The 72,089-nt window shown below is 42.9% G+C and overlaps 1 protein-coding gene across 1 annotated transcript; it reads right to left on the reverse strand.

The window, feature by feature from the left end:
* Nucleotides 1-598: 598 nt before the first annotated feature.
* LOC120943781 (carboxypeptidase O-like) lies at nt 599-57,218 on the reverse strand. The gene is made up of 11 exons (XM_040357328.1): nt 57,070-57,218; nt 40,366-40,441; nt 39,217-39,341; nt 37,402-37,516; nt 22,533-22,634; nt 17,676-17,780; nt 12,949-13,059; nt 8,664-8,751; nt 4,149-4,351; nt 3,473-3,557; nt 599-2,105 (listed from the first exon to the last, which is right to left on the reverse strand). Exons 1-11 carry the CDS (start codon nt 57,156-57,158, stop codon nt 1,789-1,791), a joined length of 1,416 nt encoding a protein of 471 aa, XP_040213262.1. The 5' UTR covers nt 57,159-57,218; the 3' UTR covers nt 599-1,788.
* Between the last annotated feature and the right edge of the window lie 14,871 nt (nt 57,219-72,089).

Consider the following 72,089-nt stretch of genomic DNA (forward strand, 5'->3'; position numbering starts at 1 on the left):
CGTATTCTTCTACCTATTTTTGGTAAAAAAAATCGCAATAAGCGTTTATCGATTGGTTTGCGCAAAATTTATAGCGTTTACAAAATAGGGGATAGTTTTATTGCATTTTTATAATTTTTTTTTTTTTTTTACTACTAATGGCGGCGATCAGCGATTTTTTTCATGACTGCGACATTATGGCAGTTTGGGAGTTAACCACAGGTGGCGCTGTAGGATTTAGTGTACACTTAGTGTGTGTTTACAACTGTAGGGGGGTGTGGCTGTAGGAATGACGTCATCGATCGAGTCTCCCCAATAAAGGAGATCACTCGATCGATGCAGCGCCATAGTGAAGCACGGGGAAGCCGTGTTTACATAGGCTCTCCCCGTTCTTCAGCTCCGGGGAGCGATCGCGACAGAGCGGCTATAAACAAATAGCCGCGCCGTCATCCCGGGTTTCGCTCCCGAGGGAACCCGACCGCCGCGGGTAGCGGGGGGGGTCCCGATCGGACCCCCCACCCACGTCTAGGCAGGCACGTACAGGTACGTTGATGTGCCTGTCCGTGCCATTCTGCCGACGTATATCTACATGCGGCGGTCGGGAAGTGGTTAAAAACTGCGAGTAGGCAGGCTCTTTATTGCAGAAGAGATGTGCATTCTCTGTGCTGCAATAAAATAAACCTACCTGCCAGTTTACAGTCTTCTTTGGCGTGAACACTGAGCTGCACAAGTGCCAATCAGTTTACCTTCCGGCACAATGCCTGTGTCCCGGGATGACTGCACTCCTGCACATGTGCAGTAGTGACATCATCCTGCACTGGCTAATGAAGAGGGTCACAGCCTGACACCTGGAAGAAGCCAGATAGAAGATGCAAGCTAGGGACATAGGACCATTGAAGAGAGCACTTTTATTAACTTGATTCTCCGCTCCCCCAGCAAACAGTGCACCCCTCTGCTCTGACAGTAGACTGTCCCTCAGCGTCTTCACATCCAATGCAGGGCTATGGTCCCTACATAGGTCTTGGTGATATCAGAGGACCACAGACAGCTGATGTGCAGAGGATCCTGTGGGAGTGGAGTATCAGGTAAGTAAAACTGCTTTTCTCTGTCCCCTCAGGCATAAACTAGCAGTTAAAGGGGTTATACACCCTTGTGTTTTTTCACCTTAATGCATAGGATGCATTAAGGTGAAAAAACACCTTGCAGTGACCGGCCCCCCGCTTTACTTGCCTTAGCCCCGAATTTCCCTTGGCAGGGATGTGCCGTCCCTCTGTCCATGGGGTCCCAGCTGTTGATTGGATAGATTGATAGCAGTGCAGCCATTGGTTCCCACTGCTGTCAATGAAATCCAATGACGGGTGCCGGGAGTGGGGTTGAGTCATACGGCTATGGACGCCAAATGAATGACTCAGGAGCGCGACTGCAAGGTAACCTTCTGGGAGAGCGCTTCTCCTAGGGGGTTGGCTGATGAGGGGAGGACCTACGAGAGCCACCGATGGATCCCAGAAGACGGTGTTCAGGCCAGTCTGTGCAAAACGAGCTGCACAGTGGAGGTAAGTATAACATGTTTGTTATTTAAAAAAAAAAAAAAAAATTCCTTTACAATCACTTTAACTTCTGCAGTGCCGGCACACACATCCCCACTGCAAGAGAGGACTTTTTTTTCCAGAGTTCAACTGTAAACTTTAAACACTAGAATAAAATGATATTATCTAAAAGAAAAAAGTAAAAGGTAATATGCCTAATTTTGCAATTATATTAGTACTATAGAATGTTGCAAAGTGCTTTTCCTAAGCATGAATACAATTCTTAATTTATCAGAGCACAGTATATGCAGACAGCAAATGAGAGAAGCATATTAATCCAAAGGGAAGAGATAGCCACTGCCCCATTACCACCACCATCATCATCATCATCATCATCATCTTCATCAAGAGGTCCTAGGTATTGCTTATCTATATATTCAAACATTGAGAGCATAGAAGCAAATGTTTCTTCACAAGTAGGCTGAATTTGATCAGCTGGTAGCTCGAATCCATAGTCGCCTTCGTCTCTTAGTTCGTAGGTGTAAGAAAGTTTGATGCCAATATCTGCTGCCCAGTCTGCTGAAGTTCCAGAAGTAGAATCTGAAACAGACATTTAATCAATATTAGGATAAAGTGGTGATATGCAACTGTTCACATATGTTAGTTTAATATTTTGCTTAGTTAGATTTTTTGTCATTTAGTTGGTAAGTTGGTTCATGCTACAGTAAGTAAAGTCGTCATATGTTGACTTAGGCCCCTTTCACACTGAGGCGGTTTGCAGGCGCTATTGTGCTAAAAACGGTTTCTCCAGTGTGAAAGCCCTCAGGCTTTCACACTGGAGCGGTGCGCTAGAAGGACCGCTCCAAAAGTCCTTCTAGCAGCATCTTTGGAGCGGTGAGAAGAGCGGTGTGTTTACCGCTCCTCCACCGATCCTTTCCATTGAACCACAGGACATGGTTCCAGTAATCCATGTCCTTTCCAAGTCTGCTTGTCTTCAGCAAACTGTTTTCAGGCTTTCTTGTGCATCATCTTTAGAGGAGGCTTCCTTCTGGGACAACAGCCAAGCAGACCAATTTGATGCAGTGTACGCATATGGTCTGAGCACTGACAGGCTGATCCCCCACCCCTTCAACCTCTGCAGCAATGCTAGCAGCACTCATACATCTATTTCTCAAAGACAATCTCTGGATATGACGCTGAGCACGTGCACTCAACCTCTTTGGTTGATGATGGCGAGGCCTGTTCTAAATGGGACCTGTCCTTTTAAACCACTGTATGGTCTTGGCCACCGTGCTGCAGCTCAGTTTCAGGGTCCTGGCAATCTTCTTATAGCCAAAGCCATCTTTATGTAGAGCAACAGTTATTTTTTTCAGATCCTCAGAGAGTTCCTTGCCATGAGGTGGCATGTTGAACTTCCAGTGACCAGTATGAGAGAGTGAGAGCAATAACACCAAATTTAACACATCTCCATATTCACACCTGAGACCTTATAACACCAATGAGTCACATGACATTGGGAAGGGAAAATGGTTTATTTGTTCCCAATTTGGACATTGTCACTTAGGGGTGTACTCACTTTTGCTGCCAGTGGTTTAGATATTAATGGCTGTGTATTGATTTATTTTGAGGGGATAGAAAATTTACACTGTTACACAAGCTGAACACTCACTACTCACTCACTACTTTACATTGTAGCAAATTGTAATTTCTTCATTGTTGTCACATGAAAAGATAAAACAACATTTTTACAAAAATGTGAAGGGTGTACTCCAAGTTCCAAGGGTAGCCACATCACTTTATATTTGAGGTAAATGCCCAGGTGCTGCATAGCAGGGAATCCTCTGATCCTGATTCAACTGTTTCCCAGGACATAGTGCTCTATGCCTGTCTATGTTTCCTTGCAGGAAATCTGCCTCTAAGTCTAGCTGTCCAAACAAAAACATATTCAGTTGTATCCATTTGCTTACATAATATATGTGATGTAGGTCCAACATGATAAGTGGAATTATGTACAAGTTTCAGTTTTGCAGCTGCCTCTTTTGCCACTTTGTCCTAAAAGAGAAGAACATTTTTGAGTAACAGGAAATAGACTTAGAATCTCTTCCAATCTATGACAATGGCAGGACAATATTAGTGCTAATATTACTATTCATTTACATGGAGATAGCACATTCGTCACGCTGTAACAGACTGAAAAGCACGAAGACTTAAAATCGCGAATCGTCTCTCACCAAACTTTTACTAACACAAAATCAGCAAAAGCAGCCCCATGGGTGGCGTCATCCGAATGGTACTTCCCCTTTATAGTGGCATCGTACGTGTTGTACGTCACCACGCTTTGGTCGAGCATTTTTTTTCACAATCGTGTATAGGCAAGGCAGGCTTGACAAGAATCGGATTGAAAAAAACGAGGAAATTGAGACTCCCGACGAGAAAAAAAAGAACATGTCTCTCTCTTTTTTTCCCGTTGAGATCCGCAACAGTTTTCTCGACGAAAAACATACACACGACCGCTTTTCTCGGCAAATATGCTCTGCCAGCATTTTTCGTGATGGATTTTGTCGAGGAAAACGTTTGTGTGTACAAGGCCTCTGTCACTGGAAATCCCCCTTCTTAGCAATAACATTTGTCAACAATACTTGCCATTTCATCATGATTTTCAGCTGGCTCCATTGTAAATCCATAAGGAAGAAGAATCAGTTGTGAATAAGAGTGCATGGTAAGATACAAAAGAATATTTGACTTGTGCTGTTCCACTAAATGGACGATTCCTTTTGTTTCTAGCTCTGAAGCAGCTGACGGTCCACAGAAAGTTATATCCAAACAGTTTGTTGATGCACCCGTCTCTACATAAATCAGGAAAATGCAATGAATTATGAGTTAATTGAATGGTTAAGATAAAATTAAGAAAATATTAAGTGAAGCAAAGTGGTCATTAGATAAAAATAAAAAGTGTGGGATTAAAGGAAATCTGTGCTGGGAGAAACACATGATGATCTCTTCTTCTGAAAATGCTTGTAGCTTAGCTGTCATGCCAAAACAATGGTTTTGATCAACTATGAGTTAAGTCTCGTACAAACGACCGGTTTTCCTGGCAGGAAAACTGCCAGGAGAGCATTTGGCCCGGAATCCCGACGGGAAAAGAGAGTGTTTCCTGCCGAGAAAACAGGTCTTCTGTATGCTGAGGCCTCGTACACACGACTGAGTTTCTCGGCAAAAACCAGCAAGAAACTTGCTGGGAGATATTTTTTTGCCGAGGAAACCGGTCGGGTGTACATTTTCGTTGAGGAAACTGTCGAGAAACTCGACGAGCCAAAAAGAGAGCATGTTCTCTATTTCCTTGACGGGAATGGAGAAAATTGGCTTTTCGAGTTTCTCGACGGCTTCACAAGGAACTCGACGAGCAAAACGATGTGTTTCGCCCGTCGAGTTTCTCGGTCGTGTGTACGAGGCCTTACCTGTCCGAAGGTAAACCCGCACATGCTCGATAAGCCTTCAACGCATGCGCGGTTGCATACAAGGCATAGTGTGGGGTGTAGCAAGATGGCGGCGACGGCATTGAATGTGACGAGCGCCGGCTCGTTGTAGTCAATGACGTCACCGCGTTCTTGTCATTCAAAAGAACGGCAGTTCTTTTGAATGGCCGTCTGTATGAGTGAGTGAGTGAGAAACTTGTAAAGCGCAACACATGCGAACTGAATCGCCTCTGGGCGCTGTTTCCATTTCATGGGTAAGGAACCCCTTGACCTCAGAAGAGATGGGTTTTAATCTTTCTCCTGAAGGCCAAGTGGTCTGACTCGATCTCCTTTGGACTTGTATTTGGTTTTGGGTATTTGAAGTAGGTTTTGATCGGTGGATCGCAGAATGCGATTGGGGTTATGGGCTTTTATTTTTTCGCATAGATATTGGGGGGCGTTTCCTTGAATACACTTATGCGTTAGGCAGAGTGCCTTGAAAGTGATTCTGTCTTTTACTGGCAACCAATGGAGGGATCTCATTGAAGGTGAGATTGATTCCCATGGTTTTTTCCCAGTCACTAATCGAGCGGCCATATTTTAAACGACTTGCAGACGAGTGATTTGGTATTTGGGGAGTCCTAGATAGAGGGCATTTGCGTAGTCAAGTCTGGAATTGATGATTGTTCCCACCACGACTGCAATGTCCTCTTTCGGGATGAAGGGGGTGAGTCTGCGTAGTAGGCGCAGCAGATGATGGGATCCGCTGACTACAGACCCTATTTGTGCATCCATTGTCATGTAGGTGTCAAAAATGACTCAGAGACTTTTGACTTTGGTGCTAGGGGTGATGGTTTTGCCCAGAATGGGCGGGGGGGGTCCATGTTGACGCGGAGTGACTTTTCCGGTTTGCGCAAAACAGAAGAAGTTCTGTTTTTGAACCATTGAGTTTAAGATAATTGGCTTTGCAAGAAAAGCTTGCCAGGAATCCCATCAGGAAAACCAACGTTTTTTTCCTGACAGGATTCCCAGCCGTGTGTACAGGGCTTCAGTGACTCATCCTATTGGATCCTCTGCCAAGCAAATATAATTTTTAGAAGGTTTTCCTATGTAATTCTCTAATTATGAAGAAATAGGAACTTTTGTTACCAGACCAAATTTTGTCGTTTTGGTTTGTGCTACATTACCTAAAGAAAATCTGTCAAGGCAGAAAAATGGCAGATGCCATTGCTGAATTATATTTGAAGGTAGAGGCTTCCAGACTAACATACTGATCGCTGCTGCACTACCAAATGAGTTGCTGCTCAGAACAAGCAGATATTTCACATCTGATATGGGAATGCTTGTTTTGGATCAGTGACTTAACTAGTATTGAGAGAAGCTCCTATATTGTTATCTTGGTAAGTATCTTTCTAGCAGTATTGCATATGAAAAGCATTTTCATGATAAAAGGGTGTTACACTTAAGAAACACGATCTACAGAGCCAGTAATTTTTCTTATTTTACAACGCATTTAAATTTGGTAAGTTGGTTCATGCTACAGTAAGTATAGTTGTCATATGTTGACTTAGACCCCTTTCACACTGAGGCGGTTTGCAGGCGCTAAAAATAGTGCATGCAAACCGACCCTAAACAGCAGCTGCTGTTTCTCCAGTGTGAAAGCCTGAGGGCTTTCACACTGGAGCGGTGCACTAGCAGGACTGCTCCAAAAGTCCTGCTAACAGCATCTTTGGAGCGGCGAGAGGAGCGGTGTGTTTACCGCTCCTCCACCGCTCCTTGCCATTGAAAGCAATGGGAAACTGCGGCTATACCGCCGCAATGCAGATCTGCAGAGGTGCATTGCGGGTGGTATTAACCCTTTTTCGGCCGCTAGCGGGGGTTAAAACCGCACTGCTAGAGGCTGAATACCACTGCAATTCAGACGGTATAGCGCCACTAAAAGTAGCGGCGCTATACCGCCACCGCACCTCCAGCACCATTGTGAAAGGGGCCTTACTCGACCTTCAATATTTTTCATAACACATAAGAACTTGGTTGAACAGAATTAAGAACATATAAACTGTATATAAAACCTGCCTAACAACTGATATTCTGTCTTGGCTTGTCTAGCTACTGAAAGCCACCAGTAAGATCAGGACTTCATTATGAAAGCGAGTTATATTACACTGGCAATCCTTATAGCGCTCATTGTTGACATTACTTTTCCATGTGTTGTTTACATTATTAGCATTTTTTTAAAAAAAATATATCGTTCTGTCTTCTCCTTCTCTAACATGCATTTACATTTTCTTAAAGTACAATATCCACAGATACAATCTTACTTTATGTTGCAGGAACCTCTTATTTCGGAAACCAAAGCAGCCCAATGTTCTGGTCTCCACATAACTCTTTCCTAATTGTGAGTTTAGTACCCATCCCTTCTCCAGAGATATGATTAGCTGAAACAAAATGCAAACAATACTGTCTTGCATAGTAGTAGCAATTCATATCACCAAAGAAAAATGAGTACTGAACTCATACCCCCAAATGATTTGAGAGAAATTGTCAAAATGCCAAATACAGCCTGGGGAATGTGAGGGGAAAGCACCTAGGAAGGAACTGTGTGGCGATCGGGGCATTGGACTGCCTCTGGTTCAGGAGATTGTTGCAAAATAAAGTAAAACTTTATCTGTTGATTTTGTACTTCAAGAGACTTTGAAGGCATGTTGGAGAAGAGGCAGATGGAAAGATACGTTAATGTTAACATTTTCAACAGCACTGAGAAAAGTAGAGTGGAGGGTGAGCGCTGTAGTGTAGTTCCGCAATAGCTGGAGGGCCGTCGTTTGGAGATCCCTGCTCTAGAGCAACTATACTTGCAGACGGCACAGTCTATTTACCTTTAGTAAATCAACCCCTATGACTGCTCTGAGCTCACTCTTTTATAAAAATGAGGTTTGGGTATCCATCTTGTCAAAACATTGCTCATGTGATTCTGACCCGGGGTAAAGGCTATGCATTGCATTACTATATATATTTTTTTCTTATTTTGCTGAAAACCTGAAAACTTTCTGGCCAAATATTTATGAATCCTGGAGATTCATTATGAGCACCAGGTAGTGGTAAACCCATGCCTGTTTAGGAATCACACAGAGTATTTCCCAGAGTTCAGCTTAAAACAATTTAAAACAAGTGATTGAATAACACTCTTTCTGCTCGTGGTAAAGTGACCACAAAATGTTTTTATTTAGAATTTTTTGTATTTTTCAGAAAACATTTCTTAGGGCACCTTATAGGAACAGAACACAAAAGTAGTAGCATCATTTTGTATGTTCAACACTAGCAAAATGCATTGAACATTGAGGGAGATTTACTAAAACTGGGGCACACATAATCTGGAGCAGCTATGCATAGTAACCAATCAGCTTCTAACTTCAGATTGTTCAATTAAGCTTTGGCAATGCAACCTAGAACCTGATTGGTTACTATGCAGAGCTGCACCACATTTTATGTGCACCAGTTTTAGTAAATCTCCCCCACAGTTGTACAATTCGATAAAGAAGATTAGGAATGACATTCACTATGCATGTGTACATTCTCATGCCCATGAAAGCTTGCAGTGCAAACAACAAAGTTATTTATCCATGTTCTTCTTCATTTCATTTATTAAATCAGGCCCTCTGTCTCGAATCTCTGAGTAATACAGAATGTAACAACTTGTACTTACCACACCATTTTACATCAAAATTACGGTTCAGATCCACTCCAAAACAAGTCCCATTTTGTGGTGAGCGGTTCATTCTCCAGAGACGATCCTGATATTAAAGATGACATACATAGTAGGTATACATATATTTTAACTTAATAGCATAACATAAAAGCCTAATTGAACCCACACTATCTATTACTGTGATAAAGTCTGACTGCATACACACCAGACAGTACATATGAAGATCTTTTCCCTTTTTTTTTACGCTACCAAATCTTGCAGGAAGGGTTAACATACCCTGTGCTGTCAGCACATAGAAGAGTTGGATAGTTGTTATCTAATAAAAAAAACAGCAGCCCAACTCTCCAGCAGTCTCACAAGCCTTCCTGAACGCTACTCCAGTTAATAGCACTGCTCAGGGAGCAAGAACGTTAACAAGAATTTTTTAAACCAGAGAAAAGAAATACCCTGTCTCTCAACAAAATTCCAGATTGGATGTAATAACTTACTTAACTTTTATATATTTACCTAGTCTTTTCAAAATTATTGATGAAAATTCTTATGAATAGAAATTATTATTAAAACAAAAACCTTGCATCCGTGTAACGTGGTTCTAAAAATGTAAATGTGAAGTGAACAGCCTTAGATGACACACAGAGATTAAACAAATCTTTCTAAGTAAATATAAGTATTACAAGTATATCTAAAGTCTTTCCCTTTCTACACTGAGAAAAATTATAAACGCAACAGTCAGTATCTGGTGTGACCACCATTTGCCTCACGAATCTCCTTCTCATAGAATTGATCAGGTTGTTGATTGTGGCCTGTGGAATATTGGTCCATCTCTCTTCAATGGCTGTGCGAAGTTGCTGGATATTGGCAGGAACTGGAACACGCTGTCGTATCCAGAGCATCCCAAGCATGTTCAATGGGTGACATGTCCGGTGAGTATGTTGGCCATGCAAGAACTGGGATATTTTCAGCTTCCAGGAATTGTGTACAGATCCTTGCAACATGGGGCCGTGCATTATCATGCTGCAACATAAGATGATGGTTGTGGATGAAGGGCACAACAATGGGACTCAGGATCTCGTCACTGTATCTCTGTGCATTCAAAATGCCATCTGTGTTCGTTGTCCATAGCATACGCCTGCCCATACCATAACCCCACCGCCACCATGGGCCACTCGATCCACAACATTGAAATCACTAAACCGCTCACCCACACAACGCCATACACGCTGTCTGCCATCTGCCCTGTACAGTGAAAACCAGGATTCATCCGTGAAGAGAACACCTCTCCAAAGTGCCAGTCGCCATCGAATGTGAGCATTTGCCCACTCAAGTCGGTTGCGATGACGAAATGCAGTCAGGTCAAGACCCCAATAGGGATGATGAGCATGCAGATGAGCTTCCCTGAGATTTCTGACAGTTTGTGCAGAAATTCTTTGATTATGAATACCGATTGTTGCAGCAGCTGTTTGGGTGGCTGATCTCAGACAAACTTGGGGGTGAAGATACTGGATGTGGAGGTCCTGGGCTGGTGTGGTTACACGTGGTCTGCAGTTGTGAGGCCAGTTGAATGTACTGCCAAATTCTCTGAAACGCCTTTGGAGACGGCTTATGGTAGAGAAATTAACATTTAAGGGCAACAGCTCTGGTGGACATTCCTGCAGTCAGCATGCCAATTGCACGCTCTCTCAAAACTTGTGACATCTGTGGCATTGTGCTGTGTGATAAAACTGCACATTTTAGAGTGGCCTTTTATTGTGGTCACTCTAAGGCACACCTGTGCAATAATCATGCTGTCCAATCAGCATCTTGATATGCCACACCTCTGAGGTGGATGGATTACCTCGACAAAGGAGAAGTGCTCACTAACACAGATTTAGACAAATTTGTGTACATAGAAAAAGTCGTAGATTGAGTTCAGCTCATGATAAATAGAGGAAAACACAAAAATGTTGCTTTTATAATTTTGCTCAGTGTATATTCTTTAGACCCCTTTCACACTGGGGTGGTTTTCAGGCACGTTAGCGCTAGAAATAGCCTCTGCTAAGCGCCTGAAAACCGCCCTTCCATTCACTGCAGTGTGACTTTTCACACTCGGGCGGTGCGCTTGTGGGATGTTACCAAAAGACCTGCAAACAGCATCTTTGGGATGTATTGAGAGTGCTGTATTTAGTGCTCCCAAAATGCCCTGCCCATTGCAATGAATGGGGAACGCTTCCAAAGTGCCTTAAATGCGTTTTTAACCCATTTTTTGGGGGCTAAAACTGGCCCCCTAGTGGCCGAAAAGCACCACTAAAGCACTGCTGTAAGTCAAATTCCTGTGAGAAGGGCGGGGACGTGGCTCACTGATGCTGTGTGTGTCTATGAACACACATTTGCTGGAGTAGGAGCGTGCCCGCATGGGTGCTTCCGTAGCACATGGCTTGCTAAGGAGACACCGGGAGGAAAGAGTGGACAGTTCCAGCTGTGTACTGCCAAAGAGGAGGTGAGGGACCTCTTTGCAATATCTTTGCACACAGCAGGTAAGTATGTCTTCTTTTTTATTTTAATAAAAAAAAATGCCTTTACTATAACTAAGTTATAGTAGTTGGACAGAGGCAGGGGAGCAAACAAAGATACATATGGGTTGCAAAGAAAGGGGCATTAAAACAAACCTATTGCTTTGCCCTCCATGGGCAAAGCATAGCCTTGGTAAAAAGGTACATTACAATGCTAATTCAAAATTTGTGATCACCTAAAATTTACTATACTTTCAGGTTTACATAGACGTGAAATGTCTGTCATCCAACAATTGCAATTTAAGTATGGAAGATTAACCTCCCTGGCGGTAATCCCGAGTCTGGCTCAGGGTGGAAATCCAGTACCATTAGCGGTATCCTCGAGCCAGACTCGGGATCGCATTGCAGTATCCAGGCAGAGTTTACATACCTTGTTCCCTGGATCCTGCGATGTCTCCCCGCTGTGTGAGCGAGCTGTCTCCTCGCTCGACGTTACGACGCGCAGGGGCAGAGATCGGCGCCAAATAAAAAAATAAGTAAAAGCACAATACACATACAGTATACTGTAATCTTACAGATTTACAGATTACAGATTACAGTACTGTATAAAATAGTTACACACCTCCTTTGTCCCTAGTGGTCTGCCCAGTGTCCTACATGCACTTTTATATAATAAATACTGTTCTTTCTGCCTGGAAACTGGAGATTGTCCATAGCAACCAAAAAGTGTCCCTTTATGTCAAAAGTGGTTTTAGAGCAGCTAGAAAACAGCGATAATAAATTAGAATCACTTGCAGAATTGTGCGATAGTGATTTGTGGGGAAATTCATCATCAAACATTAAAAGTAATGAAAGCTACAATTCTGCAACTGAGCAAATTTCATTGTTTTTGATTTGATTACATTATTCAATAATTTTTATTATTATTGTTTTATTATTGGTTATAATTATTTACAGTCATTTATTATATTATAATTTATGATTTTGTGTTTCAAACTTTATCATACCCGGGATGTTTACTAGACTCTTTTTTGGACAGATTTAAGTGAGTTATTCCTAAGGCCCCATACACACGAGAGGATCCATCCGCTGAAAAATCTGAGCGGATCGGTTTCAGCGGATAGATCCCCTGGTGTGTACGTTCCAGCGGATATTTATCCGCGGATATTTCCGATTTCCAGCAGATAAAAATTTGTAGACATGCTAACAAATCTATCTGCTGGAATCGGCTCCAGCGGATCGATCCGGTGGTCTGTACAGACTCACCGGATCGATCCGTCCAATCCATCCCTCGCATGCACCGGATGCGTCGTAATGATTCGACGCATGCGTGGATATCCTTATATGACAGCGTCGCGCACGTCGCCGCGTCATCATCGCGGCGACGGCGCGACACGTCACCGCGATGGGAATTCGGCGCGGATTTTGATCCGATGGTGTGTACACTCCATCGGATCAAAATCCTCAGAGGATTTATCCGCGGATACGGTCCAGGCCTCAGAATTACAGGCCTACAATATAAAATGCCAAATTTCCATGCAAAATAATGGACAATCTCAGAATACCATTGTAAAACAACATTTTGACAGGCTGTGCTTATAACATTTTGGTTGATCACCTATTTTACTCTCAATCAATAACAATAATGGTTTAATAACAATAATGGTAATAAGATCATAGTTATTCAGCAAAGCATAATACAACAAAGAAAATATAAAAAATGCATTAAATATTAGTGACAAGTGCACAGTTCTTATTGGGCAAATAAAAGCAAACATGAAGAATGATCTTACATTTGTCCAGCTGTAAATATATCCATCAACATTTAGAACAGGTACGATGTAGAAATCAACTTGTTTGAGAAGTTTGTTCAGCAATGCATCACTCTTGTACTTTGCAAGAATCTGGAGAAATAGAAGAGTTAGATAGGGCCTTGTTAGCTGCCTCTAGTAACCTTCAGGTAGAGACTGGCTAAATAGCAAAGGATGGAATATAGAGAGCTCTGGAGAATCTGCTGATGAAGCCTATGGAACTTACAATAGTTTCCTATCCTAAAGAGTCAAGAATCCAAAGGAATCCATCAGCAAGGCAGGTCATACATTTTTAGAATATCTCCATCAGGTGCTCATTAAATGCCTACAGGTTCTCAGCTCAAGGGAACCTACATACATCAAAACAGAACCCTGGTGCACTCTGCATTCCGTGAATATTTTTGAAATTTTAGTTTAAGGCTGGGTTCACACTATTGCAAATTGGATGCGGTTTCGCGGCATCCAATTCACAATAGCAGGAGATTTTGACCGGCTCTCTATGGAGTCGGTTCACATATCCCGAATTTAGCCTAAAACAATATTTTTTTTTTACTTTCTGCTATAATTCATATGCAAAAAAAAAAGTCTTCATAAATTTAGGCCAATATATATTTTTTGTATTTTTTTTTTGTATTTTTGGTAAAAAAATATCCCAATAAGCATACATTGATTGGTTTGTGCAAAAGTTATAGCGTTTACAAACTATGTGATAGATTTTTAGCGGGACTGCGACATTGTGGCAGACAAATCTGACCCTAAGGCCCCATACACACGAGAGGATTTATCCGCAGATACGGTCCAGCGGACCGTTTCCACGGATAAATCCTCTCAAAGAAATCCGCTGATTTCGATGGGATGGAGTGTACACACCATCCCATTGAAATCCGCGCGGAAATCCTCTGCCGATGACGTGTCGCGCCGTCGCCGCGATTATGACGCGGCGACGGGCGCGACGCTGTCATATAAGGAATTCCACGCATGCGTCAAATCATTACGACGCGTGCGGGGAATCCCTTTGGACGAATGGATCCGGTAAGTCTGTACAGACGAGCGGATCCATCCGTTGGAATGGATTCCAGCAGATGGATATGTTGTGCAGCACAACAAATATTCGATCTGCTGGAATCCATCCCAGAGGAGATTTCTCCGCGGAAACAGATCCGCTGGCGTGTACACACCATAGGATCTATCCGCAGAAACCCATTTGCTGGGATTTATCTGCGGATAGATTCTATCGTGTGTACGGGGCCTAAGTGATACTTTTTTGAAACCAGTAACACCAATACAGTGATCAGTGCAAAAAAAATGCACCCTGCTAGTGTTTTCTAAATGTGTGGGGGAAGTAGTGACAGGAAGAACACAGAGATCGTTGTTCCTGATTGCTTGGAACAGAAGATCTCAGTGTAATTTACTTCCCTGTCAGAAGGGGGATCTGCCTTGGGTATCCCCGTTCCCCATTCTGCCTCTCTGTGGAGCGTTTGCAGGTGATTGGCGGACATCGGGCCTGCCAGACCCGTGGATTGGCTCCCCCGCCATGCAGGGGGAGCTAATTTAGTATCTCATGCACGAAACAACGTACAGGTACAACATTTCGCGCAATAGAGCCGTCCTGCTGCAGTATAAATGCGTGTCACATAATAACATTTATGCAATTTTTTTCCCACAAATAGAGCTTTCTTTTGGTGGTATTTGATCACCTCTGTTTTTAAAAAAAAATGAAAAAACAAAAAAACAAACAATATTTTTTAACTTCTGCTATAAAACATAAAACATATCCAATAATTTTTTTTTTTAAAACATTGAATTTCATTATTTTCTTCATAAATTTAGGCTACACATTTTTGGTAACAAAATTCTCAATAAGCGTACATTGATTGGTTTGCGCAAAAGTTATAGCGTCTACAAAAAGTATATATACTGGAATCTTTATTTATTTATTTCTATACCAGTAATGGCAACCAATAGCGGGACTGTGATAGTAAAGCGGGAAATCTGATACTAACCAACACTTTGGACACTTTGTGGGAACCAGTGACACTAATACAGTATACAGGGTTAAAAATATGCACTGTCACTGTACTAATGACACTGACTGGGAAGGGGTTAAACATCATACACAGTGTGGCATTTTTACTAAGGGATGTGCTGGATTTCACTGCTTTGCAAAATCCCCCACATCCCTGCAGACAGAGCTTTGTTTACATATTGTTTTGTATTGTTTACATATGCAGAGCTTCATCCTCTGTCTCTCCTCGCCGATCAGCGGGTGCCTGTGGACATCCATTGGCTGACCCCCACTGATCAGCTTATACTGTGACTAATTACAGCAGAAGCGGCATGCCCCCAATGCAGAAATACAAAACCACGTATATAAATGTGATTCTGCACATAACTGCAACCTTGTAGCAGTAAATCTGCTATAGGGCGGTCAGCAACTGGTTAAACTGTATTTGCTGAGATGTTTACAGCAACAATGGCAGTTTATCTAGCAAGCCCACAAATTACTATATAACCATGTCTATTATTATAGACAGAGGTGCACAAAAAGGGGCCCACAGTGCACTTCCTGGCGCCAAGGAAAATATGTATCAACTGTCTATGAGTGACAACTGGTAGGAAAATATCACACAGTGAATTAAAAGGTGAATAAATTGAGTAAATACTCGATAGATAAATCCTCAAGATGAAGTGAATTTACCTATATCAGCAGCTGTTTAAAATAAATGAAAAAACATTTATAAAACATAAAACAAAGTATCAAGCTAGTAGAACCAAAGTCCAATTGATAAAACAGCGCTAGTTATTGGATAACTGTCTGGTTGGCGGTGGAACGCACTTCTCTTCCTGGTTACGCCGTTCCACCACCAACCAGACCAGTGGCGGTTCGTCCATAGAGGGCGCTGGAGCGCCGCCCCCTCTGGCTCTCACCGCAACTGAGTCAAATAACATAGATTCATGCATTGCACGAATCTATGTTATTATCGCCGCTGCAGCTGTTATTCAGATGGTCGGCGCTCAATTTCCGGCAATCTGAATAACGCCAGCTGGTTGGCTGTAGGGAAATGTCTATCAAAGCCAGCGGCTCTGATAGGCTTTCCCAATACAGCCCGGAAGCTTATTCTCGGAGCGCACAGACTGTACGCCCCTTGAATAAGATGACAGGCGTCTCAGCCAATCAGGTTGGCCGGTTCTGGCTACCAGTAACCTGATTGGCTGAGACGCCTGTCAGTCATCGAGGGCAGGAGAAGACATCGTGGGACGTGGATGCCTAAAACCAGTAAGGTAAGTGCCGGGCGGAGGGGGAAGAAAGCAATTTACAGGGCACAGTGGGGACAATTGGCACAGTGGTGACCATTAAAGGGCACAGTGGTGACAATGCATGGCACAGTGGTGACAATGGATGGCACAGTAGCTGCGTTTAATGGCATGGCACAGTGGTGACAATGGATGGCACAGTGACTGCGTTTAATGGCATGGCACAGTGGTGACAATGTATGGCACAGTGGCTGCGTTTAATGGCATGGCACAGTGGTGACAATGCATGGCACAGTGGTGACAATGGATGGCACAGTAGCTGCGTTTAATGGCATGGCACAGTGGTGACAATGGATGGCACAGTGACTGTGTTTAATGGCATGGCACAGTGGTGACAATGTATGGCACAGTGGCTGCGTTTAATGGCATGGCACAGTGGTGACAATGGATGGCACAGTGACTGCGTTTAATGGCATGGCACAGTGGTGCGAATTGATGGCACAGTGACTGCATTTGACGGCATGGCACAGTGACTGCGTTTAATGGCATGGCACAGTGGTGCGAATTGATGGCACAGTGGCTGCATTTGATGGCATGGCACAGTGGGGCAAATTGATGGCACAGTGGCTGCGTTTGATGGCATGTAACAGTGGCTGCGTTTGATGGCATGTAACAGTGGCTGCGTTTGGGCACAGTGAGACTGCAATTTTTTTTTCCTTTGCGCCCCCCCAAAAATTTTGAGCACCAGCCGCCACTGAACCAGACTGTAACCAGGAAAGGTCTTATCAGCACAGAGCTTTCTAGCACATGCGCAGCCCCTGTGTTCGGAGGACAGCGGTGAACCCTTTTCATTCTCTTTTTAATGTTCATTACAAGTGTTTACACTGTACGTATATTGGAAGCGGGGTTGTGTTTGCAGGGGGGCATTTATTAAAATGGGATTACACTATATAGTGCCTTTGTTTTTTATGTGCCCTGAATGACATTAACCCCTGCTGACCCTGGAGAGATGATGGAAGTCTGATTAAGAGAAATTGGTATACAAGGCTATAATTTATATACCTTCTGGTGAGTGTGAACCCCAGAAGGGGAGTGTGACCCACTTTCGAGGGGGAAAACTTAGAATTGGTGTAGGGTGCACTACAAAGCCTATCCTAGAAGCACATATCACCTTAGAACTGTACCTGTTTTTCTGGGCTTCTATTTTATGAGGAGTTGGACTTCATCCAATAACTAGCGCTGTTTTATCAATTGGACTTTGGTTCTACTAGCTTGATACTTTGTTTTATGTCTATTATTATATTAATATTTGTATTATACATTCAGTAGCTACATAATGCAATCACTGCAGGTGCACATTCTGGGGCAGAATGTGCAAAAAGTGAACTGTGGTTCAAAGCTGATGTTTACAGAGCCATGATGCATGTTAAAAATAAAAAGCTATACGTACATACCTCTTTCACAAACCATTGACAGTAAGCTACAGAAATCCATTCCCGTGCATGAATTCCACAATCCATAACTATAACTTTCTTTGTCTTCTTTGAAGGCAATCCAACCTACAAGATATACATTTGTAAGAATGACACACATGCAATTTATCTCAATATCCTTGTTTAAAGATCCTTTGGAAGATCGTTGGTGGAAATAGGAGTTTGGTGTTCATGAACCTCATGCTTTGTGAAAACAGATTACTCAGCCTCAGGATCTGGGTGTGAAGGAAATCAGGGACTATTGTTTAGCCCTGATGTAAGCCCTCTTGTAACATTAACACAGTTAAAGTCCAACTCCAGGCAAGAACAAAATTGTGCTTTGCAGTGAGGCTGCAAAGGTTGATTGTTTAGGTCTAGAAAAAAAAAAAGAAACAAGATAAGAAAATAATTACCCGACTCTCCGCTGCCTCTTATCCCCCAGCCTTGCATTGGATGTGTTGACTCCAAGGGACAGTGTTCCCCCAACACCATCAGCACCACCCTCTCCCCTAAATAATACAAGCTGTACCCCCACTGCAAAGGATCATTTAAATTTTTCCTGGAGTTAGGCTTTAACCACTTGTCCACCTGGGCATTTTTTTTTTAAATTATGTTAAAATTATGTTAAAATACTTTCAACCCTAAAAAAACAATATATCTTCAGAAAGCAGAGACCCTGGAGAATAGAACGGTGGCCATTGCAATTTTTTTTGTCACACAATATTTGTGTAGCCATTTATCGAATGCATATTTTCAGGACAAGGCACAATAAAATAAATTTTAGTGCAAACATACACAATATAATACCCAGTGTTTTGGTCAAATATAAACATGGGGTTGTGTTGAATAAATAGATACCAAACACCTAAAGTTTTCCATAGGTGATGCTTTAAAAGACTTTACAGGTCGACAGTTTAGAGTCACCCATGAATTTTGGATCTAGATATATATTTCTCATGCTGATGTTTGCAGCAATACTTCATGTATGGTGTCAACGAATCAACGTGTGGTACAATTGCTGTTTACATACACGCACAGGACCTATGCATGTGTTGCACCATCTAGTGAGTACACTGGTAGTAATGTAGGGACAGTATAGTTTGGCTCAGGGCCTGAGCCATTGAATCTGGGTCAGGTTTCATTAGGGTTCAAGGCTGGACTCAGGGGCATAGCTATAGGGGGCGCATGCGGCTCCCCTGTCAAGTATGTCTACACTTGTGTGAGCCAGTGCCAGAGTCAGGGGGCGCAGCTGGGAGGCAGAGCTGTCAGTCCTAGGTACGGAAGACTGCTTGCCTCTTGACTCTACACTGTGGATTCAGCTAGCACCAGACTGGATAGGAGGGCTGGCGGGACGGCATATAGGAGAGCCAATCTCCTCTATTTTCCTTCTGTCTCATGCAGGTCTTTTAGCGGCTGCAGGAGCAGAATCGGTACTCCTATGTCACCCCGCCAGCCCTCCTATCCAGCCAAGAGTCAAGAGGCAAGCAGTCATCCACCTCCCAGCTTTGCAACCTGACTCTTGCTTGCTGCCTCAAGGCTGTTCAAGGCTGTTTCAGAATGGTAGGATAAATGCTCCCTGCCACAAGGCTGCTCCTGGTAAGCAACAAACTCTCTGTCACAGCAGAGCGAGTACAGTGTTCAGGTTGTGCTGCTGACTGTCACCCTGTACCCTCCCATACTGCTTCCCTCCATTCATGCTGCCCCTCATACTGCCCTCCACTACCCCCTTCCCATCATGCTGTCCCCCCATACTGCCCTCTACTGCCTCCCTCCCATCAAATTTTTTTTTAAAAAACTGACCATGTCCACTGCCCTACTAACCATGTCCACTGCTCTACTGACCATGTCCACTGCCCTACTGACCACATCCACTGCCCTACTGACCACATCCACTGATTTACTGACAACGTCCACTGCCCTACTGACCATGTCCATGTCTACTGACCATGTCCACTGCCCTACTGACCACATCCACTGCCCTACTGACCACGTCCACTGCTTTACTTTCCACGTCCACTGCCCCACTAACCACATACACTGCTCTATGGACCACATCCACTGCCCTACTGCTGACCATGTCCACTGTCCTAATGACCACGTCCACTGCTATACTGACCACATCCACTGCTTGACTGACCATGTTCACTACCCTACTGACCAAGTCCACTGCCCTACTGACTGACAGTATGATACCATTCACAGTCCACACTGACACCACTGGCGGAACAACCAGGGTTGCAAATGTCGCACTTATGACTAGGCCCTGGCCTTCCGCCACCATGACGAGGCACAAGAATGAAGGACTGCACAACATGTGAAAGGGATCCGCTGCAAGATCATAAAGGGTCGTGGGATCAGTGTGAAGGGTTTTGGGCTCTGAGAGAATGGCCCAGGTCAGAGGTCCGGGGGGCCTTTCATGGTTACTTGCACCAGGGCCCTGAAGGTTCTAGTTACGCCTCTGACTGCATGACTCATCCAGGCAGCTTTCTGGTGCCTCCCCTCCTGGTTCTAGAATGTTGTAGAATGTTCTAGAAATTAGTGGGCAGAAGCTCGGAAGGCTGTCCTGCATATTTAGGGGCTCTTAGTCAATCCCCAGGAGTTGGGCCTGGCAGGGGACTAAGAGAGCCCTTAAATAGGGATAAGCAATGCCAGCAGAGGAGTGGGGTGGAAGATGGAGATGCAGTGCCAAGGGAGACTGTCGTGGCCCTTGAGGGACCCCTGCCAGGGAGGGAGGGATTTTTCCTCGAGCTGGGGCTCAGGTGGCTGGCCTGGAAGGATCCCACCATAGAAGAAGTTAAAGGAGGCTTTCTTGAGAGGCAGCGGGAGTAAAGGACAGAGTGAGTAGATCAGCACGGTGCAGAAACAGACAAGTAAGGGGCTTTTGTTGAGCTAACAGGAGACTGTTAGTTTTGAAAAAGAATAAATCAATTTGAGTCCTGCAGAGTAAGTCAAGCGGAGCTGTACAGAGGATCAAGTCAAGCTATTCAGGAGGATCAAGTGGAGCTGTAAATAGGGAGGACGTTGTCCCTGGTTCATTGTTGTTACTGTCAAGTTGGGCCATCTCATATTTCCTAACCCCATCCAGGGTATTATCCCCTCAGTAAAACAACAAAAACAAAGCTCAAGGACTGTTTTCTGAGTCTGAATGCAAGTTGAAAATGCTATGTGCCTGGCTGCGCAACAGTGGGTAACCCTGACATTTTCAACTCCTATCGGGTGGTAGTGCTACACATGCATTTACACAAATGCACAGGAAAGGGGGAAGTACAGGGTGCTTTTTATTTATTTTTTTCTATTATTTCTACTTATTTTTTTATTTTTTTTATTTTATTTTAGCTTGAGACAGGACAGATGACAGGTACTTTTTATAGAGACATTAAGGGTCTATTAGACCCCTTATGACTGCCCTGCTCTTCACTACAACTAATCAAACAGTGATCATGCTTGATTATCCACATCCTCAGCAACAGTGGCAGAGGAATTACAACTGTGACCCGGAAGTGATGTAATACACTTCCCCTTGTCACCTCCGAGGGGATTATTCATATTTTGTTTTTGTTTTACTTGGGAGTCAAATATAATTTCATGTTTATTTTTTCCATGTATATTGTATATAGAAATGTATTGTTTAATTATTATCCTGTGCTAGTTTTGTGCAAAATGGAACTGCCTGTGCTAGCTTTCGGAAATGTACAATTGAAGTTAGTATGCTAATAGTTAGTGGGGGGTGGTGATCGGGTATCCCACCAATAATATGCTGCCACAGAATGTATAAAACACCTGATGATGTCATTTGACGAAACGTTTAGTCAAAGCGTGACTTCCATGTCACATCCCCTCCAGATCCTGTTCTTCTGGTTCCCATTATTGGCTGGTGGAACACTCCAGGACTGTAGCTGTCCCAATCACCACAAAGGCGGACAAACAGTGACGGGGAGGGCACCTATTAATGTAAGCAGCTTGCAAATGTTTTATAAAATCTTTCAAATACATGGTATTACACTCTAGTAGCTCTTTCTCCAATTTATAGTGACATGGTGGACCGGTAGAGTGGTACTTTGGATCCATGACAGTTGTGGGCCATGTTTGAAGAAATCTACCAAACAGGCGATTTCTGACCTCCTTTTAACTAAAGAGGTCATGGCTATCTGGTGAGTGGCATTCCAATAGAGCACATTGGGTGGAAATGAAATTGGTGATGGTGATATAAATGTTACTTTCATTGAAAAATTAGGAAGCTTTTTGTTTAAAAGAACGCTTATGAACTTTATTTGCAACTCATTCGTTTTTTTGGCACAATTGTTTCCTCATTTTTTGTGATTTAATTTCTATTTTTCACTTTATGATTTTTGAACATTGTCTTTTTATCAATCACATTTATAACACTTTTATTCTTTTTGTAGTCACTATTGGATTATTGGGTCTAGCACTACCATCTTTTAATTTGCTTAGTGATTCTTCAGATGTTGAGGTAGCAGCTTGATCACTAAAATTATTATTAAGGTTTAATTCACATAGTGGTGCAAGGTTAATTTTAAATCCATTTTTTACTTTCTGTTCTGACATCTGTCAAAAAATAGGATGTGGGTAGGTTTTCTATTACTTCTGGTAGCTGCCTGAAATCCAAATGGGGACAAATACATAACAATGAAAAGTTGACAGATGTTCTAACTCTTCCATACTCGGTCCAAATTTAAAACAAAAACTTTGTCTAGAATGCAAATGTATATAGGAAAATATAGCAGAAGGATGAATTCCTCAATGTGCTACTGCCCAATCACAGGCTGGAGCAAGTCCTAGACCAGGCTGCATTGCTCAGGACCAGAGATTCTCACTTACTTTAAAATATTCGATTGTCCGTTCTTCATAGGTATTTCCAAGAAGGTGGTGTGACACTACATCACTGTGCTTATCTTTAATCTGTTCCATCCACTCATAAATCTGTTAAAGGATATACATAACAATATTTATGCAATGCAGAATTTTGGTACCTTCTGTGATATATTTCAGACAAAACAGCAGCTTAATCTAGGCTGGCTTATTTATAGCTCTGTCTTTTATTATCAGTGAACCTCATGCTACTACATGGAAATAGAAATGCATTTGTGAACTGCTAGGGTTTTTAACACATGTACTATAGATCCAAGAAATGTCTCAGTCTAGGCCCTCTGCATTTTTTTCCCATTTCTTTTATATAGTTCTACATTTAGTAGGCAAATCCACTAAAAGTACACGTATAGCTAGACAGAAGTCAAAGTAATGTGTTTTATAAATAATGTTATTTTTGTGCTTTATGATCATTTAGACAAGGGGTCCCCAAACTTTCTAAACAAAGGGCCAGTTTATTGTCCTTCAGATTTCAGGGGGGCCCGAGTGTGGCCAGCGGGAGTGTAAATGTTCCTGCCATCAGTGGGAGTAAACATCGCCACATTTGGTACTAGGAGAAAGAATAGTGCCCCATCGTTGGTATCATTGGGAGGATTATTGCCCCATTGTTGGTGGCAGTAGAAGAAATGTCCCACTGTTAATGTCAGTTGGCAGGATAGTGTCTCGTATCAGTCGGAGGAATTGTGACCCAAGGGCTGGCACAGGGCCACATCTGGCCCCCCTGATTACTGATTCTAATTTGTGCTAAAACATTCTCTTAGGGCACTTTCACAGTGAGGCGCAGTGGCATCGGCGGTAAAGCGCCGCTATTTTAGCTTTACTGCTGTTTTGGAGGCGTTTTTCGCCCACTAGCAGAGCATTTTTAACACCGCTAGTGGCCAAATAAAGGGTTAAAAAGCACTGCTGCCACAGCGCTTTGCAGGCACTTTGGCGGCGCTGACCGATGATTTCAATGGGATGGGGTGCTTTAGGAGCGATGTATACACCGCTCCTAAAGCACCTCAAAGATGCTGCTTGCAGGACTTTTTTTAATGCAGGCTCAGACTTTCACACTGGAGTGACAGAAGATGTGCTTTACAGGTACTTTGCAGGTGCTGTTTTTAGCGATATAGCGCCTGTAAAGGCCTGTAAAGACTTTGTAGTCTGTGAAAAGAATACAAGACGTTTTATGAATGGAGTAGGTGGAGTGTTAGTGCCCCACATAGCCTCCACTGTATGCAGTGTACTAGAGTTAAGAGTGTAGCTTTCTGAGCCAAACGTTTTTTGCTTATAGCAGGATGAATGAAATTTCAATTTTTTTACCTTTTGTAGCAGCATCCTTCAACAAGACACAGATCATTAGGTGTAATTCATTAATGTTTTTGTCCTGGAGTTCAGCTTTAAGATTGGCAGCAGTTCTTTCAAGCTTTCACCCATGGTCTAATAATGGGTAGAGTATAACCCTGCTTAGGAGCAGCTTAAAGCGTATTTACAGCCATATGTTTTTTTTTTTTTTTGTTCTCAGTAGAGTGTTGAAAGAACTACTGGCACTTTTTATTGCTGATCATAGTCAGACAGAAAGTGAAAGAACTTCAAAAATGTACAGTTGTCACCAGAACAAGAGATGAGGGGAAGTATTTCAACAAGGACGCCTGTTCTGGTGACAACTGTCCAACAGTGAAATTGCTCTCATTCCTTCAGGGACACAGACAGCAAAAATAGATGAATAGGTGATTTAACTCATCCCTACTTTATCCAAACCTGAAAAAAAGTTTTGGCTATACATATACTTTGACTACTATTCTGACTTTCCTCTATACGTTTAAAGTAGTTCTCTATATTATCAAGATCTAAGAAGCCCTACAAATTCCCAAACGTCATTCCCAACCGATGTGTCCCATCACCATGTCTCCTTGGGTTATAAGCAACCTTGGGTTAAATAGTTCATGAGAAGTTACCAAACTCTATTCTATCAAAGCATATCTATTCAACTTGCTATAAAAATATCAGTTGTACATCATTGTATGCAAACTAGATTAGAATCTGTTTAAAGGATCACTAAAGGAATTTTTTTTTAGCTAAATAGCTTCCTTTACCTTACTGCAGTACTGGTTTCATGTCCTCATTGCTCATTTTTGCTTTGATGTTGCTGTAAAACTGCTCTGATCTCCACACTTCCTGGTTGTCCGTTTCCTTATAACCATCATACTGGGAGCTTTTTACGATGGTCTAAGCTGTCATTACTGTGTGTCTAAAACTTAACAGAACCAATCGGATTCATTTTAAAAACAAAACACTGCCCTGGATTTGTTTGTTTTTGTTTTGTGTGTCTCTCTAGCTCACAGGAACATGAAACCAGTTTAAAAGTGAAACTAAACTGCAGGCACATTATATGATTGTTTTTTTATCTATTTGTAATCATTTTTAAAAGGAATCAGTTAATTTTTATGTCTCTATACCCTGTAAACAGTCATTTCAGCAAAAAAAATGTTTTCCTTTAGTGACCCTTTAATATTTTCTTTTGACTCTTTACACATACAGTGCATCCAGAAAGTATTCACCTTTTCCATTTTTTTTTTTATGTTACAGCCTTATTTCAAAATGGATTAAATTCATTATTTTCCTCAAAATTCAACAAACAATACCCATAATGACAACATGAAAGAAGGTTGTTTGAAAACTTTGCAAATGTATTAAAAATAAAAACGAATACAAATCCCATGTACGTAAGTATTCACAGCCTTTGCTCAATACTTTGTTGAAGCACCTTTGGCACCAATTACAGCCTCGTCTTTTTACGTATGATGCTACAAGTTTGGCACATTTTTGGGAAGTTTCTCCCATCAGGTTGGATGACAATCGTGGGTGCACAGCCATTATCAGATCTCTCCAGAGATGTTTGATTATGTTCAAGTCTGGTCTCTGGATTGGCCAGAGACATTCACAGAGATGTCCCGTAGTCACTCATTTGTTATCTTGGCTGTGTGCTTGGGGTCATTATCCTGTTGGAAGATGAACCTTCTCCCCAGTCTGAGGTCCAGAGCACTCTGGAACAGGCTTTCATCAATGATGTCTCTGTACATTGCTGCATTCGTCTTCCCCTCGATCCTGGCTGGTCTCCCAGTTCTTACCGCTGAAAACATCCCCATAGCATGATGCTGTCACCACCATGCTTCACTGTAGATAGTATTGTCCAGGTGATGAGCGGTGCCTTGTTTCCTCCAGACATGACACTTGGCATTTAGGCTAAAGAGTTCAATCTTTGTTTCATCAGACCCGAGAATTTTGTTTTTCATCGTCTGAGAGACCTTCAGATGCCTTCTGGCAAACTCCAGGAGGAGTAGCTTCCGTCTGGCCACTCTACCATACAGGACTGATTGGTAGAGTGGTGCAGAGATGATTGTTTTTATTGAAGGTTCTCCTCTCTCTACATAGAAATGCTGGAGCTCTCTCAGAGTGACCATCGGGTTCTTAGTCACCTTCCTGATTAAGGCTCTTCTCCCCCCAAACGTTCAGTTTGGCTAGGCGGCCCACTCTAGGAAGAGTCCTGGTGTTTACAAACTTCTTCCATTTACGGATGATTGTGCTCACTGGGACCTTCAATATTGCAAAAAAAATTCTGTACACTTTCCCCAGTTCTGTGCCTTGATACAATGCTGTCTCGGAGGTCTACAGACAATTCCTTGGACTTCATGGCTTGGTTTGTGCTCTGAACATGCACTGTTAACTGCGGGACCTGTCTAAGGCTGGATTCACACCTATGCATTTGTAGCGCTACCCCCTCAGGAGCCGCTGGTTGTTGTTGGGATCGGCATATTAAGTTACCTTTCAGTGTTGTCTAGGGGTATAGTTGATCAGTAGAGTAGCTTAGAGTAGTGAGCGAATGTCCAGTCATTGAATAAAGGTTTTCAAATGCTTTATTTCCAGGCCCAACATGGCCAACATCAACATCAAATGAGGAGGAAAAGGTTGATGAAGCAAGAGAGAACTTTGCAGTATCAGGCCTGGATATTAACCGAGCAATCCTGCTCTCAGTAGCATCAATCGCAATTCGTCGCCACTCTAGCCAGAGTGAGTGAAGTGCCCCCAGACAGACTCCTGTCATGAGCCTGGCAGCCGAAGTGTCACTTTAGGTTGCTGGGAGGAACAGGCCTCTGCCACAGGCCTAGTAATTAAATGAACTGAATAGATTGAGCGAATCCTCCCAGTAGATTAAGTTGAGGTCACCGGGTGACAGTTAAAGCGTACCTGTCAATGTTCCGGTCACCAGATCCCCGATGGTTCGTTCAAGCCCTATTGGACAACCTGCCTCCGGGTTCTCCTCAAGCCGATCCCCCAATCGAGCTGCACCCAGCCTGGGATCTTCTCAATAGAACTGGGGACCCAGTATGTCACTGGGGCCCCTGTCAGCAACATGGAACTCCACGTAGCGTGCCACCCCGGCCTGGTAGGCCATTGCCGGGGTCCGTTGGATGCACACACCCTGAAGGTGGGTGCCGCACCTGGAACCCACGAAGAAGGACCAAAGAAAATGGCGTCCGCCACAGATATACTCTCCCCCAGCATGCCCCGCGAGGGAAAACTCCTCCAATTGGCTCTGCCAGAACCCCTCTAGCGCCAACTGCTACCCAGGTATATAGCCGCAAGGTTTGGCTGTTGGATCTTTGGATCGATCCGGCAAGGAGTGGCTGGAGGGTAGGCCTCGACCACAGCCGTGGGAGGCTGGAACAGGTCCCACTTTGATTGAGGCACGCCACACGGAGATCGCTGTGGATGGGGTGGTCTCCGAAGTGGTATTGGCCTACCATTTTATCACGTCTGATAAGCTGGTCACGTCCGATAAGCTGGTCACGCTGGTTGGGTCATCTTCGGTCATAGGGTTTACCTCCGGGGAGCAAGGTGGCAAGGCAGTCGATTGCAAGGTCAGGGTTGATGAGACCGAGATGACCTCTATGTTGGGAGCCTCCGGCTCTACGAGCTCCACTAATGGGGATGGCTCCGGCCTTGTGGGTTCCTCCTCCGCGGTGATGGCAGCTGTAATGAAATTCACCCTGTACTCCCTTGGAGTCTTAATGGGTGATGTGGCAATGAACAAATAGGCCCGGCATCTCTGGCATCGGGCGAAAGGCTTAATCTTGACGGACAGTTCCTCGCACTGAGGGCAGGTCAGGCCAAGCATCTCCGTTCCTCCGCTGGACAATAGCACAAACTGTCCTTCTGAGGTCAAGCGAACGTCTGTGTCAGTGACAGACACTCCCGGTGGTGTAAACATGCTGAGGACCCTTGGTGAGGTAGTTGGGGGCCTCAGTCGCGGAGGGGCAACACCCGGTTGCAGGAAGGCAGACATCACCATGCATTTTCTCCTTCTTCATTGCTGATGGGCGGTGCTCCACTGGCTTGGTGCGAAATCCTATTATAGGGTGGCTCCTCCCACTTGAAGAACTTGTCTGGACACGTTGTAGGCGCGTGCTGTGCTGCACGTACGCCAAACCTAAGCTGTGTGAAGTTAACTCCCTCGTAGCCGGACAGTTCCAAATACACGATGCCGAACACTCTTCGCTCTTTAATAAATTGCTACTCACAATTTCCGTTGTCAATGGTAACAGCCGAGATCCCGGACGAGCCCCCACGTGTAACGCTACCCCCTCAGGAGCCCCTGGTTGTTGTTGGGATCGGCATATTAAGTTACCTTTCATTGTTGTCCAGGAGTGTAGTTGATCAGTAGAGTAGCTTAGAGTAGTGAGCGAATGTCCAGTCATTGAATAAAGGTTTTCAAATGCTTTATTTCCAGGCCCATTGATACAAAAAAGATTCACTGGCGCTCTATGGGTTAACACTATAGTCCAATATAATATTTAAGACCCTCGTATGGGCTGTAAACGATCCGTGCTGCAGAAATCCAGGTACCTAGAAGCACCACCAAAATACAGTTACAACAAAAAGGAATTGGAAAAAGGAATAACGGAGTGCTCCTATATAGGTATGTTGGTACCATATATAATGAGAGAGTGTATTATTTTACACAGAGACAAAAATAGCATTGTCTTTTTACATTCATGATTTTAAAAGTATATGAGAATACTAATTTTTTAAAATTTTAAATATTGATGTAAATTGTGTGTGTATGCTTATATTTTTGTTATGTTATGTTCTTGTCAAGGGTTAAAATTCTCGGTTTTGATACATCATTTCCTGTTCCCCTCCCCTTCATTAAAATCCTCCCCTTTTTTAGTCTATATAAATACATTTTCAATTTTGAGTCCTAATGACTGTGACAAAGCCCTGGATAGGGCGAAACGCGTAGTCTGGGACTGTTTCAAAACCCCTCTTTTATTTTGGAAGACCTAAGTCAGTAATATCAAGAAAAGATTTTCATTTATAATCGCCATTTACAATTTTTTTTCCTCAATGCAATTTGCACTTTGTCCACTGGAGGGCGCCTAACATTCGGCTGAACTTTTCTCTGCCTGCTTGTCAGCACGTTCCAACAGGAAGATTGTCTCTCCATGGCTGTCATCTCTGTGCTGCGCTCCTAGCAGCTGCAAACACTGAGGCTGGAGCACGTTTGGACACATACAGGAGAGTGTACAGGAGCCCAGATTCCAGATATTAACTAGGAAGAGACATCAAACGCCATAGTGACGTCCTGGGTAATGTACTCCAATTACAATCAGCACGGTTGTTTTCTATGAATGCAGCTGGAAACAAAATTGCAAAATTTTAACCCTTGAAGCCCTGAAAGATTGTGTGTGTGTTCATGCATTTGTTTATCTTTTCTACATAAAGAACTGGTTCTTCCGAACAAACTGAGATCTACTGAATGTTATTCCTCACAAACATTATGTGGAATTAGAATGGTAAACCTTTATGAGCGCAGAATTCCTTTTTGTTGTAACTTTATTTCCAGGCCCAACATGGCCAACATCAACATCAAATGAGGAGGAAAAGGTCGATGAAGCAAGAGAGAACTTTGCAGTATCAGGCCTGGATATTAACCGAGCAATCCTGCTTTCAGTAGCATCAATCGCAATTCGTCGCCAGAGTGGGTGAAGTGGCCCCGGACAGACTCCTGTCATGAGCCTGGCAGCCGAAGTGTCACTTTAGGTTGCTGGGAGGAACAGGCCTCTGCCACAGGCCTAGTAATTAAATGAACTAAATAGATTGAGCGAATCCTCCCAGTAGATTAAGTTGAGGTCACCGGGTGACAGTTAAAGCGTACCTGTCAATGTTCCGGTCACCAGATCCCCGATGGTTCGTTCAAGCCCTATTGGACAACCTGCCTCCGGGTTCTCCTCAAGCCGATCCCCCAATCGAGCTGCACCCAGCCTGGGATCTTCTCAATAGAACTGGGGACCCAGTATGTCACTGGGGCCCCTGTCAGCAACATGGAACTCCGCGTTGCGTGCGACCCCGGCCTGGTAGGCCATCGCCGGGGTCCGTTGGATGCGCACACTCTGAAGGTGGGTGCCGCACCTGGAACCTGGAACCCCCGAAGAACGACCAAAGAAAATGACGTCCGCCACAGATATACTCTCCCCCAGCATGCCCCGCAAGGGAAAACTCCTCCAATTGGCTTCTGGGGAAAAGTGGCTCTGCCAGAACCCCTCTAGCGCCAACTGCCGCCCAGGGATGGGAACTACATCCCTGGAGCGCAGACTGACCCACAGGACAGTTCAGAAATGACAGCAGCCCAAATTTAGCAAATTGTGAATGGGAGCAAAATAACTCTCCCATTCCCCACTAACTTTAGCGTAGTGCCCATACTGAAAGTAAGGGGGCACTACACATTTTTTGTGCTTTTTGCATTTTGCAGATTTGCACCACAGAATGTGTTCCATAGGAAACCATGTTAAATGGACTGTAGTGCAAATCTGCAAAATGCAAAAAGCAAAAAAAAATGCATAGATGTGAATCCAGCCTCAGGCCGGGTTCACACTGGTGCGACACGACACTAGTACTACTTTGGATCCGACTTTGCCCTGCGACTTGAAGTCCGACATATGTCCGACTTTCAATAAACGGGGATCCGTTCTAACAAGGGGGCCCCCAGATACCGGCCGCCCACCCTAGGTGAATGAGTATGGGGTACATCGTACCCCTACCCATTCACCTGGAGGAAAAGTGTAAAAAAAATAAACACACTACACAGGTTTTTTAAATAATTTATTAGTCAGCTCCGGGGGTCTTCTTCTGACTTCTCCGCTCTCCGGGGGTCTTCTTCTGACTTCGGGGGTCTTCTTCCGTCTTCTCCGCTCTCTTCTTCTGCTCTCCGCGCTCCCAGTTCTTCTCCCGCTCTCCGGTGCCTTCTGCCGGGCTGCGCCTCAGCTATCTTCTTTATAGCTCTTTTACTAGCGGCGGCGGCCAACCCGGTCTTCCTTGTCGCCTTCTTCCGTGTCGCCTTCTTCTTCCCTCCTCTTTTCTTCCGATGTTGACTCAACGCTCCCTCCCGCTGTAATGCCGGGTGTGCGGCTTGCACCGATTTATATAGGCCTCTTATTACGTCACAGTCCCAGCATGCTCCAGCATGCACATCATAAGAGGCCTATATAAAATCAGTGCGAGCCACGCACCCGGCATTACAGGGGGAGGGAGCGTCGAGTCAACATCGGAAGAAAAAAGGAGGGAAGAAGAAGGCGAAGCGGAAGAAGGCGACAAGGAAGACCGGGCTGGCTGCCGCCGCCACTAGTAAAAGAGCTACAAAGAAGATAGCGGCGGCATAGCCCAGCAGAAGGCACCAGAGAGCAGGAGAAGAACCGGGGAGCAGAAGAAGATAGTGGAGAAGATGGAAGAAGACCCCCGAAGTCAGACGAAGACCCCCTCAGAGCGGAGAAGTCGGAAGAAGACCCCCGGAGCTGACTAATAAATTATTTTAAAAACCTGTGTAGTGTGTTTATTTTTTGACACTTTTCCTCCAGGTGTATGGGTAGGGGTACAATGTACCCCATACTCATTCACCTAGGGTGGGGGGCCAGTATCTGGGGGCCCCCTTTACCTCCCTGATTCTGATAAGCCCCCACCCGCAGACCCCGACAGCCAACGGCCAGGGTTGTTGGGAAGAGCCGCTGTCCTCGTCAAAATGGGGCCAGGGTGCTTTGGGGTGGGGGGCCGCAGGGCGCCCCCCTGCCCCAGATGACCAACCTCCACATGTTGAGGGCATGCAGTCTGGCACGGATAAGGGGGGGGGGGCTCGCTCGTTTCCTGACCGACCAGGCTGCTGCTCGGATACGGGTCTGGTATGGATTTTTCGGCGTAGGGGTTCCTCTTTAAATCCGCACCAGACCCATGGGCCTGGTATGCTCTTGGAGGGGGAACCCATGCCGGTTTTTTAGTTAAAATTTGGCGTGGAGTTCCCCCTCAAGATCAGCAGAGTACAAGTCGCATGCCAAAGTCGGAGCATGCAAGACAGCGTCCCGACTTTGATCCGACTTCAATGATATTCAATGAAGTGAAGTAGGATCAAAGTCGGACCAAAGTAGTACAGGGAGCATTTTCAAAGTCGCTCCGACATGTGTCGGACCAGTTAAGACAGCTCCCATAGGGAAACATTCATTTTCACACGTCATGCGACATGAGCTCCCAATGTCGGAGCGTTTGTCGGACTCGTGTGAACCCAGCCTTAGTGTGTACCTTTCCAAATCATGTCAAATCAACTGAATTTACCACAGGTGGACTCCAATCAAGTTGTAGAAACATCTCAAGGATGGATCAGTGGAAACCGGATGCACCTGAACTAATTTTTGAGTGTAATGGCAAAGGCTGTGAGTACTTATGTACATGTGATTTTATATATAAATTTGCAAAGATGTCTAAAAAAATTCTGAGGAAAATAATGAATTTAACCCATTTTGGAATAAGGCTGTAACATAACAAAATGTAGAAAAAGTGAAGCTCTGTAAATAATTTCCAGATGCACTGTATTTGTATTATGTTTTACTTTGATCCAAATTACTATTAGAGTTACAATGGCAATTATTTTAACAGACTCTTCACTGGGTTGATTTTTTTCTGTGTGCGAAAAAATATTGAATAGGACAAAAAATAATGATTACACCATATATTTTTATAGGCTGAATATCTTTTTGCACATTATCACTCTCGGCAGGCAGAGATTTCTTAAGTGAGTTGGCAATTGAAACGCATATGCTAGTTCATATTTTTGAAGCCATTTCTACATCTGAATAAATGTGAATTCTTGGTACTTCAATGGCAGTTTTTCTTTTATCATGTGCAATATACATCTGGAGTAAGACTATGCTCCTCCATGGATATTGTTTATTGATAACCAATCCCTGAGTGCTGTGGGGTTGTTTTTTTATCTGTTTGGCCACAGCTGCCTGGGGTTCGCTATGACATTTACCTATGACATCTTCACCCACGTTATTATATGGATCCATGGATTCAGCGCTTGGTGCTTTAAGCTTTTGGTTTATTTACAAAGCACTCTATATATAGTTATATGATTTAACAATATCAATAATTGACTTGCAATTGCTCATTTAAACACATACAATATGTGAAAAAATATATAATATTACATGACTATCATATATTTTATATATAACTAGCAAATGTAACCACTTAAGGACCGCCTAACGACGATATACGTCGGCAGAATGGCACCGCTGGGCACAATCACGTACCTGTACGTGACTGTATAAAGCCCAGCGGTGGGTCGCGCTCGCGCGTCCCGCGACCCGGTCCGAAGCTCCGTGACCACGGCCACGGGACTCGCGGACGCGATCGCTGCTAGAGTCCCGCGATCGGTCCCCGGAGCTGAAGAACGGGGAGAGCCGTGTGTAAACACGGCTTCCCCGTTCTTCACAGTGGTGCTGTGATCGATTGTGTGTTCCCTAATATAGGGACGCACAATCAATGACGTCAGACCTACAGCCACACCCCCCTACAGTTGTAAACACACATGAGGTCACACTTAACCCCTTCAGCGCCCCCTTGTGGTTAACTCCCAAACTGCAAATGTCATTTTCATAGTAAACAATGCATTTTAAATGCATTTTTTGCTGTGAAAATGACAATGGTCCCAAAAATGTGTCAAAATTGTCCGAAGTGTCCGCCATAATGTCGCAGTCACGAAAAAAATCGCTGATCGCCGCCATTAGTAGTAAAAAAAAAATAATAATTAATAAAAATGCCATAAAACTATCCCCTATTTTGTAAACGCTATAAATTTTGCGCAAACCAACCGATAAACGCTTATTGCAATTTTTTTTTACCAAAAATAGGTAGAAGAATACGTATCGACCTAAACTGAGGACATTTTTTTTTATATGTTTTTGGGGGATATTTATTATAGCAAAAAGTTAAAAATATTGAATTTTTTTCAAAATTGTCGCTCTATTTTTGTTTATAGCGCACAAAATAAAAACCGCAGAGGTGATCAAACACCACCAATAGAAAGCTCTATTTGTGGGAAAAAAAGGACGCCAATTTTGTTTGGGAGCCAGGCTGCACGACCGCGCAATTGTCAGTTAAAGCGATGCAGTGCCGAATTGCAAAAAGGGGCCTGGTCTTTTACCTGCATTTTGGTCCGGGTCCTAAGTGGTTAAATGATAACCAGCATATGTGTAATAGATAACTAGAGTATTTAATAGATACAGTGGGGATTGAAAGTTTGGGCACCCCAGGTAAAAACTCGTATTAATGTGCATAACGAAGGAAAGATGGAAAAATCTCCAAAAGGCATCAAATTACAGATTAGACATTCTTATAATATGTCAAAAAAAGGTAGATTTTATTTCCATCATTTACACTTTCAAAATGACAGAAAACCAAAAAATGGCGTCTGCAAAAGTTTGGGCACCCTGCAGAATGTATAGCATGCACTGCCCCCTTTGCAAAGCTGAGACCTGCCAGTGTCATGGATTGTTCTCAATCATCGTCTGGGAAGACTAGGTGATGTCAATCTCAAAGGTTTTAAATGCCCAGACTCATCTGACCTTGCCCCAACAATCAGCACCATGAGTTCTTCTAAGCAGTTGTCTAGAAAACTGAAACTGAAAATTGTTGACGCTCACAAAGCTGGAGAAGGCTATAAGAAGATAGCAAAGCGTTTTCAGATGTCAATATCCTCTGTTCGGAATGTAATTAAGAAATAGCAGTCATCAGGAGAAGTGGAAGTTAAAGCAAGATCTGGAAGATCAAGAAAAATATCAGACAGAACAGCTCGCAGGATTGTGAGAAAAGCAATTCAAAACCCACGTTTGACTGCACGATCCCTCCAGAAAGATCTGGCAGACACTGGAGTTGTGGTACACTATTCCACTATAAAGAGATACTTGTACAAATATGGTCTTCATGGAAGAGTCATCAGAAGAAAACCTCTTCTAAGTCCTCACCACAAAAATCAGTGTTTGAACTTTGCAAATGAACATATAGACAAGCCTGATGCATTTTGGAAACAAGTTCTGTGGACCGGTGAGGTTAAAATAGAACTTTTTGGTCGGAATGAGCAAAGGTACGTTTGGAGAAGAAAGGGCACATAATTTAATGAAAAGAACCTCTGTCCAACTGTTAAGCATGGGGGTGGATCAATCATGCTTTGGGGTTGTATTGCAGCCAGTGGCACAGGGAATATTTCACGAGTAGAAGGAAAAATGGATTCAATAACATTTCAGCAAATTTTGGATGGTAACTTGATGCCATCTGTGAAAAAGCTGAAGTTAAAGAGAGGATGGCTTCTACAAATGGATTATGATCCTAAACACACCTCAAAATCCACGGGGGATTACATAAAGAGGCGTAAACTAAAGGTTTTGCCATGGCCTTCACAATCTCCTGACCTCAACATAATTGAAAATCTATGGATAGACCTTAAAAGAGCAGTGCGTGACAGACAGACAGAAATCTCAAAGAACTGGAAGGCTTTTGTAAGGAAGAATGGGTAAAGATACCTCAAACAAGAATTGAAAGACTCTTGGCTGGCTACAAAAAGCGTTTACAAGCTGTGATACTTGCCAAAGGGGGCAGTACAAGATATTAACTCTGCAGGGTGCCCAAACTTTTGCAGACTCCATTTTTTTGTTTTCTGTAATTTTGAAAGTGTAAATGATGGAAATAAAATCTAACTTTTTTTGACATATTTTTACATCTTTCCTTGGCTTCGTTATGCACATTAATACAAATTTTTACCTGGGGTGCCCAAACTTTCGATCCCCACTGTAACTTTTTTTGCTTTGCTCTACAAAAGATTGAATAATAAAAAAAATATTCAGTATAACATGTAGGGGTTGATTTACTGAAGGCAAATAGACTGTGCACTTGCACTCTGCAAGTGCAGTTGCTCCAGAGCTTAGTAATGACATGATGCTTCACTTAACAAAGAATACCCAGTCACATGCAAGGAAAAAAAACAGCATTTTTGCTTACACATAATTGGATTATGGAAGTCAGCAGGTTTTCCCATCCTCATGGGCGTAGCATAAGGGTTGAAGGGGTCACAATCGCAACCCCTTCCCTAGCTCCAGGGTGCCCCTGCAGCCTCCCTGTTATATTATGATATCCTCCACAAAGTCCATCTCTGAACTGCCCTAGGGCCTCACAGCCATGCTCCAGTACTGGGCTTCCACTTTACCTTCCACAGTCTGCACCCCTCCATTCTCATTGGCTGGGGAGAAGCTGTGAGCCATTTCCTGAATGGAGAGGAGCATGGGGTGAGAACAGATCAGGATGAGGAAGCAGCTGTGCTGAGTGCTGGCAACATGGAATGGTAGTGCAATTCTTTGGCCTCAATGGAACCGATGTCACTGGTGAGGTAAGACACCACTCAGTGTCTCCTAGTCACTAGCTTGGATTCTCTGTACCCCCCAGGGATGTCTACCCTGACAATGGAGAAAAGGTACACACCTCCGGGAGGTGACCTTCCCCCAACACCTGCCAACACTGACAGAGAAACCGTCAGAAAATGCTAAAACACCTCCTGAGGGCCTGCTGGCTCCAAATTTTGTGTCACATGGCTTTACCCCCCAGATCTAAGTTACACCCCCACCAAAGATCCCTGACCACCCCCTCTGCCTTGGATGCTATGCCCAGCTGCTGAGCTCCTTTCCCATTACAGCACTCTATACTGCTCCTCCTCCACAGGGCTGAGATCACATTCCTTTACAACACAGTCAGTCAGCCACGATCTGCACAGGGTGTATCTTCCTACTGCAACTACACTGTCGCTCTGACCAAAGAATTTCACAGGTCAGAACGGCAACATAAAAGCCAGATACACCCTGTGAAGGCTGACAGACTGTGTGTAAAGGAATGTGATTTCAGCCCTGCATAGTGTGTGTGTATGTGGGGGGGGGAGCTGTATTTAGTGCTGGGATGGGAAAGGAGCTCTGCCCAATGACCTGCCAGGGGTCCCTGTCCTCTGGTTCTCCTCTGTGATCTCTGTCCTCTGATGTAAGGTGCAATTCTGGGAACGCAAAACTCTTAAGCCACTTCAAATATCTTGGCGTGCGTTGGGTTATCTGCATGCATCAGTGGAAGTGGTGGGTGGTAGTGGAGGGGGGCCCAGGTCAAATTTTGAATTGGGGCCCACAAGCTTCAAGCTACGCCTCTGCCCATCCTTCACTAAGCTTTGGAGCAACTGCACATGCACAGTCTATTTGCCTTTAGTAAATCCACCCAATATTCTACAATCCATCAAAACATGTTGAAGATTTTCCAGTCTTCTAGTCTTTGCATTCACTTGCTTCCCAAGGTGACCTTTAGAAAATGTATCAAAATGAAATTTTGTGGTTATAATTAGAATATATTGCAATGACTGGAATATTGCTTGATTCAATCAAAACTTTCCTGGGCTTTTTTTTTATATTTGTTGCAGTTCCTGACCTACCTCATCCATTGGATGATACTCAGCATAGTTGTAGGTTTCCAGAGATATCGCCTTTGTTCTGCTCCGACTTGCAAGGGAGTTATCTATCAATTTCTGAACATCTTCAATCATGATTCTGGATATAAAGCAGATAATACAGTTAACAATTTGTATACAATATATTTCAGATTTGTTGCATTTGAGATCATGTTAGGAGCTTCATATCATTACTGTTCTGGTGGATCTATAGAGTAATAAAGAAAGAAACTCTGGGCATGCATGAATGTATTCATTTACTGAGCTTGGTAAGAACAAGAAAAGGCAGATTTGTCAGACATCACTCCTGGTGAAGGATCTGCCCCCAGTAAAACAAGTTAGTATTGAGTTAATTTGCTGCTCATTTTTAGTTGTGTTCAACAGAATTTTGAGTGGAGATAGGGTTTGTTGGGACCCCAGAGGCCCAAAAAAGTCAAAGAGGTAAGTAGGGGCCAGGGGACTATAGCGGTACTAGGTAAGTGAGTTAGGAAGACAAATGTAGTAGAGGTAAAAATGAATCAATTTATTGAAAATAACAACAAAAAATAGGAAATACACAGTTTTATAAAATACATCAGCAGCAATATAAAATAGACAAGTTATACGACCAGCCAACTCATCACCAAGATGGTATGGGACCCTGATCAGAGGGTGGCGGTGGAGCGAAGGGGGTCATATAAGTCAAGATCTCATCTCTACAAGTTTCGCTATTGTAGTAGATTTGTCAGGAGATATTATTCTGTGCACAAGGTATCCACTCGTTAGGGGAGCATGGGTCCAGCGTGGAGAAAAATTCTCACACGGAGGCTTAGTTGGTAAGATTGCCCCAGCGCAGAGAGGACCTGTGGTGACTGTGTGAAAGTATTGAAGGTTAAAAGGCCCTGGGACCTATCTGGTAATAGGTGGCAGTTACAATGAGAGCCGTGTACAAGTCTGGAGGTGACCAGTTAGGGTATACCAGCAGCGAAGGGGTAATTTGAACAGAGATCGCTTGTTGTAGGTAAGACCACAAGCATGTCCCAGGGCCAGGTGTGTTCAACGGAATGCCATGAGCATGTGATAAAGTTCTATGACATCGGTGTGTGCCCACTCCCTTGAAAGGATATAGGAACCCTAAAAATTCAGCTATCTTGTTTGGTCAGGTTTGGCCTGATAAATATGTAATTAAAACCATTTTACTATATCTTTTTACAGGTGCAAACCCTACCAGAAATCTTGCCAGCTGTTTCCAGTGATCTCTAACGACTACAGAACCCATCTTCTCTATGTTATGGAGCAGCGGAAAGGGGATATGTTTTGTAGTCTGGGCATCAGTTCAGAGTTCAGGAATGTGCTGCCTGCACTTGATCATATTATATTACATGAGAAGAAAAGAGTAACACTCAGACAGAATCACTACAGAGGAGGACTGATGGTGCTCCTGCTCAGAGTGTCTTCTCAACACAAATGGAACATGGTGGTATAAGGTTTAGAGCTGGCAACTCGTCCCTCTGAAAAAAAAAACACTTTATTACATCGAGTGGCATGTACTAAGTACTTACGTGTTTCGGCAATAAGCCTTAAACATAGCCATATGGCCATGATTAAGCCTTAATGCTGAAACGCGTAAGCCACCATACATTGTTCACTCCATTCAATGTAATAAAGTGACTTTTTCAGAAGGGTGAGTTGCCAGCTCTTCACCCTATACCACCATGTTTCATTCGTGTTAGGAAAACACTATATTTTTTATAGATTCATAGAAATCTAGTGTATTTAAAATATAACTTACAGTATTTTCCCACTAATGAGTCTACTTACTTAAAAGGAACTTTTTGCTGATCAAGATTTTCTTTCATGTGCTGGACGTAGGTAGATGGGACTCGAACATGGATTTCTCTGTCCATATAAATGTCTTCTACACTGTCTGGTTTCCACAGATCTAGCTGGTTAAGAAAAAATAAAAATAAAAAAACTTGTTAAAGTAATGTTCTATTGAGAAAAAAATGCCATTGTGGCTGCCATTGCTGTCCTCTTTCTAAAAGTGCTAGTAGCCTGGCTGTCTCTGGCTTCCAGAAAACGAATTTTTTTAGAAAGAGAGGTAAGCTTTTTAAAAGCCTCCATATTTATCCCAATATGGGTTTTATTTTGTAACCATTGTCCACATTGGAACTGATTTACTAAATCAAATGAACAAAAGCAGTTTACATTACTATGATAGATCCCTGCCAAGTATGGATTCCTTAACAGAGATGTGCACAATGGAAAAATTGGTTTAGTTTTGGTTTCATTTGTGTAATAAATAATTTTGTTTAGAAATAATTGTTGTAAGAAAGATTCGTCTTCAGAGCGCTTCGTTATTTTAAGAAAGTATATATTCATTGTTCCCAATTGATTTGTATTTTTAGAAGTTCTGTTTAATTAGTGGTATTACGTTAAATACATTTCCCCATTCCCAACTGACTTTGTTTGTTGGGCTGTGCAAATTAAATGAATGGTCTCTCAAACCTAATATAAAAATAATTTTATTAGAATATTCACGCTATGCTTACTAGAATAAAAACAAATTGATCTGAATCTATTTGGATTATTTGTTATTTCGGATGCTTTAAACATTAACAAGAGGCCCAAATTATCACATCATGTCATTCAAACAAATTGAATAAATGCAAATTAATTTGTTATTTTTCTTATAATTTTTTTCGGAGTAGTTGAAATTTGCTTCTGTTGGGTGGTGGACATTTGAATACATCTGAATCTCAGAATCATGCAAATTTCATCCAAATTTTGATTTGTAACTAGATGAATCTATTCCTTATCCTTTCTGCTGATTGCACACTAAGGTTCAAAATGTCTTCTAATGTTCCAGCATTGAGCCTATGTTGATTAACACAGATTAACACATCTCATTGCACCTGGTGTGAATGAGAACCATTGTCTGCTTAACTTAATGAATTTGTCTTTTCTTACCCGCCATTGTCTTGTAAGTGCTTGTAAATATAAACTCTGTGTGGGAGTCTTCGGGGTGATCTTGAGGACCTGGTCTCTGTTATAATAAAAAGAAAATAATGAATTTGAGTGCCATGAAATTAAAAGGGTTCATATATACGATTTTCATATATGTTCATACATGTTAAACTAGTGACACCATTTACAACTGCTCATCCATTTCAGACTGACCACCACCAAAAATGTGAATAAAAAAAGTTGTTTTGGTGTATATAGTACAGTGTAGTATAATATAGTATAATACAGTAAAGGATAAAATGTCCTTAGTACTGCACTGGACTTAGTTCTTTTTATTCTTGGAGTTAGCTTTTAGAAGCTGAACACACAAATTTGAAGAAGTCAAATGGTGTTCTCCTATACCTCAACCACAGTTGTAAGTAAACAGAAGCTCTAATTATTTGCCCCAGAATGAGCATATTTCAGCAGAAATGTTCACTTAAGGGCGATTCATTAAAAAGCTGTGAACAGGAAAATTAACTCATATTTGAAATTGTTGTCCTAAGTGATCAATCAGAATTATTGGTTAATTGTTCCTTAAAATAAAACCTGATAGCTTGCTATTGGTAACAACTCCTATTTTGTGCTCAGTTTCTTTTTTCTCCAGTTAGAATTTATTTTATATAAAGTGGGTATTTTTTTTTTAATATAAACTGCAACTATCAGTCTGCATTTACCTAACAAAGCTTTCAATATTTGCAACACATAAAGTTCACTTTCTTTGCTAGGAGCAATATTTTGATGCATATTCAAAATTTCGAAAGAATCACGTGTTATCTAATAGACTAACTATTTTCCTGTGCATTGCTTTCAAAGAAAAGCAAACTGATTTGACGGGCATTGTTTTTGATTTTACAGCTGTACTGTTGTAATTCCTTTGTAAACATATTTTATTGTCAGATACAACAAACAGCTAAAATAGTAAATATTACAATTGAAAACTTTTTGGCTTTACTTCTCTTGAAGCTCACAGAAGTACATTTACATTTCTTCTCCTGTGACCATGGGCCAGCTGATTGCCTGCTATCAGCTGATAGGGAAGAGCTGAGCCACACTTGAGAAGGATCCAGACAATAATGTTAAGATCTACCTGGCTTCCTGATTGACAACTGGCTCCACCTTTTTATTATGTGCCTGAAAGCCAGAGCCAGCTGCATCTGCCCCTTCCCCAGCTGGGTGCTCCAGTGAGTTCTGGAGTAACATAGCAGGGATTGGTGACCGGCAGTCGTTGGTCCCTACTACAAACACACCAAAAGCGATCAATGTGTGATCAATGGTCATGTGATCGCAAATTTCCGGGTTTTAGAGCCAGTATGGGGGTGCCTGCAGCATCAAACTGATGCTGCAGCATGGAGGTGAGTATGTATGTTTAACATTTTACATACCCCAAACCTCCCCATTATGGGTGACACACCCATGTGGTTTGACCCTCTTTATCCACTTAAGCCTCGGACCTTTAGGCAGCTAAAAGCCCAGGCCAGGTTTTGCGATTCGGCACTGCGTCGCTTTAACAGACAATTGCGCAGTCGTGCGACGTGGCTCCCAAACAAAATTTACGTCCTTTTTTCCCCACAAATAGAGCTTTCTTTTGGTGGTATTTGATCACCTCTGCGGTTTTTATTTTTTGCCGATACGTATTCTTTTACCTATTTTTGGCAATAAGCGCTTATCGATTGGTTTGCGCAAAATTTATAGCGTTTACAAAATAGGGGATAGTTTTATTGCATTTTTATTATATATATTTTTTTTACTACTAATGGCGGCGATCAGCGATTTTTTTCGTGACTGCGACATTATGGCGGACACTTCGGACAATTTTGACACATTTTTGGGACCATTGTCATTTTCACAGCAAAAAATGCATTTAAATTGCATTGTTTATTGTGAAAATGACAGTTGCAGTTTGGGAGTTAACCACAGGGGGCGCTGTAGGAGTTAGGGTTCACCTAGTGTGTGTTTACAACTGTAGGGGGGTGTGGCTGTAGGTCTGACGTCATCGATCGTGTCTCCCTATAAAATGGATCACACGATCGATGCAGCCGCCACAGTGAAGCACGGGGAAGCCGTGTTTACATACGGCTTTCCCCGTTCTTCAGCTCCGGGGAGCGATCGCGAGGGGGCGGCTAGAAACGAATAGCCGCGCCCTCATCCCGAATCGCTCCCCGACAATTTACGACCACCGCATGTACCGGGGGGGGGACCCCCGACCCGCGGAAAGGCGGGGACGTACATGTACGTCCATATGCCTGTATGTGCTATTCTGTGGACGTACATATACATGCGGCGGTCGTTAAGCGGTTATATGGATATATGTAACAATGAAAAATATTTTTACAGACACACATAGGTAGATTCAGGTAGATGTGCCTACACTTACGGCGGCGTAGCTTAGCGTGTTTAGGCTACGCCGCCGTAAGTTAGCTAGGCAAGTACATGATTCACAATGTACTTGCCCGCTAAGTTACAGCGGCGTAGCCTAAAGCGGGCGGGCGTAAGGGCGCCGAATTCAAATGTGTGTAAGGGGGGCGTGTTTTATGTTAATAAGGCTTGACCTTACGTTTTTGACGTTTTTTTTTTACTGCGCATGCGCCTACATTTCACAGTGTGCATTGCGGCTAAGTACGCCGCACGGGCCTATTGATTTTGACGTGGACGTAAACGACGTAAATCGCTATTCGCGGACGACTTACGCAAACGACGCAAACATTTTGAATCTCGAAGCGGGAACGGCGGCCATACTTTAACATTGCTATTCCATAAATAGATGGAACAACTTTAGGCCTGATAATGGCTTACGGAAACGGCGTAAATGTACTGCAGCGGCCGGGCGTACGTTCGTGAATCGGCGTATCTACTAATTTACATAATCTACGCCAACCGCAATGGAAGCGCCACCTAGCGGCCATCCGAAATATTGCAACCTAAGATAGGACGGCGCAAGCCGTCGTATCTTAGATATGTTTAAGCGTATCTCTGTTTGAGCATACACTTAAACATAAGTCGGCGTAGATTCTGAGTTAGGTCGGCTTATCTACTGATAAGCCGGCCTAACTCTTACTGAATCTACCTAACAGTGTTTATTTGCTTTCCAGCAGCATACTTCATTTAAAGTCCCAACCCTTTTTTCTTTTTCATGCAAACCAGAGCTTGAGGCATTTTTAGGTAGATTCACAAAGAGTTAGGCCGGCTTATCAGTAGATAAGCCGGCCTAACTCAAAATCTACGCCGGCGTTTGTTTAAGCGTATGCTCAAACAGAGATACTCTTAAACATATCTAAGATACGACGGCTTGCGCCGTCATATCTTAGATTGCAATTTTTCGGTTTGCTGCTAGGTGGCGCTTCCATTGCGGCCGGCGTAGAATATGTAAATGAGCTTCTACGTCGATTCACGAACATACGCCCGGCCGCCGCAGTCGCTTTACAGGGTTTCCGTAAGGCCTTAGGCGGCCTAAAGTTATTCCACCTATGCGGTGGAATAACAATGTTAAAGTATGGCCGCCGTTCCGGCCGCGAGGTTTGAATTTTTTACGTCGTTTGCGTAAGTCGTCCGCGAATCGGGAGTTACGTCGTTTACGTCCACGTCGAAATCAATAGGCCCGTACAGCGTACTTAGTCGCAATGCGCCCTGGGAAAAGTAGGTGCCCGGCGCATGCGCATTGTAAAAAAACTTCAAAAACGTGAGGTCAAGCCTCATTACCATACAACACGCCCCCTCCAACCAATTTGAATTAGGCGCCCTTACGCCCGGTCGTTTTAGGCTACGCCGCCGTAAATTAGCAGGTAAGTAGATTGAGAATCATTACTAGCCTAGCTAATTTACGGCGGCGTAGCCTAAACAGGCTAAGCTACGCCGCCACAAGTTTAATCCTATCTACCTGAATCTACCTATTTGACTTACATGTCCCAGGCCTCATTCAAGTCCCAAACTCTCTTTTCTGTTCCCACATGAATACAGAGATGGAAGCATGCACCCATGGACAGCAAATTCTGATACATGTACTATTGTGTCAGAACGTTCCATTCCTTTATTCCTTATAGACTCAAAAGTGTTTTCTACATATATATTAGGGAGTATTCGTAGGAAATGAAAAAATGAAAAGATGAATTTGAAAGAAAATGATGAAGAAAGAGAAAAGGGCAAAAAGAGGTTTGTACAAAAAATTAAGGAAGAGGGAAGAATGTAGAAGGAGAGGACACTGGACACATATGATAAATATATTTTTTTAACACAGAGGGACATAAACAGACAGACATGAGCATCATAATTCTATATAGACATAGGGCTATGCACGGAACTTGGACCCTAAAACGGGAGCCTACAAAAGGATACACAAGACTCTGATACGTTTTCTATATTTGTAGGGTCACTTTGTGAAGTGCCCGTTATGCACACACCAAGACTTAGATATTAACCACTACCCCACCGCGCCATAGCGAAAATACTGCTACAGCGCGGTGGAGTTATTCTGGGAGGACGTCCCTGGGACGTCCTCCCAGAATCCTTCACTCGCGCGCCCCCTGGGGCGCGCTCCCTGAATCATCTGTGAGCGCCGGGTCTAGAAGACCCGGCGCATCACAGATCGCGGTTAATCGCCGCTGATAGCGGCGGTTTACCACATTATCGCTCTGTCAAATGACGGAGCGATCACTTGTAAACAAACCGGCGTCATGTCATGACGCCGGTTCCTCCCTCTCTTCTCTGTACCGATCGGTACAGTGTGAGAGGAGAGGGGGAGAGCGGAAGCAGCAGCAGCAGCTGCTGTGGGCTGGATCTGTGACAAATGCAGTCACAGATCCATCCATCCCTCCCTGTTCAATACTCAGCAATACCAGCAATACGCTGCAATTAACCCCCCATACTCTGCAATACCCCCATACCCCCCATACTCTGCAATTAACCCCCCATACTCTGCAATTAACCCCCCATACTCTGCAATTAACCCCCCATACTCTGCAATAACCCCCCCATACTCTGCAATTAACCCCCCATACTCTGCAATTAACCCCCATACTCTGCAATAACCCCCCATACTCTGCAATAGCCCCCCCATACGCTGCAATACCCCCAATACTCTGCAATACCACCAAATACTCCGCAATACCTGCTAATATGACAGAAACAAGATTTATTTTTTTATTTTTACAGAATTTTCAGTGTTTTTTATTTTATAGCGCAAAAAATAAAAATTGCAGACGTGATCAAATACCACCAAAAGAAAGCTCTATTTGTGGGGAAAAAAAGGACAAACATTTCAGATGGGCACAATGTTGTATGACTGAGTAATTGTCATTCAAATTGTGAGAGCACCGAAAGCTGAAAATTGGTCTGGTGAGGAAGGGGGTTTAAGTGCCCAGTGGTCAAGAGGTTAATGACCTCTTTCCTTAGTAGAGGCGGATCTACATGATCTTTTTTTTCTCAATAAACAAAACTATTTTGTTAACCTGAACACTGTATTCTGTATCACTCCTTTGGCTGTCATTTTTTCCTCACAACTCTCAGTAGGAAGCCTTTTTTTTTATATGCATTATAGGGGCTACAGTGCCATTACCCCAATAGGTAAGCAGTGTTGGCACAAGGTTACATACATATTTACATATGCTAGATAGCATGTTTCCCCTTGGTTAGCTTTTTTGTTTAAGATGCTAATATACCAAAGATTAAAATCAGAAATAATGCCACAAACACCCTGGATGAATATGGTTATACACACGCTATGTTAATTGATACATTTATTATAATCTAAAGATAAAATTAGGTTTAAACAAAATAAATCTGATATTATTCCCGAAAGACTTAATGGAGATTTCCAGTATTAGAGTGCCATCTAGTGAACAAGTTAACCCATGGGCTGTGCAAACAATAAAATAGGAAGCTCAGAGAGAGAATAGAACCTCAACTTCATCTTGATCCTGATCCTCCATCTTGGGCTTCATCTTCATCTATCTCCAGCATCATCCATCCCCATCCAGCGGTATCCATCTTGAGGTCTTGATGCTTGATCAGCATCCATCTTGAGACCATATCCATTGATCCAAAGTGATCCATCTTGATTTCCAGGTCTTAACTAGGCAGCTGTCCCAAGATGGCTCCAAACTCAGCATAGTTTATGTAACAGATACATAATTTATGTAACAGATAAAATGTAACTCAATAATTACTTTGAAAACTCCCTTTTACCTCTGAGGATAAACAATTGTTTGTTCTTATCTGACTAATAGATTTTTGTTTGTTCTATGTGATATTCCGCTCACGGTATCATAACCCCTAAGCATCCAATAATTACATTTTAGCAGTATTAACATAGCCGGTAGATTGACTCAGCCCCTCTATCCTACTGCAGAGGATGAATGGGTCCAGACTGATAAATGCAGATCTAGTTCTCTGCTAGGTTAGCTAGATTAGTAGTACTTGGTTATGATATCTACGAGAGGAAATTATTTATTCAACTCACTGAAGTGCCACGGCATATCTATATTTAAAAAATTTAGAACATTTCCGCCATGTAAATTGAGGTAATATGTTGTGGATATAAATTCTATGGCCCGGATTCTCGTAGAGCGGCGCATATTTCGGCCGGTGTAGCGCATCTCATATGCGCTACGCCGACGTAACTCATAGAGGCAAGAGCAGTATTCACAAAGCACTCGCTCCCTACGTTGCGCCGGCGTAACGTAAATCCGTCGGCGTAAGCCCGCCTAATTCAAAGTAGGTGGAAGGTGGGCGGGCTACATGTAAATGAACCGTGACCCCATGCAAATGAATGGCCGAACGAACGGCACATGCACCGTCCCGTGGACGCTTCCCAGTGCGCATGCTCAGAATCACGTTGGACCGAACACCTAAGATACGTCGAATCACTGAACGTAACGTACGCCCAGCCCTATTCACGTAGTACTACGTAAACGACGTAAAATACGATGCCTGTTCCATCGTCCATACCTTTGCATGGGATGCGCCTCCTATATGTGGAATAACTTTACGCCGGACGTACGTCTTACGTAAATGGCGTATACTACTGCGACGGGCGCAAGTACGTTCGTGAATCGGCGTATCTTGGTCATTTGCATATTCTATGCGTAAATCAATGGAAGCGCCCCTTGCGGCCAGCGTAAATATGCGCACAGGCTCCGACAGGGTAGGAAACTTACGTCAGTCGGATGAAGCCAAATTTCAGGCGTATCTTGCATTAAGAGTCTGGCGCATAGATACGACGGCGCATCTGTGCACTTACGCGGCGTATCTAGAGATACGTCGGCGTACGTGCTACGAGAATCCGGGCTGATGTGTCTATGTCATATTATTAACCCTACTGCTATTCATGATTGTTAGTGACTTAATTGTAAATATAAATCTTAAATAATTTTTCTAGTTTCATAATCCATACCTTTACACAATTTTATTGTGCTTAAGAATATCTGCATATAACACAGATTTCAGGGAAAATTTAATTGGTCAGCGCAAATATATTGAATCATTTTTAAATATTAAAACCCACGCTATTAAAAGATCCCTACCAGTAGTTGTACTAAATCAAAATTATTTGATCTAAAACAGTGTATATCAATGCAGCTCTAAAAAATCCCTAAGTATCCTAAACCAGTGCAATATCATACACCAGGGGTCTCAAACTGGTGGCCATCCAGCTGTTGCGAAACTACAAGTACCATCATGCCTCTGCCTGTGGGAGTCATGCTTGTAAATGTCAGCCTTGCAATGCCTCAAGGACTTGTAGTTTTCAACAGCTGGAGGGCCGCCAGTTTGATACCCCTGTCATACACAATTATCATATATATATATATATATATATATATATATATATATATATATATATATATATATATATATATATATATATATATATTTGTGCAGATTCAAAATAGATCAATCTGTGCTTTTAAACTGTGCAATCCATGCATATCCTAAACAAATAAAAATAATTTGTCCTCTTTTTATAACATTCACTTGCTGTGTAGTCTATGGGGCAGATCCACAGAGAGAGTACGCCGGCGTACTTTCAAATTTCCCGCGTCGTATCTTTAGTTTGAATCCTCAAACCAAGATACGACGGCATCTGGGTTAGATCCGACAGGCGTACGGCTTCGTACGCCTTCGGATCTTAGATGCAATACTTCGGCGTCCGCTGGGTGGAGTTTGCGTCGTTTTCCGCTTTGAGTATGCAAATTAGCTATTTCCGACGATCCACGAACGTACGAGCGGCCGTCGCATTCTTTTACGTCGTCTCTAGTCGACTTTTTCCGGCGTATAGTTAAAGCTGGTGTTTTGAGGCGTATAGTTAGACTTGCCATGTTAAGTATGGCCGTCGTTCCCGCGTTTAATTTGAATTTTTTTTTTGCGTAAGTCGTCCGTGAATCGGGATGGACGTAATTCACGTGTATGTTAAAAAAACTGACGTCCTAGCAACGTCATTTAGCGCAATGCACGGCGGGAAATTTAGGGACGGCGCATGCGCAGTTCATTCGGCGCGGGGACGCGCTTCATTTAAATGAAACACGCCCCCTAATCGCCGATTTTAATTTCGCACCGTTACGCCACCAGAGATAGACAATGCCGCCGTAACTTACGGCGCAAAATCTTTAAGGATTCGAAGATAACACAAGTAAGTTACGGCGGCGTAGCGTATCTCTGATACACTGCGCCGGGGCAGATATTTGTGGATCTGCCCCTATGTGTTTCTGTTTCAATCACCACATGATCACCTCCACCTGCACAAGCCACTCACCAGATTGTTAGACCCACTATTAGCCCATGTTCACATTGGGTCAATTTGGCATGTGATTTGACATGTCAAATCGCATGCCAAATCTGCGGCTATAACTGGCAATGGCATTATCTGAATCAGTGCTGCGCCAACTTTTCCGCGCTGCACCAATTCCCGAAAGGCGACTCGGGGGTGATTTGAATACACATCTGTGCAGGACCCAACACAGATGTCTGTCAAATCGCCCTGGAAGTCGGACTGCATTCCATACCACTCCTCCACTCCAGAACTTTTATCTCTTTCCAAATGTCACTGCCCTTCCTCCTCTCTCCACAGTTTTATCCTTGAAGGTTCCACTACTCCAAAGGGGATTTTATCACTCTAAGAATTTTACCACCAGGAACTTTCTTGTGACTCTCTGCTTCTTTAACAACTAATGCATAACTTTCTCTGAAGCCCCGTACACACGACCAGTTTCCTCGGCAGAATTCAGCTTCCGACCGAGTTTCTGGCTGAATTCTGCCGAGAAACCCGGCCGTGTGTACAATTTCGCCGAGGAAGCCGACGAGGAGCTCGACGAGGAAATAGAGAACATGTTCTCTATTTCCTCGTTGTTCTATGGGAGCTCTCGGCCCGCCGAGCTCCTCGGCGGCTTCAGGGCTGAACTGGCCGAGGAACTCGATGTGTTTGGCACGTCGAGTTCCTCGGCCGTGTGTACGGGGCCTTACTCTTCCCAGGTTGCCGGAATTTAGATGAAAGCACAGGAAACTTTCATAGTCACTCACTTTATTTAAAACAAGTTAAAAACAATGCACTAACATTTTACAGTGCTGTCCCCCAGCACCAGGCATAAGCGCACAATCACTGACAGTCTCTGCTCCAACGCACGATACACATGACAATAACTGGCGTATAAGTGTAAACACACATGTGTAAGCCTCTGGGGGCGAATCTTCTCATAGCAGGACATGCTTCTTTTTTAAACACACATGAAAGCACTGCAATAGTACAATCTAAGCTCATTGAAATATATTCATGCTGTACAGAATTTATATTAAAGTGGAGTTCCGACAATTTTTTTTTTTCAGCATTTTTTACAAATACTGCAGCTGCTGACGTTTATTATTCGGACACTTACCTGTCCTGGGGCCCACGATGTCCTCACCTAAAGCCGATCTGTCCCTCGGCTCTTGGGTGGAGGTGCCGCCATCTTCGGTAAGCGAATCAGTAAGTGAAGCCCTGCGGCTTCACTTCCTGGTTCCCTACTGCACATGTGCGAGTCATGCTGCACGATCCCACTGGTCCCTGCTGTCTTCTGAGACCTGTGTGTCTCCCAGAAGACAACGGGGGACGAAGTAGGCACCAGACATGGCATAGGTCACCGCAGTGATCTATGCCCAGAAGTGGGAGCAAATACCTGGTTTACACAGGTATCTGTTCCCTCCCCCCATCCTGAAAGGTGCCAAATGTAACAACGGAGGGGGGGAGGATTCAGAAAAGCAGAAGTTCCATTTTTGGGTGGAACTCCACTTTAAGTTTAAAAACACACCCATCTGCATCTGGTGTAGTCGTTAATGGACCTAAAAATCTTTTTTTTTACAGCTGGCCTAAGTGTAATGATATAGCACATAGGCCCCCTTTATTAACTACTTGCCGACCATGCTATAGCCGAATGACGGCTACAGTAGGGACCTCCAGTTGATCACGCCTGCCGTGCACCCGCTGCTGGGTGAGGGTGGTGCGCTCTGTGTTCACAGTGGAGTGTCCAATCACAGCTGATCACGATGTAAACAGAAGCCGGTTATCGGCTGTCTTCACCGCTCCGTCTCATGCTGTCAGTGTGAGGAGAAGAGAAAAGAGACGATAATCAGCTTCTGCCAATCTGTGTCCACGACTGCTGTCAATTTGTGCTCATCAATGCTGTCAATGAGTGCCAACCACTGCTGCCAATGAGTGCCGACCAGTGTCTCCTCATCAACGTCAACTATTAGTGGCACCAACCAGTGCCCATCAGTGCCACATATCAATGCCCATTAGTGCCAACTATCAGTGCCTATTAGTGCTGCCTATTAGTGCCCATCAGTGCTGGCTATTGGTGCAGCCTCATCAGTGCCTCTTCATCAGTGCCCACCAGTGCGCCTCATCAGTGCCCATCAATGTGACCACATCAGTTATGGAGAAAAATTACCAAAATTTTATAACAAACTATAAAAACTTTATTTTTTTTCAAAATGTTAAGTCTTTATTCCTTTAAAAAAAAAAAAAAAAAAAAACAGCAGTGATTAACCACTTCAATACAGGGCTTTAATACCCACCTCCATACCGGGCCTATTCTGGCTCTTCTCTCCTACATGTACAAATCATCATTCTTTTGCTAGAAAATTACTTAGACCCCCCAAACATTATATATGTTTTTTTAGCAGACACCCTAGGCCTTTTTTGTAAAAAAAAAATGGTTTCATGAATTAAAAAATAACAAAACAGTAAAGTTAGCCCAATTTTTTTGTAAAATATGAAAGATGATGTTACGCCGAGTAAATAGATAGCTAACATGTAATGGTTTAAAATTGTGCACACTCATGGAATGGCGCCAAACTTCATTACTTAAAAATGACTATAGGCAACGCTTTAAAAATGTTACAGGTTACCAGTTTAGAGTTACAGAGGAGGTCTCGTGCTAGAATTGTTGCACACGCTCTAACGCACACGGGGACACCTCACATGTGTGGTTTGAATGACGTTTACATACGTGGGCGGGACTTACGTGTGCGTTCGCTTCTGAGCGCGAGCTACCGGGGACAGGGGCGTTTTAATTATTTGTTTTTACTTATTTTTTAATTTTTTACACTTTTTTTTTGATCGCTTTTATTCCTATTACAAGGAATGTAAACATCCCTTGTAATAGGAATAGTGTGTGACAGGTCCTCTTTAAGCAGAGATGCGGGGTCAATAAAACCCCACATCTCTCCTCCAGGCTGAAAAGAATGAGATTGTGAAAAAAAATTCACTGATCTCATTCTTACTAGCCGCAATTGCGGTTTGTTTACTTACGGGTACCCGGGCGTGAGGTCATCACATCGCGCCTGTGCCTCCGACGGTCATAGAGATTACTGGAGACCATCTGGTCACCAGTCATTTCTATGCCTCCCACCCGGCGCACGGCAATCATCTCTCCGGGCCCCCAAAGGCACGGGAGAGCCCAGAGAAGCACCGGATGGCAGCGGGAGGAAGGGGGGATGTTCCCTCCCGCCGCCTATAAGAACGATCAAGCGGCGGAACCCCCGCTTTGATCATTCTTATGGTGCGCAGGATCGCCGCCGGAACAAAATGATATCTGAATGGTGCCTCTAGGTGCAGGCATCATTCAGATATCACCGCACAAAGTACAGGACCGGGGATAAGAGATCCCCTTTTTGGACGTCATATGACGGTGTGCGGTTTTGAAGTGGTTAAATACCACCAAAAGAAAGCTCTATTTATGTGAAAAAAAATTGAAAACTATTTAGTTTGGGTACAGTGTTGCATGACTGCACAATTGTCATTCAAAGTGCGACAGCATGAGTAAGCTGAAAATTGGCCTGGTGAGAAAGGGGGTGAAAGTGCCCTGTGGGCAAGTTTTTAATGTTGTCTTTGTGAACTTCATTTGAGTTCATGACGCTGCAATTTTTGTTATTGCCCCTAATGTACCATTAACATCTAAAAGGAGAACATGTACATGTAATACGTCTTTCTTTATGGTGTCATAAAGGAAATAAATATTTTGCTAATGTGCCTGCAAAGTATTTACAGATCACTTTAGAGACTACCATAAAAACATTTTTGGATTATGGTAGTGTCTTTATAAAAGGCTTGTTAAATACTTGTGAAATAGCCCTGTTAGTGCCCTATTACTTATTAATACATAAAATGACACGTCTGCATATAATCTTAACATATTCTGTAATGGTGTGTTCACAAGAAGGGAGGATAAAATGGCTTACTTGATGAAAAAAGATGGCAACGTTTATTTTTTAAACCCCCCCCCCCCAACTAAAAAAATGATTTAAAGAAATAAATCTCAATACTATACTCAGCACACATATGCCACAGTCCTGTATGCTTTAATCACTGTGCTACAAGTGGAAGTGTAACAGACATGTACAAACCTCAGTGTACACATTACATTACACATGCTTTTCTACACACAGCCTACCCTAAAGAAGAACTTCATGAATAATGTACTTAAAGTGCAGTGGTCAGGAGTATGGTATATACAGTCTACATATGGAGTGCAGTAGTCAGCAGCATAAAATGTAAAACATTGTGGGGGAATGGAGGCTGATTGGTTACTATGCACACCTGCTCCAGATCCTGTCTGGCTCCAAATTTAGCTTAAAAAAAAGTATCTACAGTACAGGGGTTAGAATTGCATAATGCACAGCCCACTTTACAGGTTATAACCAAAAATGTAATTCTCCTCCCAGTACAAATCCCCATCCAAGCTTATATCTCCACTGTAAATATCTCCCCTAACTTCCCTAAGGCCCCTTTCACCCTTGCGATTTTGACACAATTTTGCCGTGATTTCAGGGAATGCCTGTTTAGCTTGCATCAAAGTTGGACCAAAGTAGTACAGGGACTACTTTGAAGACGGTGCGACTTTTAGTCACACAGATATGAATGATACTTATTGAAAATCATGGGGTACGACTTATGCGACTTGGCAGTGCCAAGTCGCAGAACAAGTCGCACAAGTGTGAAAGGGGCCTAAATCACCCCTGCCAGCCCAACTCCAATTTGGTCAACAGCATGCAGACTTTCTACTGAGAAAAATATATATTGGAATATCAACCTATGGAATGCGAGGCAGAATATTATATTATATTTAGTTACAAAATAGTAAACTCAAGGCCAGCCTTTCCAATCTATTTAAGTCACAGCACCCTTTAGAAGTAAGCCAAATCTAGAGAAACCCCCATCTAAAATGTAAAAAACATAATTGTATCTTACCAATGGAAAGCCCAAGCCTGGGCAAAAGCACACAACTGTCTTGATGAAATTAACATCACATCAGAATCCTCCCTACACATCAGAGACCCCCCTATACATGACAGCCCCCCTCAAATACAAGTCACCCCTATACATCAGATACCCCTTCTACACGAGTTCCCTATCATATCAGAGTCCCTCCATCACATCAGAGCCTTCTCATCACATCAATGTACCACCATCACCACCAAGCCAGTATTACTTCAGAGTCCCCCATCACAAAGCCCTCCCCTTCCCCCAAGTAACACAGTTCCCACTTTACAGAGCCCACCAGCCACACAGTACCCCTATCACAGGGCCCCCCAATTACACAACCCCATCTTCACATCAGAGCAGGGCCCTACCTTTTAGCTCCAGAAGCGCAGAAGGGGACAGGAGGTGGAGTAGGTCTGGAGGAAACAAACGTATTTCTTCTCCTGAATGCTGGGGAGGCCCTGCATGTCACCTGCCCTGGTTCAGAGTCGTGCACTGCCATGGTGCAGGTGAGCCAGTCACCAACACCAGAGTGACGAATGATGCCACATGTCCTGGCCCTAGACTGTCACTGGTTTCTATGGTGGTGGCAGCCAGCTGCCCTGTACTATTGCAGCTCATGACGCTGATCCGGGGGAAAACTGGGTTCTATGCTTGTGGCATCCCAGGGGAACACTGTTCTAGTCTAAAAATGATTTGTAACACAAAGTGCAGCACCTCAATGCAGCAACAAATAAATATAAATGTAAAGTAATAGCGTGTCACATAAATCACAATGTGCCATAGCATAAGAAATGTGTTTTAATAAAAACTAAAATAAACCACTAGAAGTATGTGAATAAATAATGTGAATACAAGTTAATTTAAAGTCCAATATGGCACATTTGGTTCTTCTTGCTTGTTTAGAATATTTATATTTAAAGTGCTTGGCTGTCCTTAGCATAATAACTAGTTTTAGTGATGTGTACATTTCACTAACAAAAGAGTGAAGTTATTTAGAGTATGCTGCTAACAGTAATAAGCACGCACACAGCTCCTATAAATGTATATAGTTACAGTAAAATGTTGGATTGTTATTACATTGTCATAATGTTATCTCACTATTGTTGGTATTGTAACAACGTCAAACTCCTGCCTCTGTATTATTGTCTTTAAGATCCTTTAAGGATAAGAAAAACTGCAGTCTAACACTAGTTACAATACGTTATACTAATAATTACAATAAATTGATCCTATGCGTAGTTTTGGTCTATGCCTAATAATTGTATGTATTCTACTCTTACAATGTATTAATTGCATACCCGTTTAAGTTATGCATTTACATATCAGTTTAATTCTATCTATTGCTATTTTTGAAATTTCACTTAGATGTTAATTATATATTCCATGTTATTTTTTAAGAATTATATAGCTATTTTTTTTATCTTCTTCCCATATTTTATATCAGTACCTGGCTATCTAATTTTTTAATATGTATCCTTACATATTTATGCTCAATATCCTTTATCTACCATACCAGTCAACAGTGTATACTGATCATAATCGTTTATGTGTTCTTTGTAGCTCTGATGAAGGAGGACTCCTGAAATGTGTTGGATTGAATCTGTACTTAATACATTCTTTTAGGGTCTTCCTTCTTGCAAATATGGGGCCAGATTCACAGAAGAAATACGCCGGCGTATCTACTGGTATTTTAAAATTTGCCGCGTCGTATCTTTAGTTTGAATCCTCAAACCAAGATATGACGGCTTTTGGCATCGATCCGACAGGCGTACGGCTTCGTACGCCTTCGGATCGTAGGTGTAATACTTTGCGGCGATCCCGCCTGCCGGGCACACGCACGGGAGTCGGGGGTGAGCGGGGGGCGCACAAGAGCCGACGTATAGCTACGTGCTCTCGCGCAGGGGAGCTGACCTGCCGCCGTAAATGACGGTCGGCAACCAGTTAAGGGTGAAATTTACTTTATATAGATGAGGTTTACATAAGCTGTTTTAACCATGCTAAACCTGTTCTTGTGCTAGAAAATGCCCCCTTATTAACCGTAATATATTTTTTTATACAGAAACAAAACCAATACAGCATAAAAAAGTAAATAGTAAATAAAAAAATGTAAAATTGTTTTTAAATGATTTTGTGCATTAGGCAGCCCACTCAATTAGAAGTGGCATAATGCATATGTGCTAGAATATGATAACTGAGTGAATGGGCCCTCAATAAAGTAAATGAAACTACCCTTAAATATACACCCTCTAAATAAGCAAATATAAAAACAGTTTTCACCTAAGTATCACAGTAAGCAAAACTGAGTGTTTCTGAAAACACTCTGTTCATCCTTACTGATATACTGAGCGAAAATATTCTCTACTATACTAGCATCTTCTGTTCTGATGAACTCTCAAGACTTTTACATATATATATCAATGTATGCAAATAATACCTCTTTTATGAAATATAATTTTTAAAAGTCAGGCTAATTAGTTAAGAAACCCTTCTATCAACTTAACGTGGATTTTCCAAAAATTGTATCTGCTTTGAGTAATTTGTAGTATTGCATGTGGTTACTTTCTTTCAATATCAAGTCTATAAATCAGCCTCTCTCAACATTTTTAACACAATGAAATCTTTAAAATAACTTTCTGGTTTCAGGGAACCCTCATTAATAATCACTATATCTACAGCTCACGATACCTTAGTATATTGGTCATATTGTGGCTAATGCTCTTTACATTTAAGGTCATTAGGAGGAATCCCCAATCATTGTTGCCAATGGTTATTTATCTGAAAGGAAGACAGAAAGCAACCTTTGGAGGAAGCCTAGGAATCCACGGAGCCCTGGTTGAAAAAACTGCTATTGATGAATGCTTACAATTAAAAATATTTTTTATACTCTACAATGTATTGCATATCATTCATAGTGAAAATATGATAAATGTTTCTGTACTCACCCATAATATGTGACCTTTTTTGAGATGACTGGTTGTGGATACAGAAGGCAGGAAAGCAGGAAAATTGTCCAAGTTTGAGACTTCATCATTTATTCTCAGGCTGTATCTTGTAGAGTGTGGTGGATGATCCTGCGGAATCTATGAGTTACATGCACATTTATTCTGGTATAAATTTGCAACCCGGTTGTAAAATGCAATAAAGATAATGTTATCTTCACTATCTCCCCTTGCCAATTAGTTTTACAAGACAACAATAAAGATCCTTATGACAGCTTTTTATATACAGTACCTATCCTTTTTACCTTTGTATAACATAGCATTCAACACTTTGCAAATATTATAAATTGAAAGTTTCTTTTGGAACAGATAATAAGATCTTTAGAAAAAAAAAATTGTAATGACTATTCATATAAATTCTATGAAAATTGTTCTATCATAACTGTATGTTAGGGCACTTTAACATGGGCATTCCAATCAGGTCTGGCTCTCAGTTTTTCAGGCAGACCTGATTGGAAATGCAGCCCTATGGACAGGAGGATGTAAATGGACTTGTGCCTGTTTACACCCACCTCCTTCCACATCTGTCTAGGTCTAAAAAAAAAAAAAGACCTAAATATGATGGATCGGAGGTAGCTTGATGTAAACAGACAGTGGAGGCTTTTTACATCTGACCACCTATAGAGCGGTCATGGTTCATGAAATTTGACCAGGGAACATATATCTGCAGTGTTTTCTTATCCCCCTTCATAGCCCTGTGTCCCATAGCTGTCTCCATGCCCATTCTTCTGTTATCATCATGATAATGTCTGACAAGTTCTCCTCAGCCTGAGTTTTGTGTTGGTGAGGATGCTATAAATAGATTAGCAGAGTGCTGAACCATTAAACAAACAGTTCTCTACCTATGAGGAGAGGGGGTGTGTGACTTTCCTCCAATCAGCTGTCTTTGCTGCATGCCCAGGCTTCACTGCAGTGCTGAACAAGAAGAGAAAATCTACTAACATGATCTGAACTTTCCAAAGAATATATAAAGCTGAAGACAGCAGATATACAGTATAGGGAGATTTGTTTTATCCCTTTGTATCATCTGAAGCTGTTCACTTCATTAGGTATATGTGAGGGTTTACATCCACATTAATAGCTAGATTCACGTAGGGAGGCGTATGTTTGAGCCAGGGTAGCGTATCGTATTTATGCTACGCCGCCGTAAGTTAGAGAGGCAAGTGTTGTATTCACAAAGCACTTGTGTCCTAAATTACGGCGGCGTAGCGTAAATGTGCCGGCCTAAGCGCGCCTAATTCAAATTGTGAAGAGGTGGGCGTGTTTTATGCTAATGAATCGTGACCCGACGTGATTGATGTTTTTTACGAATGGCGCTTGTGCCGTCCATGGACATATCCCAGTGCGCATGCTCCAAATTACGCCGCAAAGACTTATTGGTTTCGACGTGAACATAAATGGCGCCCAGCCCCATTCACAGATGACTTACGCAAACGACGTAAAAATTTCAAAATTCGATGCGGGACCGACGTCCATACTTAACATGGGCTAGGCCATCTTTTTGTTGGACTAACTTTATGCCTGAAAACGCTTTATGTAAACGGCGTATCTTTACTGCGACGGGCAAGCGTACGTTCGTGAATAGACGTATCTCGCTGATTTACGCATTCTAGGCGTAAATCAGCGTACACGCCCCTAGCGGCCGGCGTAAATAGTCAGCTAAGATACGACGGCGCCCGCCGTCGTATCTTAGCTACATTTAAGTGTATCTCAATTTCAGAATACACTTAAATGTACGACGGCGCAGATTCAGAGTTACGACGGCGTATCTACTGATACGTCGGCGTAAACCTCTCTGAATCTGGCTATATGTGTTTTGCTAAAGGGAAATATATATTTTTTAATATTGTTATTTATATTATTTTGCATTTCCAAAAATGTTTTTAACTTTAAAAAAAGTGAATTATTAATACTCACATTTGCAGGTGTTTTTTTTTATAGACACAATTTATTCACATTACGGTTTGAGCTTACAGCTGCAAGCACTTCAGAAGAAATATCAACTTTTTTTTTTATGGAACTTCAGTCCCCGCGGCAATATCCAAGAACTGTAATAGTGGGACTACAGAGTTCCCAAATTAATGAAATGAACTTAGCTCTTTATATCTGTAAAAAAAAAAAAAAACTGCCATATTAAATATTTATAATGTCATACAGGCTTCATTTTAAAATTGTGTTCACTGAATTACCCCTGGATTCTCTAAATCAGCTGTGGAGTTAGGGTTCTAAAGATGCAAGACTTTTTTTTTTTGATGGACGTGTTTTTTTTTAAAATATTTGTAGAAAACAATACCTAGTGCGTTTGAATGTAATTTAACATTCTGAATATAGTTGGGATGATTTACTAAAGAGTTGAGAATCTTCCTTGGAAACGTTGTACAGATATTCACTTTAAATATCTAATCCTGTGCAGATGAAATGAGTAAACAGGGATTTGCTTTTCTCGTGATTGGATAATCAAAGTGAATACTTACACAGGCTATTGTGTGAAGATTCTTAGCTCATTTAGTAAATCAACCTTGAACATTTGAGCATGCAGCATTACTAGCACATATCTTTATAACTAGTTGCTGCATAGCAATTAACAAACATGTATTTATACAATTCCAGAAAACTTGAGTATACAAAAACTCAAACAATACACCCTAGCCCATAAAACACTTAAAAACTCATCTACTTGTAGTTAAAAAAGAAACAATATCTAGCAAGTGGACATTGATGGTCAGACTTTCAGGCCAAGGAAGTATGTTTAAAATTATATTTAATGATATATAAATACATAAACAATAATACAAATACATTTTTACAGAGAGATTGACCACTGTATATTCCTCAGAAGTCGCCAAGCGACTTCTGAGGAATATACAGTGGTCAATCTCTCTGTAAAAATTAATTTGTATTATTGTTTATGTATTTATATGTCATTAAATATAATTTTAAACATACTTCCTTGGCCTGAAAGTCTGACCATCAATGCCCACTTGCTAGATATTGTTTCTTTTTTAACTACTACTACAGATGTGGCCCATGTGAGTGCTATCCATATGTTTTTTTCTTTTTTTTCTCCCCCTTTTCTCTCATCTATCCTTCTTCTCCCTGCTTCCTTTTCCTTCCCTCCCCCTCTTTCCTCTTTTCCCCTCCTTCTCCTTTTTTGAATCTCATCTACTTGTAAATCATGATGGAATACTCACAGTAAACTGTATCATGGCTCTGTAATACATATAATGGTAAAAAAAGACTTTTTCACAGATGTCTTGTTAACGAACCAAGCAATATCTAAATTAATAAATAAACCAGTACTCACTTTCAGGCCTTTGATATGTAAAAGCCACAACTTGCCTGCCACCTGTGCTAGGCCATAAATCAGCCAACAGTACACACCTATGTACATATTATAAAAACCTGTGTATATATACATATATAGAATATCCTACCTAAATCAGACAACAGTAAGCATTGCATCACATGATCCTTCCTTAATAGTAGGAATTATTTTGACACCTAATAGCTCATCCACACTAGAAACTACATGTGAATTGTGAATCACAGAGGAATTCTATGTGGTTCATGTCCGTTTCACATGCAGCTCTGTGCAGTGGGTTTTCAGCCTATTCATTTTGATTGGGTGGAAATTGCACCGCACCGCCCCCAAGGGTAAGGGCCATGCATGGTGCAAGTTGGTAACTATAAAGGACAAGGATGCCTGAAGTTGCTAATTTACTGGCTATACGTGTATACTTACTGTGCTGTAACCCCTTTGTATTATATATAGATTTGGATGGTTATTTTGGGATCCCCCTGGTTACTTGCATTAGATAACTAGCTTTACCTGCTGATGTTCTCCACCCACTTGAACGTTGTATTTTTCCCATTGTGAATGTGCAAGGCTTTATTTTGGTCCTGAGATGTTTTCACCTCCAGCTGTGTCTGCCCCATGTTGGCACTTTATATATACAGAGAGAGATAGCGAGTCAGAGAGAGCGAGAGAGAGCGAGTGAGAGAGAGAGAGAGAGAGAGAGAGAGAGAGAGAGAGAGAATGATGGGTTGAAACCCCTCCTGTTCACACCAGAACTCCCAAACAGAGAAAAAGTTCTGACCTGAACGACGAACTCCATTGAAGTCCATGGTAGCTGAACTTGAAAAATCAAAAGTTCCCATTTTGAAGGCTTATATGCAAGCAAATGGCCATAAAAAGTGTATGGGGGTTCGGGTACTACCCTGGGAGACATGTATCAATGCAAATCATTTTTTAAAAACGATCATTTTTAAAGGAGCAGTGATTTTAATAATGCCACAATAAAAATGAACAATTACTTTAAATATAGGGCCTGGGGGATCCCATTTGTCTGCCTGTAGCATTTATAGAACATGGTGCAGTAAAAAAAAAAAGAAAGAAAGAAAAAATCATGGACCTGTGCATGCTTGGCCAGTGACATCTCACAGGGGCGGTGCAACCAGGTGACATCATCAGGTAGCCCCACCCTTACCTATATAAGAACTGTCATACAGCAGAGGAAGCATTCAGCAGTCAGCCATCAATGAGTGAAGATGGCGGGCGTCTGTCAGGGCTGGGCTCAGCGCTTCCTTTTCTGAGCTGGACCCCTCAGCTGTCGGCTAATTGCCAGTTCCTATCTCTCCACAGTGACTCACCTGTTGATGATATCCTGCTTGTCAATCCTGCCTACTTAAAGCGGGAGTTCACGCAATTTTTTTTTTTTAACATTAGATTGAGGCTAATTTTACTAAGCAGAATCGGGTGTTTTTTTTAAAATGAATGCAGTACTTACCGTTTTAGAGATCGATGTTCTCCCGCCGCTCCTGGGTATGGTCTTCGGGACTGGCCGTTCCTATTTGATTGACAGCCTTCCCGACGGTCGCATACATCGCGTCACCAGTTGCCGAAAGAAGCCGAACGTCGGTGCGGCTCTATACGGCGCCTGCGCACCGACGTTCGGCTACTTTCGGGAACTGGTGATGCGCTGCATGCGACCGTCGCGAAGGCTGTCAATCAAATAGGAACGCCCAGTCCCGCAGCCCATACCCGGAAGCGGCGGGAGAACATCGATCTCTAAAACGGTAAGTACTGCATTAATTTAAAAAAAAAAAAACACCCGATTCTGCTTAGTAAAATTAGCCTCAATCTAATGTAAAAAATTGATATTTTGGGTGAACCTCCACTTTAAGCCGTCCAGGTCACTTGATCTCTGCCTTCGCCTTGGTCAACATCACAGAGACTATCTCCTGCGTTCCTGTTGAAGACTTGCATGGCTGACGTTCCTTCTGGCTCCAGATCCTGCTTGCTGTTCTATTATGTTTATCTCTGGCTCTCTGACATTTGTCCTGGCTGACTATCCGATCCGGTTCTGAACTTTGGCTATGTTTTGACTACGCTTACTCTGTTTATCTTTTTATTATTAATATTAAATATGTGTGATTTAACTGTACTTCTGTCTCAGTCTGATTCATGGTTTCTGACAGAGTCATGATTGACTATGGATTTACATGGGGGGGGGGGGGAGTGTGTGTACCCTCTTGGACTCTGAAAGCCTAGTCACCCTGGTAAATTCCCTGCTTGTGGACCCCAAACAACTGACCCATCATCAGTAATTAGTGGTATGTGTGTATGGTGACTGTAAAATTATCCCCCACGGCACAGATGACCTTTGAAACCAGCTCAGGATCTGTTTTGCCATTAAGTGGCTGTGTCCTCTATCCTATTGCACAGCATAATACTGGGGAGAAACTTTACACTCTTCAGGAACTCTGCATTAGGGAGGATAAGAGTCCAGAGATTGGACTTCCTAGTGGGACTGCAGCAGGAACCCAATCCCTTTGGACCAAAGGTTGATGAAAATGCTGCAGGGGTGACCCCTGATGAAAATATGTATTTTCCCTTAGCAGTCTGTGCGGGCGAGCCAGGGGTGACCCCTGGGACCATACAGTTGCTTGTGTGCTATAGCTAGAGGTCTCTCAGGACAACTTCGGAACTGTCCAGTTACAGGATCCTACTCTTGAACAAGCCTGGAAAAAGTGTGAGGGTAAAAATTAGGACCCTGAGAGCCCAGGGGCTGGACAATGTGTTTGCTCATATGGAGGGTAACCACCATGACATGTCGTATCGGATTGACAAAACTTGGGGTGAGATTGTTGAACAACTCGTGGTGCCTGGCCCTTATTTTATTTAAATTTTTTTATATTTCTTTATTGATTTTTTTCCATGAAAGACATCTTTACTTTAAATAAGTTTCTCTTCTCATCTAAAACATACTTAATTGATAAAACGTCAAACACAATATAAACCCAAACACCCTTCCTCCCCCCACCTCCCGTCCTAGAACCCCCAGGCCATTTTCTTTCCTCGCTTTGAGTCAGTCCTAAGATATGGTTTCTTATGCTCCCATCATTTCTGCTTGTAGTCTACCCATCGATTCCATTTTTACTCGTACTCCTCTAAACCCTCTATGTCACTAAGTCTTAGGCCTTGTTCACGCGATAGGTTAACCAGAGAACAACGTTCTGACAAACCTATGGGGCCCACACCTATGGGGTGTGGGCCCCATAGGTTATTTAACCTTTGGTTAAAAAAATGCGATCGTTAGTATGCAAAACCATCGGTTAAAAACCTGCGCATGCTCAGAATCAAGTCGACGCATGCTTGGAAGCATTGAACGTTTTTTTCAGCACGTCGTTGTGTTTTACATCACTGCGTTCTGGTGTAGGCACGACGGACCATCAGTCAGCTTCATAGGTTAACCTAAGACAACGGTCCATCAGACCGTTGTCCTCTGGTTAACCTATCGTGTGTACGAGGCTTTAAGTAGTCTAGATTTTGTATTTCATTTATTTTATTACACCAATCCCCCACCAAAGGGCTTTCTCTTTCTTGCCACTGTCTGTGGATCAATGTTTTCAGATATCTCTTAGATGGGATTCTAATCCCATGATGTAAACATCCCCACGGGTCATCTGGGACTTCAATATTAGTTATTTCTGTTATTAGATGTCTAATCAAATTCCAGTATTTATTTTTTTCGGGCAAGTCCACCAGATATGTGCCATAGTCCCTACTTCCCTGCACTCTCGCCAGCAAAATGTTGATGTCTCCTTATGGCATTTATGTGCCTTATCGGGTGTTATGTACCAACGCGCCAGACACTTATAATTTAGCTCCGTCATATTACTATTTACTGACATGGAACGTACTCTCTTCATTAATTGCTTTATCTCTGTTTCATGCAACTGTACCCCCAGCTCCTCCTCCCATTTCCTAATGTATGGCGGTATGTCCGGCCCTTTCACATCCTTCAATATTTTATAGATCCTGGAAGTTACTATTCATCAATCGTTACCAACTCTCTTTTATTTTTTAATTCCTGGTATGTACTAAGTCTATCCAGTGTCATTACATCTTTTAATTGTGCATTCTCTTGTATAATCCATTTTCCAAAAATGTTATCTATACCCGGTGTGAAGAATTTTGTATCAGTAAATGGTATTAACGGGGAATTAAAATCCCATTTTTCCCTATTGTGTACTGTACTGTGTGCCTGGCCCTTATAAGAGGACATTGTTGAACCTGGCCCATACACATCCCCGGAGGGTCCCCAGCCTATGAAATAACCAAAGACCGTTCTGGATGGGATTTCTTTTGGCCCGGGATACATGCTGTTGTGAAAAACTATTGTGAGTCATTCCCTGGGTGTCAAAAGGCAGCCCTTATGCCCGTTACCAAAGCCCACTGGTGCCATTGCAAGTGATTGAGGTTCCCTTTGGCTGAATTGTCATGGATCTGATAGGGCCAGTCATCAAGTTTGCTAGAAGCCATCAGCCATCAGCACATCCTAGTGGTCATGGACTATGCCACTCTTTTTCCTGAGGCAGTTCCCTTAAGAAACACTTCCTCCAAGACGATTGCTAAAGAGTTGTTCTACATGTTTACCCGTTCTGGGATCCCAAGGAACTCCCTTTATGTCAAAAGTAATGAAAGAGATCTGCAAATTGTTTAATATTTAGCATTTGGATGCTTTGGTTTACCACCCTCAGACAGATGGGTTAGTAGAATGGTTTAACAAAACCCTCAAGAGTATACTAAAGAATTTTGGGCCAGATTCAGGTACATCTGCGGCGGCGTAACGTATCGCATTTACGTTACACCGCAGCAAGTTTTACGGGCAAGTGCTTGCTTCACAAAGCACTTGCCTGTAAAGTTGCAGCGGCGTAGCGTAAATCCCTCCGGCGCAAGCCCATCTAATTCAAATGATCCGGGTAGGGGGCGTGGATCATTTAAATTAGGCGCGTTCCCACGCCGAACCTACTGCGCATGCTCCGTTTTGAAATTTCCCGCCGTGCTTTGCGCGAAATGACGTCGCACCGACGTCATTTTTTGAACGTAGACGTGAGTTACGTCCTTTCCTATTCACGGACGACTTACGCAAAAAAAAATCAAAATTCAACGTGGGAACGACGGCCATACTTTAACATGGCAGGTCTATCTATACTCCACGAAATAGCAGCTTTAACTATACGCCGGGAAAAGCCGACTAGCGACGACGTACCTTTGTGGATCGCCGGAAAAAGCTAATTAGCCTACCCGACGCGGAAAACGACGCAAACTCCACCCAGCGGGCGCCAAAGTATTGCACCTACGATCCGAAGGCGTACGAAGCCGTACGCCTGTCGGATCGAAGCCAGAAGCCGTCGTATCTTGGTTTGAGGATTCAAACTAAAGATACGAACGCGGCAAATTTGAAAGTACTCCGGTGTATCAGTAGATACGCCGGCGTACTTCTTCTGTGAATCTGGCCCGTGGTTGCTAACGATGGGAGAGACTGTGATTATCTAATACCATAAACCACCCTTTAAACTTTTGCATTGGAGGCATCCCAGAGGGTTGCTGTATATTGCTAATGAAACCTGGGATACGGAATCTACTCCCTAGAGGAGTTTCATAGAGTATATCTCAGCCATGCAGGACAGAATTGCCTTGGTAATGCCCCTTGTCCGAAAAAACACATGCAGGAAGCACAAAGTCGGGTGTACAATAGGTCAGTAAAGGTTTGAACTTTCCATCAGATGGATCACATACTTGTTTTAATTCCCACTGTGAAAAGTAAGTTCCTAGCTAAGTTACAAAGACCCTATGAAATACTGGTAAGGTATACCAATCAGACAAGTGGAAGAAGGAACAGATCTGTCATGTGAATTTAATCAAAACCTGAAAAGATAGAGAAGCCCTCCTAGCCCTGGGTGATCAGCCACTAAATAGAGAGGAAGGCATAGATGAGGTTCAAATACCAGAGTCTATGTCAGTGTCACAACAGCATGAGGTAAGAGAGTTTCTACAGTGTAATAAATATTTCTTCTAGGAGCTGCCAGGCTGCACAAATATAATTAAACCTGACATGTCACTGACCCCAAGGTTCAGGTGTGCCTTAAGCCTTATTGTATTCCAGAGGCCTACAGACAGGCAGTAGCTGAGGAAGTACAGAGGATGTTTGATCGTTGGGTGATAGAGAAGTCCAAAAGTAAGTGGTGTAGTCCTATAGTCTTGGTTCCCAAACCAGATGGGTCCCTAAGATTTTGCAACGACTACCAGAAACTGAACAAAGTGTCAAAGTTTCACACTTCCCCCCTTCCCCCGGGTTGATGAACTAGTGGAGAAGTTGGGACCTGCCAGGTACATAACCACCCTTGATCTCACTAGAGATTATTGGCAGGTTTCCATGACAGAGGAAGCAAAAGAGAAAACAGCTTTTGCAACTCCAGAGGGCTTGTGGGGATGCCCTTTGGAAAGGAGCTCCGGCTCCATTCCAGTGGATGATAGATTCTTCGTCCACATCAACGCTATTCTACAGCCGCTCCAGCTGAGCTGCAAATATACACCCAGTGAAGGTGATTCAAGGGTGCCAGCACAGCTGTCTGTAGTTGCACACCAAAGAAACGTTCTGGAATCCCTTCACTTCTTCAAAATCCTTTATTGTGTATCATAAAAATACCTGTCTATAAGGGGGAACTCTGCCATCTTGTGTCACTCAATCTCCTGGCCTGCAGCCCACCTCTGCACATATTTTCGGCATGAGGCCTGTTACCCAGAATAAAGAATAAATTATATTAAAAATTATTTTAACATTAAAAACGATATTGATAATAAAAATGCATTATTCCAAATGCATTTTTAATGTTTTCTGCATTGAGCCAGGTTCAAAACAGCAACACTTCTACTTCATGGTGCACAGTCACAGTACAGAACACTCAGAGCCAGCCATCTTCCCATATGTTACCAGTCAATCTCCACAGATGGTTCCACACCTAGGGTGCTCCACAAACCTAGGATCTGAGACCATCCTGAACCAAGCCACAGGACCCACTAAGTGACGGTCAGGGGTGGCAAGGTTCCTCCACCCTCTCCATATGTACGCATCGCTAGTCCTCCCGGCAGCTCAGCCCTGCAAAGGGCCATATCAGTTTTTCCACAGGACACAGACTTATATTTTGTTGGTCGTAGGGTCCTATTCCCATACCCAAACTGCCAGGCCCTACTCACAGCTGCCATTAGAAAGGCATAGGCATAACTCTGTGAATGCTCTCTCTCTCTCAGGGGACCCTCTACAGCTGTCCCATGACTCCCAGGTTACGTCCCTAGGCCACAGGTCCTGTTCCAAGATACAGGGAGCTGCTAGTGAAGGGGACAAGCACAACACTCTTTCACTATCTGAGTAACCATCCCCCTTCGCCAAGTCACAGATTCCCTGGCTAGTTATAATTGTAGCGCCTGGTTACTTCCAAGTACCGGTGCTAGTTAAATTTAGAGGGGGATCAGAGTGTTAACTGACTCTGATCCAGTTAATATGTTCAAATTTGGGTCTCTGTCTCAGCTTGGCTGTGCTGTGGGCTCATTCTATTGCTTCTGGGGTGCTGTTCCCACCCCAGGACGATAGGTGGCAGCAGTGGAGTCGAGGTTTGGGTGCTCTTTCCTAGCAGCCAATCAGGAGGGAGTTTCCTCGCTGGGCATGCTGGGGGAGGGTTTTTATGGGACAGACGCCATTGGTCTGGGTTCTTCTTCGAGTGCGGCACTCACCTTTAGGCTGACTGCATCACGGCGCTCCGGCAAAATGACCTTCCAGGCCATGGTACGCGTGCCACGTGGTATTCCTGGTTCCGGGACCATGTTGGTCCGGAACATTTGAGCTGTGGCGGGGAGCCCAGTAGTCGACTGGGTTCCCGAATCCTAAAGATCCCAAGCGAGGAATCTGTTCCGTGGGGAGTCCATCTGAGGAGAGCCAATGAGAGGCTGGCGATCCAATAGGGTCTCGACAAACCATTAGTAACAGGACACTGAGAGGCTGGTCACCTATCAGTCAGTAACCTGTAAGCTATTTGAAGGAGATCCAGGATAATTCTACTAAGGAGAATCACCTCTGTTATCTCAATCCTAAGGAGGGTCTGTGGCAGAGACTTTTCCTCTAAGTTCTGAGTGATACTCTGGCTGCCAGGTCAGTGAGAGAGGCCTGTCCAGGTACGCTAAGTCCGCTCAGGCAGAAGTGGCGCAAGAAGTGTTACACGTGGGAGCAGTTTTTCTATTGCTACGCCTGAATCTGCTGTTCTCCTTCTACTTTCAACTCTACCTTTACTCTACCCTACCTGTTATAGATATATAGATATATAGATTATATATATATATAGAGAGATATATATATCTCTCTATATATATCTCTTTATATATCTATATATATACAGGATAACACATACAGTACAGACCAAAAGTTTGGACACACCTTCTCATTCAAAGAGTTTTCTTTATTTTCTTGACTATGAAAATTGTAGATTCACACTGAAGGCATCAAAGATATGAATTAACACATGTGGAATTATACATAACAAACAAATGTGAAACAACTGAAAATATATTTCAAATTCTAGGTTCTTCAAAGTAACCACCTTTTGCTTTGATTACTGCTTTGGCATTCTCTTGATGAGCTTCAAGAGGTAGTCACCTGGCACAGCACCCCATCACTCTCCTTCTTGGTCAAATAGCCCTTACACAGCCTGGAGGTGTGTTTGGGGTCATTGTCCTGTTAAAAACTAAATGACGGTCCAACTAAACGCAAACCGGATGGAATAGCATTCCACTGCAAGATGCTGTGGTAGCCATGATGGTCCAACTAAACGCAAACCGGAGGGAATAGCATTCCACTGCAAGATGCTGTGGTAGCCATGCTGGTTCAGTATGCCTTCAATTTTGAATAAATCCCCAACAGTGTCATCAGCCCACACCATCACACCTCCTCCTCCATGCTTCACGGTGGGAACCAGGCATGTAGAGTCCATCCGTTCACCTTTTCTGCGTCGCACAAAGACACAAGGGTTGGAACCAAAGATCTCAAGTTTGGACTCATCAGACCATAGCACAGATTTCCACTGGTCTAATGTCCATCCCTTGTGTTCTTTAGCCCAAACAAGTCTCTTCTGCCTGTTGCCTTTCTTTAGCAGTGGTTTCCTAGCAGATATTCTACCATGAAGGCCTGATTCACACAGTCTCCTCTTAACAGTTCCAGAGATGTGTCTGCTGCAAAAGGTGGCTACTTTGAAGAACTGTGTTTCACACTTTTTTGTTATGTATAATTCCACATGTGTTAATTCATAGCTTTGATGCCTTCAGTGTGAATCTACAATTTTCATAGTCATGAAAATAAAGAAAACTCTTTGAATGAGAAGGTGTGTCCAAACTTTTGGTCTGTACTGTACATGTCCCCTGGGGCAGGACCCAGGTCCCCAAACACTTTTTAGGACAATAACTTGCATAATAGCCTTTAAAATTAGCACTTTAGATTTCTTACATTTAAGTCCCATAGACTTTAATGGGGTTCTGCCATTTTAAAGGTTTATATGCAAGTTATTGCCATAAAAAGTGTACGGGGAAGATGATGATCGACAGTGATTTTAATGTCACTTAAAGCGAAACAATAAGAAAGAAACATGTGTTTAAATATCGTGCCTTGGGGGTCCCCATAGTCTGCCTGCAAAGTGGCGCATCTGTGTGATGTATAGAACATGCTGTGTTAAATATACTACACAGACTGCACTATATACTCTCCACTGTATTATATATATACTACACTGACTGGACGATATACACTGAACTGTACTATATATACTACACGACTGCACTATATACTCTAAACTGTATTATATATACTACATTGACTGCACTATATACTCTTAACTGTATTATATATTCGACACTGCATGACTGCACACTACACTAACTTCCTGCCTTATCTTCATTCATTCACAATATATGGCCGCCGTGTAAGCAGTAGGGATGAGCTTCGTATTCGAGTCAAACTCATGTTCGACTCGAACATCTTCTGTTCGATCGTTCGTCGAATTACGAATGTTTTGGGCCGTTCGCGCCAAATTCGAGTTATGTTTCACAGCCCATAATTCACTGCGGCATCGCAGTGCATTACTGGCTGATGATTGGCCAAGCATGCACTATGATCCGTATGCTTGGCCAATCACAGCTTGCAAAAAACAGAGAGCCATAATTGGCCAAAGCCAGGGTGGCTTTGGCCAATTATGGCTCAGGGGGTTTAGTACAGGCCCCATACTATAAAAGGCAGCCTGCAGGTCGGCCTTGTGTAGTGTGTTGCGGTGGTTAAGAGAGAACAGAGAGAGACAGAGAGAGTGTCATTTTTTGCAGGTAGATAGAGCAGGCAGGCAGGCAGGCTAGTCAGTTAAAGTTACAGTGTGTAGAGGATATATATGCATCCCAGGTGTTGTATATATAGTTATACACTGTATAGTTTAGCTAGATCAGCTCTTCCTAATTTACTGGCAGGCAGGTGATTGTTCTAGCTGCAGTATTCTCACTTGGTGTATTGCCTGTGTCCTCTGCAGTGTGCACCATAAAGCTACGCGGTGTGTACTGCCTTTATCCTCTGTAGTTTGCAGCTAAAGCTACTTGGCATAGGTGTGCGCAGCCTATGGCATTAGGGTGTGCACACCAAAGCTCAAACACACATGCATGTGTAATATACTGTATATGGCAGTGGGCAAGTCAGTAGGGCTTCGTCAGCAGGGCAGAGATTGGTGTCAGTGTCTTTTTTTGTATTATTATTTTTTTACAATTTTTTTAATATATATATATATTTAGGAGCCCTGTTGGGGGGCTTTGGTGAAATATCAGTGGTCTAAACAGACCCCTGATGTCTAACTTTTGAGAGAGAGAAAGGGACTGAGGACAGAGATTCCCCAGTCCCTTTCTCTGCAGCCAGACAGCAGGGGGAATCTGCACAGTGCAGGGTGATTAGGGTGTGCCCAGGCACACCTTACACCCTATGTGCGCACGCCTATGCTACTTGGTGTGTATTGCCCATGTCCTCTGCAGTTTGCACCTACGTGGTGTGTGTACTGTTTGTGTCTGTGCTATTTTTCTCAATGATTTTCATCCATATTGCAGGGACCAGACATTACATTAAAGCCGCAAGCAGTTTTAAATTACTTTTTTCTTATAGTAATCTCATTTTGTGCAGGGACAGTTCTAAACATGTGCCACTTCACATGCATACTATAGACACCCAACAGGTACAATATTTAAAGGAATTTTTCATTTTTTATTTAAGCATCATTAAAATCACTGCTCCAGAAAAAACAACCGTTTTTAAAACTTTTTTCCATTGATACATGTTCCCTGGGGTAAGACCCGGGTTCTCAAAGACGTTTTCACAGGTATACTATAGACACCCAGCAGGTACAATATTTAAAGGAATTTTTCATTTATTTTTTATTTAAGCATCATTAACCACTTAAGACCCGGACCAAAATGCAGGTAAAGGGCCCGGCCAGTTTTTGCGATTCGGCACTGCGTCGCTTTAACTGACAATTGTGCGATTGTGCGACGTGGCTCCCAAACAAAATTGGCGTCCTTTTTTTCCCACAAATAGAGCTTTCTTTTGGTGGTA

Source organism: Rana temporaria, chromosome 6 (assembly GCF_905171775.1).
Source record: "Rana temporaria chromosome 6, aRanTem1.1, whole genome shotgun sequence".
Taxonomy (NCBI): Eukaryota; Metazoa; Chordata; class Amphibia; order Anura; family Ranidae; genus Rana; species Rana temporaria.

Bases quoted from the DNA above. Each gene is read 5' to 3' on its own strand.
- LOC120943781 (XM_040357328.1), bottom strand. From the start codon at position 57,158: ATGATGAAGTCTCAAACTTGGACAATTTTCCTGCTTTCCTGCCTTCTG. The intron at 39,342-40,365 runs GTAAGAAAAGAC...TTTCTTAACCAG, and splicing joins CACTTACAAGACAATGGCGG to CTAGATCTGTGGAAACCAGA. The intron at 8,752-12,948 runs GTAAGATCATTC...CTTTAATATCAG, and splicing joins ATATTTACAGCTGGACAAAT to GATCGTCTCTGGAGAATGAA.